Consider the following 72,089-nt stretch of genomic DNA (forward strand, 5'->3'; position numbering starts at 1 on the left):
GAAGGAAATATGTCAATCATTTTAACCTGTCCCTTTTTATAAAGGCTAATGCAATGCGAATTAGACAAGATCGTTGGCATACTAGGTGCTTTAACCCAGCTACACTAATCCTCAATCACGTCCATCACCCAGAATTCCATAAATCGAAAGGTTTGCTCAATTGGACACTGTAGAGCGGTGAGGAGTGCGCGTCAGTGCTGTTGAGGCAGTCTTGAAACGCTCATGCTGGAGCAGCGCAGAGAACGAGAACGCAGCGCTTCGTCAGGACGCGCAGAGAAATCACCGACAAGATACAGCACGCAACTGCCGAGTTTCATAGATTTAAATGTCTCTTTCATCAACTTCGGGATATTTGTTCTTGTGTGGCGCTCCACATATTTGGGCTTCCTCTCAGCTTAAGATCAGAGAGTCATTTGCAGCGTTAGGGAGGGACGCGCATCTGTAAGGATGAAAGCGCCGACAGAAGAAACGCTGCAAAACTGATCGATGACTGATTATTAGATTAGTTGATGATTAATTCATAGCTCTCACACTGATGACATCTGCAGAAATGGATCGACCTCTATCAAAATCCGAGCGCAGAAACATGGACACATGTTTAAGGAGATTAAGACATGAACTGGTATGTGACATCAACATTATGATTCTTTTTGCACATGTTAATGGTATTACTTTATAGTATTTCGGTTGCAATGGAGATTTTGAAGTAGGCTTTTTCTTAAAATATGCAGTTCCATCGTTATAAGTCTTAGTATTCATAATAAACATCGGAAAGTTTTTCATAAAGTAGACTACATGTTAAACAGCTTGCATGTTTTTGAAATGGTGCACCCCATTCATTAATCAGACGACTAAGTGTGCATCTTTTCCACACTGTAAAAATGTACGTAATTTTACTTGTAAAATAATGTAAAAATGCTACAGTAAAAAAAAAAAAAAAAAAAAAAAAAGTTAAAGGGATAGTTCACCCCAAAATAAAAATTTGCTCATCATTTGCTCACCCTCATGCCATCGAACATGTGTATGACTTTCTTTCTTCTGTTAGAAAGTTTTTAGAAGAATGTCTCAGTTCTGTTGGTCCATACAATGCAAGTGAATGGTGGACAGAACTCAGGAGTTCCAAATATCACATAAAGGTGTCATAAAAGTAATGCATATGATTCCAGTGGTTTAATTAGTGTCTTCTGAAGCAATCCAATAGGTTTTGGGTGAGAACAGACCAAAATGTAATTCATTTTTCACCATTAATCTTGACAGCGGTCTCCTAGGTGATTGTGATTTCAAGCTCAGTTACACTTCCTATAGCGCCATCTAAGGCTCTGCGCATGCGTCAAGCACTAGGAAGTCTAATCGAGCATATGGTAGTGCCTAGAGACGGCAATGGCAAGATGTACAGTGTAAAAGGAGTTATATTGGTTTGTTCACACCCAGAACCTATTGGATCACTTCAGAAGACATTGATTAAACCACCTGAGTCATTTCGATTACTTTTATGATGCCTTTATGTGATATGTGAGTTCTGGCCACCATTTACAGTTGCAATCGAAATTATTCAACCCCCCCAAGAGAGTAAGGATTTACAAAGGTAAGCTTTTCTGATGACCCAGAATTTTTAAACTTTACATCTATATCAGTTGAGTGTCACATTCAAAGTCATAGTGTGAATATATAACCTAATATTTCTAAATAGCAGGGTTTAAAAAATAAAAATAAAAAATACAGCCATGTCATAATTATTCAACCCCTATTGCATGTAGCTGTTTCTTAAATATGTAAGGCTACACAAGTAATTGTTTTAAAACAAAATTAAGTCATCAATCTGCAATGGCACTTATTTAAGTTTTAAAATGTAAGTTTAGCGTTGTAAGCAAAAATGTATTTCTATGCAAAAAATGCAATTAAAAATAAGCTGTCTCAAAAACTAATAGAGGAGATTATTTCATTACACAAGAAAGGTCATGGCTAAAAGTTCATTTCCAAGGCACTTCAATTTCCAATAGACAAAGTTGGCAGCACCATTCATAAATTTTTTAAATATGGTACAACAGCAACCTTCTTGAGGTGTGGAAGAAAGCAAAACTTCACCCAGGGAAATGTTGACTTGAATATTCAAGAAGTAATTAGGAAAGACCTGTGGAGTCCTGGAAGAAGGTTTTATAGATGTATGACACTAAACTGAAAATGAGTTTTAGATCCATGGGTCAGCAGTACGTCTGGAGTAAGATGACAAGGTGATGACAAGAACGACACCATACCCATAGTCAAGCATGGAGGTGGGTCAGTCCTGTTATGGGGGTGTTTTGCAGCTGCAGGAAACAGCTATCCTGACTATGTGACTGACACCATGCATTCTTTCAGGTATCAGGCCATTTTGGCATGAAAAATGTGATGCCTTCAGTGTGTACATTGAAGCTCGGTGATCACTGGACTTTCCAGCAAGACAATAACACCAAGGATACATCCAAATTGTCCAAAATCTGGTTCAGGGATAGGTCGTGGAATGTCCTTAAATAGCACTTTCAGTCCATCATTAAAATCCCATTATAACAATAATCAGGCGTTCCCAGATGTGTGACCCATCACATTTTATTGTATTTTATGGGAATAGTTATGTTTCATAAAATTTTTAATATCATTTAAAGGTGCTATATGTAAGATTGACAACAAGCATTTGAAATGGGTACTGTAGTCCAAATTCAAAATATTGGAGAGTTGTCTGCCCCGCCCCAGACTCAAAGCTCATGCAGGTTGCCAGAATGTTGACACGCAAATTAGCCAACTCAGCATCCGTTTTAAAGGATTTCTGGGCTTTACGCTGTCTCCATCTTCCAAAGGCATCTTCAATATTTATCCTTGTTTTACTACGCCTCTGGTCATGGTAGTTTTTATACGGATGGCGAGGCTTTTTTGAGGTGGAATCTGTTATCTCTGATCCAGTTCGTTTGCTGGCTTCCATGGCTACAGCACGCAGTGTTGTTTGCCTGAAACTTGTTCAAATCTGGCAACCCGGTGGTGTCCAAATACTATTAGTGAGTGGGTAGTGGGCGGGATCACACAGGCTAAAACATAAACAGAAATTCCAACCTGGAATGGAAATTTCAAAGTAGAATATACTGGCTGTAGCATTGTTATCGGAGAATCCAGTATTTCAGCTTAGCATTTTTCCTAATTCTCTGATGGCATATTATGGTCATTTTATGATTTAGTACAGTAAAAATATTACATATAGCACCTTTAAGTACAATGGGGTGTTATTTTGGGGTGCTATATATTGTATGTAGTTTAGTTCATGTTTATGCATTATTTTAGTGTCACATGTGTTACTCAGAAGGTCTTTTGTGATTGTTTGTGTAACAATGTCTCTACATGTGTATTCATTCCTCCTGGAAGGACCGCTCTTTATGAACTTTAAGTCATCATGTGGCCTTTTGTAGTTACTACAGTGATTAACAACACATTTTAAAGTGAAAAGAAGACCTTTATATTTCCAGAAGGTTAGCATTATCAAGTTTACTGTATATCGTTTAATAATATAAATAGTGAACCGTAAACAAACAAACAAACAAAAAAATTACTTCCCGTGATGTCTGAAACATGGTCATCGTATTGCTACGGTAAATTTCTGGCAACCACAACTGGCAGTATTTTACCATAAATTTAATATATATATATATATATATATATATATATATATATATATATATATATATATATATATACTGTTGTGCTCAAAAGTTTGCATACCCTGGCAGAAATTGTGAAATTTTGGCATTGATTTTGAAAATATCATGCAAAAAAAAAAAAAAAAAAAAACTGATCTTTTATTTAAGGATAGTGATCATATGAAGCCATTTATTATCACATAGTTCTTTGGCTCCTTTTTAAATCATAATGATAACAGAAATCACCCAAATGGCCCTGACCAACAGTTTACATACCCTTAAATCGTTGTTTAAGCCTTGTTACAGACACACAAGGTGACACACACAGGTTTAAATGGCAATTAAAGGTTAATTTCCCACACCTGTGGCTTTTTAAATTGCAATTAGTGTCTGTATATAAATAGTCAATGAGTTTGTTAGCTGTCACGTGGATGCACTGAGCAGGCTAGATACTGAGCCATGGGGAGCAGAAAAGAACTGTCAAAAGACCTGTGTAACAAGGTAATGGAACTTTATAAAGAGGATATAAAAAGATATCCAAAGCCTTGAAAATGCCAGTCAGTACTGTTCAATCACTTATTAAGAAGTGGAAAATTCGGGGATCTCTTGATACCAAGCCAAGGTCAGGTAGACCAAGAAAGATTTCAGCCACAACTGCCAGAAGAATTGTTCGGGATACAAAGAAAAACCCATAGGTAACCTCAGGTTACCTGCTCTGGAAAAAGATGGTGTGGTTGTTTCAAGGAGCACAATACGACGATACTTGAACAAAAATGAGCTGCATGGTCGAGTTGACAGAAAGAAGCCTTTACTGCGCCAATGCCACAAAAAATCACGGTTAAAATATGCCCGACAACACCTTGACATGCCTCACAGATTCTGGCACACTGTAATTTGGAGTGACAAGACCAAAATAGAGCTTTATGGTCACAACCATAAGTGCTATGTTTGGAGAGGGGTCAACAAGGCCTATAGTGAAAAGAATACCATCCCCACTGTGAAGCATGGTGGTGGCTCACTGATGTTTTGGGAGTGTGTGAGCTCTAAAGGCACTGGGAATTTTGTGAAAATTGATGGCAAGATAAATGCAGCATGTTATCAGAAAATACTGGCAGACAATTTGCATTCTTCTGCACGAAAGCTGCGCATGGTACGCTCTTGGACTTTCCAGCACGACAATGACACTAAGCACAAGGCCAAGTTGACCCTCCAGTGGTTACAGCAGAAAAAGGTGAAGGTTCTGGAGTGGCCATCACAGTCTCCTGACCTTAATATCATTGAGCCACTCTGGGGAGATCTCAAACGTGCGGTTCATGCAAGACGACCAAAGACTTTGCATGACCTGGAGGCATTTTGCCAAGACGAATGGGCAGCTATACCACCTGCAAGAATTTGGGGCCTCATAGACAACTATTACAAAAGACTGCACGCTGTCATTGATGCTTAAGGGGGCAATACACTGTATTAAGAACTAAGGATATGCAGACTTTTGAACAGGGGTCATTTCATTTTTTTCTTTGTTGCCATGTTTTGTTTTATGATTGTGCCATTCTGTTATAACCTACAGTTGAATATGAATCCCATAAGAAATAAAAGAAATGTGTTTTTTGCTCACTCATGTTTTCTTTAAAAATGGTACATATATTACCAATTCTCCAAGGGTATGCAAACTTTTGAGCACAACTGTATATATATATATATATATATATATATATATATATATATAATTTATTTAAATTATTTTTTACATCTTTGCAGATCAGATAAGTGTAGCATAAGACAGATAAAACAAGTATAACTATTAAATAAATATATTTTGAGACTTAATAGTAAAACATATTGTGTCATGTAACCCAAAATGTGCATTATTTGATAATATTTAAATGAGCTGGTTTTAAGTAAAAAAAATATGACTGAATCAACACTACATTAAATGAAAATTCTCTTATCATTTTCTCACTCTTATGCCATCCCAGATGTGTATGACTTTCTTTCTGCTGACCTCAAATTAAGATTTTTAGAATAATTTCTCAGCTGTTTGTTCATACAATGCAAGTGAATGGGTGCCAAAATTTTGAAGCTCAAAAAAGTCAAATAAGTCAGCATAAAAGTAATCCATAAGACTCCAGTGGTTTCATCCATATTTTCAGAAGCGATATTATAGGTGTGGCTGAGAAACAGATCACTTTCACATTCTTCTTTTCGTGTTTTTGGTGAGTCACATTCTTCATGCATACTGGACAGGGAGAAGAATTTCTAGCAAAAAATGACTTAAATATTGATCTGTTTCTCACCCACACCTATCATATCACTTCTGAAGATATGGATTTAACTACTGGAGTTGTATGGATTACTTTGAGTAAATGATGAGAGAATTTTCATTTTTGGGTGAACTATCCCTTTAAGTTACAGGGCGATAGAACCATCAGGCACAGGAACAGTTTTTTCCTTAAGGCTATCCATCAGTTAAATTGCCCCATTGAGCAATAACTATGTGCAGTACACAGTTTAGTCTTTATTATATTTATCCAACACATCCAACCTCTTCTGCCTTTTCATTCCTATAAAAAAAAAAAAAAAAAAAAAAAAAAAAACATTTGCACTCTGCATAACAGATTTGTATTTGCACTGTACATAACAGATTGTATTAGATCTGCACTCAACTCATTCCGAAGGGCAGAGCTGTTGAACTGGGAACTTTGGAGGGAGCAGGGCACTTGCATCTCATATATGGCCATTTGGAACCCCCTTGAAAGGAGTAATGAAAGACATGTCACTTTATCTTTGCCTGAAATATTACCTTGATGGCACAGCGTCCATCACCCCATAGCTGTTCTGACAATAGGAATCTCTTATTCATAGCTGTTAATTTGTTGTTGCAAATAAATATACTTTTTGTAATAGTTTTTTTAAAACATTGCCTTTTGTGTCTTATTTAAAATTGCTTACTCTCTCCATAAATGCAGTTTTTAATAATAATAATAATAATAATAATAATAATAATAATATAGCTGTACTGCATACTGTAAATGTAGCTATGTGTTAAATACATCAATAAACATTTCCCGCCGGAAGTTATTTGGTGCACAAGAGGTCTTAATGATTAGGTTACCCCAGGGTTTAGACTATAGGACAAATGGACCCTGTTTTTGGAGTATCTCTGCTTATTGCTGTCTACTATATTATGTATGAGGACAAATGTGAACTGCAGAGGAGGAGACATATCTGCTGCAAAAGGGCTATAGCGCTTGTCAAGCATTTGAACGTGTAATATGTTCTTAGTGACAACCTTGCTTCAAAATATATCATGAGGACAAGCAACCCAGGGACATGTGATCATAAACAGTAAAATTACTTCCTTGACCATCGCATATACCCTTCGCTAATGTCCTTGTGGAAGGGCCCTTCATGGAGTCGGCACTTTGTTTGGCGCTGCTTAATTCGCCCACAGTTACACTTACCAAAGACATTTTTATGGATCTTTAAAGTAGGCTATCAACAGCATGTGTTCACTGTTTAGTACATAACTGAATAGAATAGAAATCTTTTGAAGTCATATCACTAACACCTTTCATAGAGAGCCTGGCCTCACATTTTAGGCAATGAACACAGGTTTCAAATTCAGGCCACACATGTGCAGAACCCACAGGTTGACTTAAATAAAGTGTCATCAGAATCTTAGTATGTGCAGGTGTGATGATTTCAGTTGACTTTGAGCAACTTGTCATCTTACACTAGATGAATTCCTGGCACTTCTATAGAGAGCTCTCAATCTGTCATTTTCAAAAACAAGACACGTTCCTTTTCAGGATTATATATGCATGCCATTGAGAGGTTAAATACTTGGTGTAAAGTCAGTCTTAGAGCGTTGATGTAAAATGTGGTTAGTCAAGACACATTTTTGGTGTTCGTATCATATTGCAGCAAGCATGTAATGCAGTTCTGCATAATATTCTATGGATTCTCACAATTCAATTCTCCATGTTTACACGATGAGCTAGGAAACTTGCTTATGAGAACAAAAAAATAATAAATGGCACATTTATTAACACTAACACTAAATTGTTAGAAGGAATTAATTATTAAAAAGTGCATGACAAATCCATTGGCCGTGGTTTAAACGATTCTTCAGAAGGGCTATAAACACGTTTATGCACTTTCTAGAACTGTCTTCAAACAGCAGGTAGTGATTTTAGCCTCGGGACCCCAGACATGGTTCTCAGCTGCTTAACACAAGGGCTCTTCAGCTTTAGGAGAGAGCACCAAATTAGCCACGCGTCTGTCAAATGGCCCCAGATCAGGGGGTCGTGGTGTGATATGACTGCTGTATCCCAGTGCACTTACACAGAAAGAGGTTTATGAGGATCCTGTGTGCAGCCACAATTTTAAATAAAGGAAAACACACAGCCCACTGTTCAGCTGCCTGAGGAGCGCAGGCTGTCACTATGGCTTTAGATATGCTGTCTCTGCCAGAGACGCCACATGTCTGTCTGCTGCCATTTGGCAATGAGGTGGTACATGTTTTTCGAAAGATCAGAGTAGAAACAAGCCTTAATATTTGTAGGAATTAATTGTATACTCCAAACAATCACATCAATTTAGTTTTATATAATCTTAAATTTTTAGACCTTCGATTATGTTTGTAGCGCAAATTGCATTATCAGTCAAGATTGTTTTCTGTAGCATCGACTTATCGATTCTTTACTAAATAATGCAATGCTTTAGGAATGGTTGAAATTACCCAAATCTTATATCATGGCGTGAGTAATTTTATATCAAGGTAGCAGTATATTTCATCATAGTTAATTTTGCTGGAAATGTATTTACTTTTTATTTAGAACTCGGATGCAAACCAAAACGATTATTTATAATGAATGATAAGTCTGGCCTCAGTGCTGAAACACCTTCACATTATGTAGCACTTGACTAAAAACTAATTTTTAGAGCAATCAATTCAAATGTTTAACCAAATTAATGACATGATGTGCTGATTAATTAATCAAATTATTCACAGTTAATTGCATATATCAATATTTTCAGAAAAACACCCTAATAAAGATTAAATATATAGTATATAATTAAAGTATGTTAAATATACAGTATATAATTAAAATTATATTTATATAATAATTTATTGCATTTATAAATATATGTAATAAATATAAAGTCATATCATTCAAATACATAACATTATTGTGTCAGACAAGTAAAGCATTGATTGGACAATACAAAAAGTGGCTTTAGATGTCAATATATTTTTTTGTTTTAATTTCATATCATTGAACATAAGCCTATCATTAGCCTACGGTCCACTGCAATCCATTTTACAATGTCAGTCCATCCAAGGCAGATGTAAAGGGATAGTTCACACAAAAAGAAAATTCTCTCATCATTTACTCACCCTCATGCCATCCCAGATGTGTATGACTTTCTTAGAGATTTTTAGAAGAATATCTCAGCTTTGTAGGTCCTTACAAGGGCATAGTGAGGAAATTACTTTTGGGTGGGCTTCATTAAAAATGGAGAAGCCAAGTTTTCACCCATTTTTTGGTATTTTTTATTTTTTTTTACCAAATTTTCCTAAACAACAGAGAAGCGGCACATTCAAACAGTACTTTCACACTTTCAGAAATCAGAATTTACGCATTTTAATGTATATATATATTATAAATATATATTTGAAGTCAGAGAATATTCTGTAATACTCTTGGTGGGCCTGGGTCTAATCCCACCCTTGGCTACGCCACTGGTCCATACAATGCAAGTGAATGGTGATCAGACATTTGTAGCTTCAAAAATCACATAAAGGAAACATAGAAGTAATCCTTAATACTCCAGTGGTTAAATCCATATCGTCAGAAGTGATATAATAGGTGTGGGTAAGAAACAGATCAAAATTAAAGTCCTTTTTTACTCTAAATCTCCACTTAACTTTCACTTTTACATCTGAAAGTCATATGTTGTGCCTGTTCAGTTTCACTTTTACATCTGAAAGTGAAAGTTAAAGAGGAGATTTAGAGGGGATAAAAAGCACTTAAATGTTGTTCTGTTTCTCTCCCACACTATTATATTGCTTCTGAAGATATGGATTTAAACACCAGAATCATATGGGTTGCTTTTATGTTTCCTTTCTTTGTTCATTTTTACAGCTACAAAGGTCTGATCACCATTCAGTTGCATTGTATGGACCTACAGAGCTGAGATAATTTTTTTTAAATCTTTGTTTGTGTCCTGCTGAAGAAAGAAAGACATACACATCCTGGATGGCATGAGGGTGAGTAAATGATGAGAGAATTGTAATTTTTGGGTGAACTATCCCTTTAAGAGATGTTCTCAGGATGCGTTTTTGGTTTATTTTCAGATAGACGCTTTTGGAGGGTTTCACTTTGGTTGCATCGTGTCATATTTCAGTATGTCTCACACAACAAATGCTGTGGTTTTTGGTGGTTTTTCAAAATGTAGTTTGAAACTTTCAAAAACATGTCTCGATCCATCCAGCTGTTATTAAATGCAAGAAAGCATGCTACTGTACTGAGGCTCATTTGGTGCTGCCTGTTATCGATAAGTGTACCTGTACCACTGGGCTGCCCCCTGCTGACTGCAACTTGCATGAAATGCTCCGCTGATACAAAAAAAATCTTATTACGGACAGTTTACGTATGTTCAAGGGGCATGATTAATCGCATATAAAAACAAATCTACTGCACATCAATTAGTGAGGCAAGTTGTGATATTACTCAGCAACCATAAACAAATAAACAACTAAAGTTACATAATAACCCTTAATTAAAAGTTCTCCTCTTGACATGTTTGGGGCATGTCCCGCTCTATCACATTCCTCTCATGTGTAAATAACGTAAAGCTGTTCTGCCCACAGTAGTATCATGAATACATCCACTGCAGTATCAATGGCAAAATCTCTACAAGTTGATATATTTCTGCTGTGACATTGTACTGTATATGTGGTTATACCAACCAGCCCTACAATGCATAATGAAGTCATTAATTTGATCACAATTAGATTTTATTATTTTGAGTCACTGGGTTAGGATGGACAAGTGGGTGGACAATTGAATGCATCAGAAGGACCAGAAGGATATTCGGGATCTGGAAATAGGTCAGGAATTGTATTTTATGGAAAATATACAGTATATTATATGATCGTGTACATTATAGTAATTACATTATAGTAATTATAATCAATGTATTCTGTAATATTTGCATTGAATTTTCATTTTCAGATAAAGATGCATCGTAATGCATCAAAATATTTTTACACCGCCAGTTGTTATGCTGATCTAACAAGATACATGAAAGCAAATTGTTCCACCTGCTGAATGCCAACTGTAATAGCCTGCTAATTGAATACTGTCTGTCAGACACAAGTGTGAACACAAGTAAGGGTCAAGAGGGTCATTCTGCATGTGTGGCAATGAGAGGTCACTTGTTGGTGTGAAATCTGACCTGATCTGGCTCTTTAGATATTTTAAACACTGCTAAAATTACAGTAGATGGGTGAAGCTCATCAAAAAAAGGCAATTATGTTATCATTTACTGATCGTTATGCCCTTCCAAACATATATCCTGTATATATATATATATATATATATATATATATATATATATATATATATATATATATATATATATATATATCATGACAAGTCATTTTTATTTGTATAGCGCTTTTCACAACACAGAAAATCTTGCATTAACAGAAAAATGAAAACTGTAATATCTATAAAGTCTTAGAGTCATCATTGTGTAGTTTGATTAAATATGATTGTAAATTGTGTATAAAAATAAATAATGAAATCATAATTGTATTTAGAACCCCAGTGAGCCAGTTGAAGGTGCCTGTGGCAAGAAACACAAAACTCCATAAGATGTTGGTTAATGTAGAATAATAACTTTGGTTGAAACCAGGCTCACTGTGGGAGCCAGTTCCCCTCTGGCTAACCAGCATGAATTTAATGCCAATATTAGTTGTTTATGTGCAGTACAGGTCATAGTTTAAGATTAGTAAACTAAGTAAGTGTTAAGGGCCAGTGTTTATACAAAGAGTTTGTATGAACTGTAAGATTAATGACTAATGTCTTTGAAGTTCATCCTGGATTAACTGCAGAAGTTCACATTGATGTATTGTCCTTTGTTAGTTGGCCGATGAAAGCTTTTGTTGGCAAATAATAGAAAGTCTATGTATTCCATTTCTAGAGTGTAGTCCATCATTAGACCAAGGTGATGCAGGCAGAGATCAGTGAGGTGCATCGCAGTTCAACCAGCAGGTCATTTCGGTGAAGTCTATCCTAAGTCCAAGGTTCAGGCAGTGGCACATGAGTATCCCATGTCTTATGGTTTGAGTTGGCATCAGTTCATCCCCTGAAGTCCATCGTAATAGACTGAAGTGATGTCTGGATGGCACTGGCAGCATTTCGTCATCATCACTCTAGAGACACATAGGAGTGGAGTCTGACACCAAGAAGGAACAGAGCTGGATCTGGCAGGCTCTGGTAACCTCGGGATATGAATCCAGAGACAGGGAAACAAATAGAATAATTTTATCGTAGATTACATTCAATTCTTTGCAGAGTTATAGAGCATGATAAATGTTTCTGGTTCCGGCAGACCTAACTAAAGCAGCCTAATTGTGAGTTGATGGATAAATTAGGTGTATACCTGTCTAAATAGATGAGTCTTTAGTCTAGACTTAAACTGAGTGAGTGTGTCTGCATTCCAAACAGTGTTATGGAGATTATTCCATAGTTTAGGAGCCAAATAGGAAAATGATCTACCTCCTTTTGTGGATTTTGATATTCTAGAAACTATTAACAGGCCAGAATTTTGTGATCGTAATGAATGTGATGGAATATAGCGTGGTAGAAGGTCACTTAAGTACTGCGGAGCTAGACAGTTCAAAGCTTTGTATGTAGTTAACAAAATTTTTTAATTAATATGAAATTTAACAGGTATGTAATGTAACGATGTTAAAATGGGGCTAATATGATCATATTTCTTGGTTCTAGTCAGCACTCTGATTGCTGCATTTTGAACCAATTGAAGTTTATTTATTGATCTTGCTGGACATCCTCCCAGTAATGCATTACAATAATCTAGTCTTGAGGTCATAAATGCATGAATTAGTTTTTTCGACATCAGCAACAGACAAAACTTAGCAATATTTCTGAGGTGGAAGAATGCTGTTCTACAGACATTGGAAATTTTATTTTCAAAGGACAGATTGGTATAAAATTTAACACCTAAGTTCTTCGCTGTCGAAGACGATGTAACAGTACATCCATCGAGAGTCAAATTATATTTTAGTGGCTTATTTTTAGAGGTTTTTGGTCCAATATTAGGTACCTCTGTTTTGTCGGAATTGAGTTGAAGGAAATTTCTGGCCATCCAATCTTTGATTTCATTGATATACTCTGCTAATTTGGAGAATTGTGAAATTTCGAAATATAAAGTTGGGTATCATCGGCATAACAGTGGAAACTTATTCCACGATTCCTGATAATATCTCCCAAAGGAAGCATATATAAGCAGAGGCCCTGAAACTGATCCCTGTGGCACTCCATACTTAACTTTTGTTTGATTTGACAATTCCTCGTTTACACAGACAAAGTGGTAGCGGTCTGCTAAATAGGACCTAAACCATGCTAATGCAAGTCCACTAATGCCAACATAATTCTTAAGCCTATTCAAGAGAATGTCGTGATCTATGGTGTCGAAGGCAGCACTAAGATCTAAAGGCACTAGAAGAGAAATGCAGCCACGATCAGATGATAAGAGCAAGTCATTTGTAACTCTGAAAAGTGCAGTCTCTGTATTGTGATGGGGCCTAAATCCCGACTGAAATTGTTCACATATAAAAATGTTCTGTAGAAATGAACATAGTTGGGAGGACACTACCTTTTCTAGTATTTTCATACTTCATTTTCCATGGACATTCAAAATAATAGTAATAGTAAATGAAGGTACACTCATGGCATCAAATATTTTATTTTAGTACATGGACATTCAGAAGAATGTTGGACATTTTTATTTATTTATATATATTTATGTTATGCTAATAGAGTGTCTTTTTCACTGTATTAAAGTTTACATTCATTGTAACACTGTTTTTAACCCTATTACTCCACCCCACCCCAATTTTAGTCTGTTCCTCACACAAAGTTATTATACAATATGACTTCAGATAACTTACTATGTAGCACACAAGTCATATTAACTACTTCAAAGTAGTCCTTATTTATCATTTTTGGAGATTTACAACTTTGACCTAATGAAAAAAGCTGCATACAAATTCTTCTGGCTTTCCACAGTAAAAATAACAGCATGTGGCTTTGGAATGACATGAGAGTGATTAAAAAATGACATACAGAAAGAAATACATTTTAATGCTTGGGTGAACTATTTCTTCAAAGGAAGCAATAGCAAGTATGTTTCTCAACTCTCTCACTGGGTGTCAAATTAAGGAGCAGTCAAATTTTACCATAAGAAATGTAAGCGGTTTTGTGAAACCTGTGAGGTGGGGGCCAGTGATCAAAACACAGCTTTTTGTTTCTGTTCGAGTAGAAGAATGGAGCACATCTCAGCTCATTCAGTCAGTGGATTTATTCTTCAGGCAGCCCTTCCTTCCCCTCAGCTAAAATTGGCCTGGGCTTCTGTGGCAGCTGTAGGGCTGAGGCTGGTGATCACAGCTCTGATAGCCTCTCATGCATCAGTGCTACAGTTTGCTGTTTGCCTGTCCAAACTCACATGAAAGCAATTTGTTAGCAACTGTTTCAGCCCATGTACTCTTTTAGACGGATAAGTTGCTCTTTCTATTTTGGGTTGAGGCTTATCTGAGAGATTTGCATTCAAATGAGCCCATAGATAAAGAATCGATTGATTAAAATGGAAAGAAAGATGAATCCTTTCACTAATAAGACATCCTTCCTTTTTATTGCTTGAGCCCAAATGTAATATGCAGACTTTCTTTTCCTTTTCTGCAGGGAAATTCTACAGAATTGTATAGAATGGATGATAGTAACATGGATAGCAACAATAAGAGTACTACACTCTTATTGGTAAATGAAAACATTATCAAATTAGACAAAATATTTTATAAATTAACATGCAAGGGGCAGGTATTGTGTAGAGCCATACATATTAAAAGGGGAGGAGACAGACAACTCGAATATACTGTATGTAATGATGAGTGTTTAAATTCTGTGGAATTCTGCAGAGCTTTACAGTCAGAGATTCTGTGTGAACCTACTTCTGATGAATCTGGCCTACAGCCAATAAAGTCTTATATATCTGCTAAAATAAACAGGATGTTATCTTCTGTTGTGTAAGACTTATCTGGCACAAATTTGCAAAGTATAGATTATATTTGTATTTGGCACAAACACCTTTGATAGATCTCCATGAAGTCTCCTGCATTTGATGTTAGCTGCGTGAAGAGGAAATGCCTCTATCTTATCTCATGTAAAAGTAAATGGGTTTTGTTTGAGGGTATTGGCAGTTTGGTGGTTTCATGAAACTTTGCATGAGAAAAGGAGGTTTAGTTTTGATGCATCGAATACCAGATGCATGCCCGAGATGTTTTTGTAACAATGCTTACAATTATTATGCAGAAGTGCAAGTTTTCACTATGATTTAAAGGAATAGTTCATTCAAAAATGAAAAATCTGTAATTATTTACTCACCTTCTTGTCATTCCAAACCCATATGACTTTGTCTCTTCTCTGGAACACTAAAGGTGAATTTTGAAAAATATCCTTGCCACTCTTTTCCTCATAATGAGTGAATAATGTTCTGGGGTTGACAGCTGGGGTTGTCAAGCTCTAAAATGACTAAAAGTGGTTCATATGACTCATGCGCTATATTCCAAGTCTTCTGAAGCCATACAGTAGATTTGTTTGAGGAGCAAAGCGAAAGTAAAACAGGGCTGGAATGATATGAAGGTAAATAATGGTAGAGTAAACAATGTTAGATGTAAGAATTTTCATTTTTGGGTGAATAATCCCTTTAATATGTAACTGAAAGCTTTCCACTGTATTTTGCATGATTCCAAATCTATGCATCAGATCTGTGCAGTAGTCCCATGACAAAATACTAGACATTGTGCTCTGACAGGAAACTTTCAATTAGAGGATCTCATGTTTGGACCTCTGAACTGCCACACACACACACACACACACACACAAACAAACAAATAAACACACATGCACAGTTCACAATATGCTACAGAGCCACACTCTTTATCCCTTTGGACAAAGATCACATTACTACTCTAGACCTACACAGCACAGCATTCATATTTAATGAGGGCTACCCAGCTACTGGGAAAGAAATGCACTACTCACAGAACTTAAACAGAGTTTAATAATCTCTGCTGCATTACTTCCTGCACCCTGAATGCACAGCCTGAAAGGCCTTATTCTTGGCTATGAAACAGGATAATAAGTATAAATGCTCTTATTGGACGAAGTTAGCTACAGAGGTTACTTCACTCTCCGTCTCTGTAGCGGATGTAACCCGATCCTTCCGACGGGTGAATATCCGCAAAGCCGCGGGCCCAGACGGCATTCCGGGCTGCGTCATCAGAGCGTGCGCGAACCAGCTGGCTGGTGTTTTTACAGACATTTTCAACCTTTCCCTCTCTTTGTCTGTAGTCCCCACATGCTTTAAAACATCCACCATTGTGCCTGTCCCAAAACAATCAAAAATAACTTGCTTAAATGACTGGCGTCCTGTTGCTCTGACCCCCATCATCAGCAAATGCTTTGAGAGACTAATCAGAGATTACATCTGCTCTGTGCTGCCTCTCTCTCTTGACCCGCTGCAGTTTGCTTACCGCAACAACCGCTCCACTGATGATGCCATTGCATCTACAATACACACTGCTCTCTCCCACCTGGAAAAAAAGAACACTTATGTGAGAATGCTGTTTGTAGACTACAGCTCAGCATTCAACACCATAGTGCCCTCCAAACTAGATGAGAAACTCCGGGCTCTGGGCTTAAACAGCTCGCTGTGCAGCTGGATCCTGGACTTCCTGTCAAGCAGACGCCAGGTGGTTAGAATAGGCAGCAACATCTCCTCATCACTGACCCTCAACACTGGAGCCCCACAGGGCTGTGTTCTCAGCCCACTACTGTATTCCTTGTACACACATGACTGAGCTCCAATGCCATCGTTAAGTTTGCTGATGACACGACGGTGGTAGGTCTGATCACTGACAATGATGAAACAGCCTACAGAGAGGAGGTGCACACACTGACACACTGGTGTCAGGAGCACAACCTCTCCCTCAACGTCAGTAAGAAAAAGGAGCTTGTGGTGGACTTCATAAGAAAAGACAGAGAACACAGTCCCATCACCATCAATGGAGCACCGGTGGAGAGAGTCAGCAGCTTCAAGTTCCTGGGTGTCCACATCACTGAGGAACTCACATGGTCCATCCACACTGAAGTCGTTGTGAAGAAGGCTCGTCAGCGCCTCTTCTTCCTGAGTCGGCTGAGGAAGTTTGGAATGAACCGCCACACCCTCACACGGTTCTACACCTGCACTGTAGAGAGCATCCTGACTGGCTGCATCTCCGCCTGGTACGGCAATAGCACCGCCCACAACCGCAAAGCACTGCAAAGGTTGGTGCGAACTGCCAGACACATCATCGGAGGTGAGCTTCCCTCCCTCCAGGAAATATATACAAGGCGGTGTGTGAAAAAAGCTCGGAGGATCATCAGAGACTCCAGCCACCCGAGCCATGGGCTGTTCTCACTGCTACCATCAGGTAGGCGGTATCGCAGCATCAGGACCCGCACCAGCCGATTTCATGATAGTTTCTTCCCCCAAGCAATCAGACTTCTGAACTCTTGATCTCCCACGATCAAAATACATCAGCACTGCACTTTATTACCCTTACTCTTATATCTCACACCGGACTGTCATAAATTATATTATTATTATATTATATTCTCTCTTAACAACTGACTATCAACCGACAGCCTGAATGTCAATACAGTACAATACTGTACATTCTATATATACTATATATACTTTTTTATATATTTTTATTTTTTATTTTTATTGAATAATGTGTATCTATATAGTGCGTATTGTATACTATACAGTGTATGTTATTATTTGTATACTGTTGAGTGTAATTATGTGTATATCAGATGTTTAAATCGTGCTGTGTTAATTTGATGTTATTGTAAATTGGTATATGTCTCATCACTGTCACGACTGCTATGTTGATCAGAACTGCACCCAAGAATTTCACACACCATTGCACTTGTGTATATGGCTGTGTGACAATAAAGTGATTTGATTTGATTTGATTTGAAGTTGTTTGGACACCTTAAGATCTGCCAGTGTTTGTGTATCTACATGTGGGTTGGCTGTGTTTTTTGTTTGTTTCTTTAAGACCTGATGAAAGACATTTTTATTTGCAGTCACTCATATGCCATAATGCCTGTCTTGTATTATGTGCACACATTTTATTCCACCTTTTTAAAATCTGACGTAAGCAAACATTTAAACAAGAGTGTCTGTACACAAGACATATTCAGAGGTTTTTTTTCTATATATCACATGTCTGAGGGATAACAAGTTTTGTCGTCAGTGATGTCAAATTTGGTTGCTGTGTTGATGCTTAATTTTTGAATCAAACACAATCGTGATTGGGATTTCAAAGCTGTAATGATAGAAGAATAAGTTAGTGGCATCTTTAGGAAAGTCATGATCTACTTTACTTTTCACTAGTACAGACTGGTTCCTGTAAACTTACTTTGATGCATTTTCCTACCCACTGGCTGACATTTAGATCTTAATTAGTGTGCTTTTGGAAGCCCTTTTTTGAGTTTTATTAAGTGTTCAGGCTATTAACGCTGTTGGTCTGATTTCTTAGAACATCACTGAGGGACGTGGGCTGTGCAACTCCACACGTCCAGAGTGTGCAGTAACATCCCCATGGTTAAGACCTGGCCTGACAGTAAATACAGATGCCAGCTATTATCAAAGTGATACAATATATCAATAAAAACAAAATCCAAAATTGTTGAGTTTAATTTCGTACAAATACATTCACTGGCCTTATATAGGAAAGTTCCACACCATGTAAAGCAAGAAAATCCAAAATTAGAGTTAATGAAAGCACTCGACCAGAATAAATCTAGTTTATAAGAACATAAAATGCAAATGCACAAATGCAAAAAATAAATACAAATAAATATATAAAAGTTCTAATAAAATATTGCATATGTGACGTTTCAAGCTACATTTTGTTCCCATAAATATCCATAAATTCCCATTAACCTTCACACATTTCACATGACATAATAATCTAATACATGACAAGTCCTTAAACTCATAGTCAGTATAAATACCTTAGAAATAATCACATAACAGACCCCTAAACAACAAATATTAATAAATACAATATATACAGGTGCATCTCAATAAATTAGAATGTCGTGGAAAAGTTCATTTATTTCAGTAATTCAACTCAAATTGTGAAACTCGTGTATTAAATAAATTCAGTGCACACAGACTGAAGTAGTTTAAGTCTTTGGTTCTTTTAATTGTGATGATTTTGGCTCACATTTAACAAAAACCCACCAATTCACTATCTCAAAAAATTAGAATACATCATAAGACCAATAAAAAAAACATTTTTAGTGAATTGTTGGCCTTCTGGAAAGTATGTTCATTTACTGTATATGTACTCAATACTTGGTAGGGGCTCCTTTTGCTTTAATTACTGCCTCAATTCAGCGTGGCATGGAGGTGATCGGTTTGTGGCACTGCTGAGGTGGTATGGAAGCCCAGGTTTCTTTGACAGTGGCCTTAAGCTCATCTGCATTTTTTGGTCTCTTGTTTCTCATTTTCCTCTTGACAATACCCCATAGATTCTCTATGGGGTTCAGGTCTGGTGAGTTTGCTGGCCAGTCAAGCACACCAACACCATGGTCATTTAACCAACTTTTGGTGCTTTTGGCAGTGTGGGCAGGTGCCAAATCCTGCTGGAAAATGAAATCAGCATCTTTAAAAAGCTGGTCAGCAGAAGGAAGCATGAAGTGCTCCAAAATTTCTTGGTAAATGGGTGCAGTGACTTTGGTTTTCAAAAAACACAATGGACCAACACCAGCAGATGACATTGCACCCCAAATCATCACAGACTGTGGAAACTTAACACTGGACTTCAAGCAACTTGGGCTATGAGCTTCTCCACCCTTCCTCCAGACTCTAGGACCTTGGTTTCCAAATGAAATACAAAACTTGCTCTCATCTGAAAAGAGGCCTTTGGAACACTGGGCAATAGTCCAGTTCTTCTTCTCCTTAGCCCAGGTAAGACGCCTCTGATGCTGTCTGTGGTTCAGGAGTGGCTTAACAAGAGGAATACGACAACTGTAGCCAAATTCCTTGACACGTCTGTGTGTGGTGGCTCTTGATGCCTTGACCCCAGCCTCAGTCCATTCCTTGTGAAGTTCACCCAAATTCTTGAATCGATTTTGCTTGACAATCATAAGGCTGCGGTTCTCTCGGTTGGTTGTGCATCTTTTTCTTCCACACTTTTTCCTTCCACTCAACTTTCTGTTAACATGCTTGGATACAGCACTCTGTGAACAGCCAGCTTCTTTGGCAATGAATGTTTGTGGCTTACCCTCCTTGTGAAGGGTGTCAATGATTGTCTTCTGGACAACTGTCAGATCAGCAGTCTTCCCCATGATTGTGTAGCCTAGTGAACCAAACTGAGAGACCATTTTGAAGGCTCAGGAAACCTTTGCAGGTGTTTTGAGTTGATTAGCTGATTGGCATGTCACCATATTCTAATTTTTTGAGATAGTGAATTGGTGGGTTTTTGTTAAATGTGAGCCAAAATCATCACAATTAAAAGAACCAAAGACTTAAACTACTTCAGTCTGTGTGCATTGAATTTATATAATACACGAGTTTCACAATTTGAGTGGAATTACTGAAATAAATGAACTTTTCCACGACATTCTAATATATTGAGATGCACCTGTACATGTGCACATACAAATAATGACATATGACAATAATTTTGCTCAAAATGTCACATAGTATGTCACATTAAAATTATTTTAAAATATATTTTTGGCATATTTCTGTGATTTTCCATTACATAGAAAAGTTCCACTAATGGCACTTTTCCACTGCACGTTACGGTTTGACTCGAATTGACTCTGCTCGCTTTACTTTTCTGAGCTTGCTTTTTCACTGCAGTTTAGTGCCGCCTCAACGTGGGTGGGATTATAGGCTGATCGTCATCTACTGCCGTGACATCATCTTAAACGCCAATACTGACCATAAACAATAACACGACCGCTAGCTGTTAGCTCAATGTGCTGCATTAAGCAGTTGTTGCATGGTGATTTTACATAAGTGTAATAGTTAAATTGGCCTGGTTGTTTTAGAAGCAAGTTTTCCAGTAGCTGGTCAACTAAATAAAGTGAAGCTTTCAAGCAGAATATAGAGTTAACGTAACAAATGTACCATCCTCCATCGTGGACTCCAACAACACCGTGGCCAAGTCCAGGGCACTCTCCCTCCCATTGCTCCCTGGTCTATTGCCATAGATAGCGTTTTGGTCGAACCACTTCCACTTTCTTCTGTCTGAACCACTCCGGCTTTTATGGTCCTTGAAGGTTCTGTAGTCACTTTTACGTTTTTTTTTTACTTTTCCCTACACTGTTGGTAGGTCCGGTGGTAGCCGTGTGTGGACAACAGCTGAGACACTTCCTGAAAGACTTTTCCGTTTCACGTCGTTTCGTTCGTCGCTAACGAGAGGAACATCTGCACCTCATTTATTGACCATGGCGTGGTTTTGCGCACAGCCATTTCTTTTTACAATTCGAAAGTCACGTGAACAAATGATACTGCTATCGCTGTTGCTAACTCTAAAACTAGCAAATCAAGTGACGCTGGTAGTGACGATTCTCTCTGACCAATCAGTGATCTGCAGGGTTTTGACATCACATTTAGTATTGGCTTGGCTCGCTTGGAACCTCGATCAAGGTGGTACTAAAAAAAGTACCAGGTACCAGGTACTATCCACAGTGGAAAACCCCCAAAAAGCGATCAGAGTCAAGTCGAGTCGAGCTGTACTGTGCAGTGGAAAAGCCACATTAGTATGTTTTCATTTGATTGTGATCCACACTTAATCGTCATTTGGAAGTTTAGCTTTAAGCTAATAAACAACAGAAGAGAGAAAAGAAATAGGAGATAGAGCAGGTTTGCATGTCAGTACTAAAACTTTATAAATCCATTAGTACACCAAGCACAGAGCATATCTAAATTTAAAATGATGTTTACCACAAACCCAGTATACCACAGAAAAAACATTGAATTATTAAAGTGCAATCATTCTAAAAGCCCAATGGTAGTCATCTGTGTTGGTGTAGTGGAGTAGTTCATGTGATAATGCCCTCGGGATTTTCCAACCAAACAGTAATTATGTTCCACTACCCTGCTCATAAAGATGTCCCATTATCTCAAATGAATTAAGCCATACATGTAGCTTGAAGGCAACACTGAATATGGACAACCTGATTGTTGTTAAAGGAATGGTCCACCCAAATGTTTTACCCTCATGTCATTTCCAACCCATATGATGTTTTTATATGGAACACAAAAGGATAAATTTGAGATTTTTTAAATTTTAAGGTTTAAATATTCAGGGTGGAGAATGTGATTTGAAAGCTTGTGACCACAGTTTTATAAGGTTCTACATGGAAGTTTGGTCAAAAATGGGTTACAGACATATACATAGTCAGTGAAGGACATGTCATGCTCTTTTGTGGTTATTTTTCTGTGGTTAAAGCTGTAGTGGCAGATCTCTAAAGCCCCTTATCTAAAAACCTGCATAGAATTATATTATAAAACCACATTTTTTGAAAATTAGTTTTGCGTGGCTTGTGTGTATTGTGGCATTTTCTTACTGAAATAAACACTAGAGGCACTACAACAAAAATAACTTTTATTCAATTTTACACTAATCACAAGTAAAAAGGTTGATTACCAGATCACACACTCTTAATTTTGGCTCTGTTCCTCACACAATGCTATTTTATTACATCTAAACACTTTTGCACAGAGCAAAAATACAGAAGTCAATACATGAGCCAAAAGTGTCATAGAATCACCCCAATAGTGTGTGGTTGCTTTAGCAATTGCAGTTAAGAATGCTTTAGACACTTTGTTTGTTAGATTAAACAAAAATTATCACCACAGTCTACTTAAGCATATCATTCTGTACATCTTTTACTGTTTACTTCAAGGGAAAGTTCACCCAAAAATGAAAATTCTTTCATTATTTACTCGATTAGCGAGCATGTTGCTTTAGAAGACATTAATTTAACAGCTGGTGTAATATGGATGACGTTTATGCTGACTGTGATTTTTGGAGCTTCAAAAGAAAAATCTCCATTCACTTGCATTTTAAGGACCTTCTGAGCTAATATTTTTTTCTGTTTTTCATCAAATGTTTTCTGGTGAAGAAAGAAAGTCTTACACACCTGGGAGATCATGAGGGTGAGTAAATTATGAGAGAATTTTCATTTTTGGGCAAACTATCCCTTTCAGTTATCAAACTGAATTGTCCTTAGATTTTTAACAAACATGGTGTAATACCACTGATTGTTGTATGTGTTACTTTCCATTGTCCTCTTTGTGGCATTTAGTGAACCCCCAAATAACTCCCACTGTAAGTGAAATGTTGTCGTATGAACATATGGCAGTGGCCACTCCCTGCTGTTACAACTCTCACCCGTTCTTTGATAATTGATCACGCTTGAATGAAGCGTTCCCTCTGTCAGGGATTAAAGTCTAGTCTCGTCTGATTGGGTGCCAGGGCTGCAGCGGGTCTCCCATTGGCAGACAGTTAAATATGGGGTCGGCAGACATGCCCTTTGAAAGGTGAGAGGAGTGAGAGTGGAGAGGGACTTAGGTGGCAAAGGGCAGGGAAATCCCTCTGTGAAAGCGGATGCCAGGTAAGCTGATAGCTCTTAATGTTTGTACCCTTGTGTATTTATGAAGAGACTTGAAAGACAGATGATCTGAGGGTTAGTTTATGCACTGACAATCTGTAAACATTTGCACACACCTGTTCTTGATAATGACATAACTTGCAAATATGTGCATGGCAAATCGATGTAGGTTGCTAGCTGTTGTGATGTGAGTATCACATGCAGGTGAAGTTCATGGTGTCTTGCAGAAATAATTTTGATTCAGTTTTGATGGATGTTTGAAACTTTACAGTATTTTGTTAAGTTGCTGGAGTTTAGCAAATTGCAAAGCTGCAACTTCCAAGTCAGAGATGGAAAGTTGAGTCTGAGACTCAAACTTGAGTCACACTTAAGTCGCAAATAAATTGGCATGAGACTCAACTTAGATTTGTAATCAATTGACTTTGGCTAATGGACTCCAAATTAGAGTCTTGTGAACAACAAAATATATAAAATTGATTGCTTTTTGACAAGCTTTTTAAAACTAACCTCTAGTATATAAAAAAACTATTACCAAAAGGGATTTGAGACTTGACTGAAACCTGGACTCTATATGAGAAACTTTAAAAAAAATTGTCTGTCTTGAGTCCTCTGCATCCCTTGACTTGGTTAACTTTCACTTGGTATTGCATCTCACTGTGCCAGTGTACTGTACATGTCTGGGCAAAACTCATTTCTTGCTCTGGGGACTGTTACACCAGAAGGGGAAACAGTAAGGTCACATGACATTTATGCATTTGGCAGATGCTTTTATCCAAAGCAACTTACAGTGCCCTGATTACAGGGACAATTCCCTTGGAGCAACCTGGAGTTAAGTGCCTTGCTCAAGGACACAATGGTGGTGGCTGTGGGGATTGAACCAACAACCTTCTGCTTATCAGTTCAGTGCTTTAATCCACTCCACCACCACTCCATTGAGTGGCATGACTGCCACTCTCAGTGTCATGTGGGAGTGGGACTGGCCTAGCCCACAGCTGTTGAAGGAGCATTCCTCCTTGAGACACAGGCCATATGTAGCCCCTGATGCTCACTTAAGTAGACATCGTCTGATGGACACAGAAGAATACACAAAGGGAAAGATACATTAAGATACAGTGTGCAATGAATGGACACAACACACATTTATTATCTAATACTAGTATTGATGGAGGCTTGTGTCGGTTCATCTCACCAGCTTTTCTGTTAATTAGCTTAAACATACAGAATCATATGTTTTTCTACAATTTTCATGTCATGTCACATGTTCCAAAAATAAAAATCCCATTCATTTTCTCCATAGGGAAATTGATTTTTATTGATAAATTCTAAACCTTTAAGGACAACCCTACTCCTAAATTGTACATTCAAATTGGTGGCATTTGCTCCTGTTGTAAGTCAGTCTGCATTATTTCAACTAAATAATGATATTAATAAAAACATGTTTAATAGCGGAATTACTGTTGAAGAACTACACTATCCGAGAATCCTGAAGAGAACACATCCACCAATCAGAGAGGTGTGGCAAACCAGCAAATAAGCTCTGCAGCAGAAATGACACAATCGAGTCGGTCTTTACTACACTCTCAAACAGCTTGTACATTTGTATATTAATATTATGTAATAAACTTAAAATATATAAAATATTTATAATCAACAACTTTATAAAGCAAAAGTTGTATTTATATATCCATAATTTTTCAGTTGATTACGTTCTTCGCAATGCTTCATGGGACTGCAGTTTAGTCTTGTTCCTTTGTCTTTTTTTTTTTTTTTTTTACTATTTTCCAATTTTTTTATTTATTGCTTCAAATTAAAATTTGTAATGTTGTAATTCACCCCGAAGCTTGTTGGTTTGGTTTAGGGCTTTTAATTCTTTTATGAAGGATTTAATGAAATCCTGAATGAGAAAAACACTTCTGAAAACAAGACAGCTAAAAAAGTGGGCACTGTTGCACTCTATTACATGGACAGTCACCCTGGAGCAGCATGTGATGTGTGGCTTTTTGAGTGTAGTTTACTTTCCGGTGTTAATATATTTCTATTGAAATGATGGAGATTTTAATGGGCTCATCCACACATCAAAGGCTTTAGTTATGTCACAGCCATGAACATACTTGCTAGATGGTTACAGAGGGAGGGACATTCTCATTCTAGAGAGCATTTGATTGGACAAAAATCTGTGACGTGCAAGATGAGTCATCATTGTTTTTGGTCTGTTTTCCTAGAAGAAAAAGACTGAAAATCTGATAAAATTGAATTTCGGATCACACTAGCATATAGGTGATCTCAAAGCTAACACACATGAACTAAAAGCCACAAAACTCTAATCTTGCTAAAGGGCACAGTGATAAAGGCTCTTGGATCAGTCCTTTTGGGGCTTGAATAAGCAACTTCCCCTGATGTTCTTATAAGCAGGTTTCAAGACAGTCTAACAAATATATGTAAAGACTGTAGAGAATAGCAACATACTAGCAGCTGTCACTTCCTCTTTAGAGAAATTGAGTACTCACTCTTCTGTTTCTGGTCTTGTAATTCTAACTTAACATGTCATCTGTTGTTTTTCTCTGTGGCTTTAGCTCTCTATGAAGGAGGCCGGTGATGGACTCCATGCTCAGATGAACTGTATGATGGGAGCACTACAAGAACTGAAACTCCTACAGGTTCAAACTGCACTTGAGCAACTAGAGATCTCAGGAAAGCCTGGCACTATGGCTCAACCAGCTGTAGAACTACCTAACCCCAGCGCCAACCCAGACAACCAGAGAATCAAGCCAATCAGGACCTCAGTTAAAGAAGAGCAGCACCCATCCCAGCATGCCCATCGCAGCAAGTTGGGGACATCGCCTTCATCCTCCAGCCTGGACAATGAGAGCATTCCTCTGGCCAGACAAATCTCAGGATACACAGCCCTAAATGTGGAGTACTGCAGCCCAAAGTTGGGCCACCTTTCTGTACAACACCACAACAACCAGCAGTATTTGTCTGAACCAGCGCAGTTGGTACCTCCAGCCCAGGAGTTGGACCTTCCTGGAATCCTATACAGCCTATCCCGGGAGGGACCGTCCCTTGACAGTTACTACACAGAGGACAGTATGGACGACTCCAGTGACTGGACATCCTCACTCATGAGTCAGAGGCGCAATCGTCAGCCTCTTGTTCTGGGAGACAATGTCTTTGCTGACCTAGTAGGAAACTGGCTGGACCTTCCCGATTTAGAAAAAGACTGTCAGGGCCTCAACAGACCAGACTCTCCAGCCCACCCGCTCAGGCTCAGTCGCTCCCAGGAGCTCTGTAAAAGGTTCTCACTGACCACCAACATCTTCAAGAAGTTTCTACGTAGTGTACGTCCCGATCGGGATAAACTGCTGAAGGAGAAGCCTGGATGGATGCCACCAGACCACAATCCTGAGGCTGGACTCTTCAAGAGACCCAAGAAGGCTGACAGCAAATCCAAGGATAGCTTTTACTTACCATTCTGGGCAGGAGGACAGCTGGGAAAGGGACGGTCATGTCCTCAGCCAACAGAGGAGATGGGTCACTTTCTAGGTCTAAACATTGACAGCAGTCAAAAAGATCATGTAGACAAAGTCAATACCTTATTTGACTATAATGCAGCTGTTTGGGTTTAGAGGGGTGCAAATGAAAAAGTTTAGTCTTGAACCAGAAGTTGCATAAGACATAGCAGTTTTATTTTAGTTCTCATAAACTCTTAACATGACAATCATTTGGAACCCTCAGGGTATGTAAGCAGGTCTTCCTTTTAAATATGTAGCTTTAAAGCTGCATTTAAAATATTCCAGTAAAAGTTGTAAAAGCAAAGAAGTCTTCCACAGCTATGCATTTACTATTTCATCCTCATAATGCCGTATGTTTCTAAAATATATATATATATATATATTCCGCTGTATTCTCACCTCTGATGTTGTCCAGATTCCCATCTCTTCAAGTCAATGTGCATGTTTACTGGTTTCTTTGTGATGTGGTGTGTTTAGTTTCCAATCATTAATCTTACCTTGTGTTTGAGCACAGTGACTTCTGTTGCCAGACTGTTGTATTTTCAGGGACTTTAGATTCCATTTAAAATTAGTCTACACTTGGCTCATAGTCCATAAATATCAAGACTAATTTGTGTCAACAAATGTTACTGTAGCTCCTGCTTATATTTTCTCTGATGTTACATTATGCATGGAACACTGAAAGAGACCTACTATCAGGGTTGGGAGGGTTACTTTTGAAATGTATTCCACTACAGATTACAGAATACATGCTGTAAAATGTCATTTGTAACGTATTCTGTTAGATTACTCAAGGTCAGTAACGTATTCTAAATACTTTGGATTACTTTTAGATTTTTTTCACTTGTTTTGACTATAATAACTCTGCCAGTACAGTAAGACAAAATACACATGTTAAAAATACATTCTCTGAAAAACCTAAATATCTTATGCAGTGTTGTTTCTAAAACACGATAAATCAAACTGATCTTGTTTTAAGGATTTTTTAGATATTTTTACAGGAAAACAATAAAAAAAATTATCAAGAATACGATTTTTGCCTTAATATCAAAGGTCTTACTAGAAAAAAAGAAATTATGATCCAACTTGAATTTTCTTGATAAAAAAAATATGATCGTGCCTGGTAACATATACATATAAATGTTTTCCATCTGAAAGGACTAAATATTAATTAAACAAATGACAATAAAATGCAAAGTAATCTCTTCAGTAATCAAAATACTTTTTGAATGTAACTGTATTCTAATGATCAATTATTTAAATTGAAACTGCAGTGGAATACAGTTACTTATACTTTGTATTTTAAATATGTTATTCCATTACTCCCCAACCCTGCCTACTATAACGTCAGGTCCAGCCTTCTGTAAAAATGAACTTGCTATCAAGCCATTTTAAATCAACCCTAAGCTCCACTATCGACCTTTCATGCATATACAGTGGCCCCAAAAGTATTTGGACACTTAAGTCACACTTAAAAATTTGTCAATGCATTAGATAATAAAAGATCAAACCAAGTGTCATCCACAAACAAATGATGCTAGATCTGTTCTCAGAGCTAACTTCACTTAAAGAACTTAAAGTTCTCTTTATTTTTTCCATTATTTATTTTAGTTAGTGAACAGTTAACAGCATTTTACTGTCAGCATTTTTCTTTGTAATAGATTTATTAGATCTGCCAGAATGGGAAAGTTTTCTTTAGAACAAAATTTTGATTTGATAAGTATATATGGTTTCCATTTTCTAGCCCAAATAGCAATACTCAGAACTCACCACACTACCTTGATCATACTATAAGAAAAGGCAAATGAACAAAAGTCATACAAACCTATACAAAGAGTGTTTTTGTATGTGGCCAAATTTTTTATTGAGGTGCAATGAAATTTTGCAGATCAGATTATTAAGAAAAGCCTATTTGAGAGGGCACCATTAAATATTTTGTAAAAAAAAAGTTGAAATTGCGAGAAATAAAGTCACAATTTTTAAATAAAAAGTCAGAATTACCTCTTTTATTTTGTTATTTTTTTACGTTGCAGAATCCGTCTTCCATAGCCGAACAGCTGTTTAGAATAACACTTCTTTTGCTGTAGACATTATTCATGCTAGCGCCATCTTTGATTTTTAATGGAAATGACAACAAGGCTGTGAGGGACAGACTTAGTCTCTTCAATGGGCTGTACTGCAGTTTAAAGTGTTTTTGGATCGTTCTGCAGACAAAACAATAAAATATCTGTTCAAGAACATCCAGTATACAAAGAGCTCCAGACAACATGAGTTGTGGAAAATCAGATGTGATCTAGGAGCTTTATACAGCTTTATACCATTCGTGCCATTGAAGAGATGGTATTCTATCCTGCACAGCCTCATTGTCATTCCCATTAAAAATCAAAGATGGTGCTAGCGTGAATAAGGTCTATGGAGGGTAGCTGTGTAACCTAGAGTAAATGAAAATGAAATGTTCTATGAAAGTATTTTTGTCGTGCATTTTATTGAAATATTGTCTTCCTAGGTACTTTCTTACATAGATAGATCTCTAAAGACCATGGTAAACAAGAAATTAATTCATTAAACTGCACTGACATGAAACGTTTTAGGTGCCATTGTTGCTCAAGTGGGCAATCAAGCCATAATCTCATAAAATCTGTATGTTTATTCAGTATGGCAGTAAAAAACCATCACAACTGCCATTAACGTTATTGGTTTCTTCATAAAATATAACATAATTCACAATTCCCTTTCCCTGATAATGTGTTCCATGATGACAGTGGGTCTTCTCCTTATAAGTTTGTGCATAGTAAGCAATAAAGGAAAAAACAAAAACAAAATATATATATATATATATATATATATATATATATATATATATATATATATATTTCCTTTTTTCGTAAATACCTTTTAATCTTTGTGAATAAATGAACAGACCACGGCTGTATTTACTGAATTTTAAAGGTCTGTATGGTTTAACTTGCTGAAACAGACCCTCACATGTGCAAATACCATGGACCCCAAAACCTTCATGAGTGAAAAGATCACACATCACCAGTCAAAAGTTGGACACCGAACTAATGTTTATCACAACCTGAAAAACGTATTGATCTATAATATTATGTTTAAATGCTCAAAATTAGTATATTTAGTCCAATAAAAATTGAGCCTATACTACACAGTATATTAATTTCTTTACCAAACTGAATTGATAGACAGACAGACAGACTCCATCAATACTTTTTAAAAAAGCATCCAAGGATGCACCTCATGAAGTTGGTTGAAAGAATGCCCTGAGTGTGCAGAACTATGTACAATGTGGCTAAAGGCACACCTTAAGAAAAAAGTGCTTTTTTTTTTCTAGTACAAAAATGCCTTTGTTTCTGGTCCAAAAAGTTATTTTCACCCCCGGAGCCTTTACTCCTATTGTCACCTAATCGAGACAAAGTGTGCCTATTTCGAAGAAGCTAAAATATAAGATCTTTTTTATTTATTTATTTATTTTTTTATTTTTTTTATTGTTGGTCACTACATAATTCCCATACTTAAATTTCAGTTGTTATATAGTTTAATAATTTTACAATTATTCTAATATGTGGCAAATTGTAGTAATATAGAATGAGTAGGCATGTCAAAACTTTTGATTTGAACAGCAATAGCGATATGTCAAAACATATTCATGAATTCAGACATTTATTTGTAATTATGCATTCATCAGATTAACTTCACTGCACATAATGTGAACTATTGCACCATTGCATAAAAAACTAAATTAATTTCATGGGCTCCACATTAAATCACAATGAGTCTGTCTACCAGCTCCGCAGCGAGTAATCCAGGTGCATGGCTGAATGGGAACTGTTTAAGTGGCAGGGAGCTGCAGCTGTTGTCTTCCTCTGAGTCACATTTCTCCTGTTTCTTTCCCTTGGGAGTGCAGGGAGGGCAGGGAAGGGGGAAAGAGAGAGAGAGAGAGAGAGAGAGAGAGAGAGAGAGAGAGAGAGAGAGAGAGAGAGAGAGGATGCTGGATATTAGCTCTCAGGCTGACCAAGGCCCCTTTCACCGGCCCCTCCCCCTTCCTGTGCTTTAACTGCAGCAGCTGTCATTCTCTCACTGGAACTAGAACACAATGCCTGTGCTTTGCTTCCTTAGTCACAGGCCATGACCAACATCTACAACCCCGCACAAACACAACATGCAGGCTTCTTGTTGAAAAGGTTAATTGCAACTATGCAGTAATTTTTTTATGTCCCCATTATATACAGTGACCCCAGAAATTATCTGGACACTTGAATCACACAAGACCTTTTTTAATGTACTTATTTGTACTATTTATTACTTTTTTTATTTAGTGGCTTAAGGGTCAAATACTTTTGGGGGTTCTATATATTAATATTAAGGCTGTCAATCAATTAAAATTGTTAATTAAATTAATTAATTGATGTGCTGATTAATTCATCAAATTAATTACAATTAATCAAATATATCAATATTTGATGAGAAAGGCTCAAAAATAAAAACAGTTCAATTAACAATTATAATATATTTATTAAGAAATTAATTAAAATGAATAAAATACATTATATTATTGTTGCAGAAAAGTAAAGCATTGATTAGGCAATACAAAAAGTGGTTTTAGAATCAGAATCAGAATCAGGATCAGCTTTATTGCCAAGTATGCTTACACATACAAGGAATTTGTCTTGGTGACAGGAGCTTCAAGTGTACAACAATACAAAAACAATACAAAAACAGCAGCAAAACAGATAATAATAAAAATAAAAAATAATTATACACATACGTACAGACACACACATACATACATACACACATACACATGGGTAGTGCAAATCTAATACAATCTGTTATGTACAGTGTAAATACAAATCTGTTATGTACAGTGCAAATGTTTTTTTTTTTTTTTTTCAGAGGAATGAAATGGCAGAAGAGGTTGGATGTAATGGATAAATATATGAAGACTAAACTGTGTATTGCACATAGTTATTGCTCAATGGGGCAATTTAACTGTTCATGAGATGGATAGCCTGAGGGAAAAAACTGTTCCTGTGCCTGATGGTTCTGGTGCTCAGAGCTCTGAAGCATCGGCCAGAAGGCAACAGTTCAAAAAGGTAGTGGGCAGGGTGAGTGGGGTCCAGAGTGATTTCCAGCCTTTTTCCTCATTCTGGAAGTGTATAGTTCTTGAAGGGGGGGCAGGGGGCAACCAGTAATCCTCTCAGCAGTCTGAACTGTCCTTTGTAGTCTTCTGATGTTTGATTTCGTAGCTGAACCAAACCAGACAGTTATTGAAGTGCAGAGGACAGACTCAATGACTGCTGAGTAGAACTGTATCAGCAGCGCCTGTGGCAGGTTGAATTTCCTCAGCTGGCAAAGGAAATACATCCTCTGCTGGGCCTTTTTCACAATGGAGTCAATGTGGGTCTCCCACTTCAGGTCCTGTGAGATGGTAGTGCCCAGGAACCTGAATGACTCCACTGCTGCCACAGTGCTGGTTAGAATGGTGAGGGGGGTCAGTGTTGGGGTGTTCCTCCTAAAGTCCACAATCATCTCCACTGTTTTGAGCGTGTTCAGCTCAAGTTGTTTTGACTGCACCAAACAGCCAGCTGTTTAACCTCCCTTCTGTATGCAGACTCATCGTCATCTCGGATGAGGCCGATGACAGTGGTGTCATCTGCAAACTTCAGGAGCTTGACAGAGGGGTCCTTGGTTATGCAGTCATTGGTGTAGAGGGAGAAGAGTAGTGGGGAGAGCACACATCCCTGGGGGGCACCGGTGCTGATTGTACAGGTGTTGGAAGTGAGTTTCCCCTGTCTCACAAGCTGCTGCCTGTCTGTCAGAAAGCTGGTGATCCACTGACAGATAGACATGGGAACAGAAAGTTGGTGTAATTTATTCCGGAGAATAGCTGGGATGATGGTGTTGAAAGCCGAACTGAATTCCACAAAAAGGATCCTTGCATATGTTCCTGGTCTGTCAAGATGTTGCAGGATATGATGCAATCCCTTGTTGACTGCATCATCCACAGACATGTTTGCTCGATAAGCAAATTGAAGGGGATCTAGAAGGGGTCCAGTGATATTCTTCAGGTGGGCCAACACCAGTCTCTCAAATGATTTCATGACCACAGACGTCAGGGCGACGGGTCTGTAGTCATTAAGTCCTGTGATTTTTGGTTTCTTTGGGATAGGGATGATAGTGGAACGTTTGAAGCAGCATGGGACTTCACACTGCTCCAGTGATCTATTGAAGATCTGTGTGAAGATGGGGGCCAGCTGGTTAGCACAGGATCTAAGACATGCAGGCGAAACACCATCTGGGCCCTGTGCTTTCCTTATCCTTTGTTGTCAAAAGACGTGGATCACATCATCTTCACAGATTTTAAGTGCAGGTTGAGTAGCAGGAGGGGGGAGGAGGGGGGTTGCAGGAGGTGTTGGTGTTTGTGTGAAGTGAAGGTCAGAGTGGGTGTGGGGTGTGAGATTGGGCCTTTCAAATCTACAGTAGAACACATTCAGGTCGTCAGCCAGTTGTTGGTCCACCACAGGGTTGGGGGCAGGAGTCCTGTAATTCATAAGTTGTTTCATGCCACTCCACACGGATGCAGGGTCGTTAGCTGAAAACTTGTTTTTCAGCTTCTCAGAGTATCTTCTTTTAGCCACTCTGATTCCCTTATTCAGTGTGTTCCTGGCCTGATTGTACAAGACTTTATCCCCAACTCTGTAAGCATCCTCTTTGGCCTGACGAAGCTGCCTGAGTTCCGCTGTAAACCATGGTTTGTTGTTGTTAAATGTTAAATAAGTCCTAGTAGGAATGCACATAACCTCACAAAAACTGATATGTGATGTAACAGTATCTGTGAGCTCATCCAGATTGGTGTCTGCAGCCTCAAAAACACTCCAGTCAATGCAGTCAAAGCAGGCTTGTAGTTCCAGCTCTGCTTCATTGGTCCATCTCTTTACAGTCCTTAATACAGGTTTAGCAGATTTTAATTTCTGTCTGTAGGTTGGAAGAAGATGAACCAGACAGTGATCAGAGAGTCCCAAAGCTGCTCTAGGAACAGAACAATATGCATCCTTTATTGTTGTGTAACAATGATCCAGTATATTTCTGTCTCTGGTTGGGCATGTAATGTGCTGTCTGTATTTGGGCAGTTCACGTGTGAGATTTGCTTTGTTAAAATCCCCAAGAATAATAATAACTGAGTCCGGGTATTGTTGTTCCGTGTCTGTGATTTGATCAGCCAGCTGTTGCTGCGCTGTGTTCAAACACACATTTGGCGTGATGTACACACTCACCAGAATAAACGAAGAAAACTCCCGTGGCGAGTAGAAAGGCTTACAGTTAATAAAGAGCGCTTCCAAATTAGGATAGCACATCTTCTTTAACGTTGTTACATCTGTACACCAACTTTCACTGATGTAAAAGCATGTTCCACCGCCTCTCGTTTTCCCCGTTAACTCCGCGATGCGATCCGCTTTGAACAGCTGAAAGCCCGGCAGATGTAACGCGCTGTCCGGAATGGCTTCACTCAGCCAGGTTTCTGTGAAGCACAAGGCAGCAGAGTTTGAAAAGTCCTTGTTTGTGAGGGTGAGGAGATGTAGTTCGTCCATTTTGTTAGGGAGAGAGCGGAGATTCGCTAGATGAATGCTCGGCAGCGTTGTTTGAAAGCTGCGCCGACGGAGCCTGACCAGCGCACCTGCTCGTCTCCCTCACCTGCGTCTCATAGCGCGTTTAAACAACACAGCCGTGCCTCCGACTAAAATGTCAAACAAAACATCCGAATATTCAAAATCCGGGAAAAGATTTACTGGTGTATGCTGTCTTATGTTCAGCAGTTCGTCTCTGGTAAAACTGACTGAAAAAAAGATTACTATACACAGGACAAACAAACAAAAACAGCAAAACAATAGAAGCACTCCACACCAAGGCGGCCATCCACGGCGCCATCATGATGCATTTTAGAGGGCAATATAATGTTTCTTTCCATATCATTTAACATAAGCCAATCATTAAATCATTAGCCAAGTTTCCATCCACTTTTTGCACAGTTCTGTTATCTGGGCACCTACATTTGCTCCTGAACGTTAATTCATTTATGTATTGATTCAAGTCATAGTAAAAATGATTCACAGCATCAAAATAAGTGTATTATGAGACGTTATAAAAAGCTCTGTTCACTTACGCTAATGTTATTAGATGTGTAATCGCTATTAAATGAAGATTTTCTCTTTAACAATCATTTGCCTTGATTCTGATTCACAGTCTCTACAGTTTTTAATCAAATTACTGTGTAATTTAACAATTTCTTTTACAAAAACTTCAGATTATGCATTACAATGACACTCTTCATATCGGAGCACGTAAATATATTATCCATTCCGTTTATAAGAATTTTTAGCCAAAAACCGCACCGTCCACGGCAATCTCCCATTCATTCCAATGAGGAGTTCTGCAGAGCTTGTCAGAGCGAGCAACCGTAACTAAGGGGGCAGAGCTTAGTGTTGACCAGCTGCATCTGGGAGAAATTGCACGCCATTTTTTTCACGCCTTCTTTGTCTTTTCTGACTTTGTTGTGCTTTAATGTTATGCAGCAACATGCTGACATAGTGATTTATGTATGTTGTCATGAAACAGAGTCCCTCCCCTCCAAATCCGAACACAAGTAGTCACAGAAGATTAAGTGACCAGGTGTAAACAGCGATGTGTCTCACCTGACCACATGTGATTGGATCAACCGAGACGCATCTTAATACCAGGTGTCTAATAGACACCATAGCCTTAATGACATCATCCTTCAGGAAGTTAGATTAGTTTGGTGGGGGAAAAAAGTGCAATCGTCCGTTAGCAATAACAATGGATTTGATGAATTCTGTGATTGTTTTTTTATTTTTTTATTATTATTGGTTTATCTCGCTCCAAAACATTTCACCTTGTCTGATAAAATTGCAGATATCTGTATGATATTATTAAAATCTCAAAAGATGGTTAAAGAAAAAAAAAAAAAAGAAAAAAAAAACACTTCCGTTAACACTTATAAGTAAGCTTACTGTAGATCACTCACTGAGCAACGGCTACCTTTAGTTCTTTAATTCCTTTCTGTTTATTTTCTTCCCAATGTGTACATAATCAAGTTAATGAAGTTGCTTGATATAAAAGTGCCTAATCTTTGAAACAGTAAGTGTCTAATCTCAGGTCAGACTGGAATGCTATTTTTTTTCCACTGTTCCCATAATCTGTAAAACACTGGGCTCTATGCAGGCTTTTGGAATTGGCTCATATTGCACATTTAATATGTATCAGGCAAACAGGAGAAAGTGAGACAGGGGTTTAAAGTCTAAACAGTATACCAGACGACCCCATTTCCAGCTGCAGTTCCCATGCAAGAGAATTTGCACCTAAGGAGCACTATTCATGTGTACAGGCACTTAAACAACACGCATTAACATTGGATGCAAACCAAAGTCATATAGGCAGATTTAAGGGGATAAGACACAAGCATTAAGGCGGGTTGAACTTATTTAGGATTTGGCAGCTGGAAGTTGGGAGTGCAAAGAATATCCTTCAATAAGCCCTCATTCTCCTGAGTACTTTACAGAAAACAGCCGTTACACAGTCTGGCGTGTGGGTCCAAAGAGAAAGCAGCATATGGTTATGCTACTTTTTGAAAAGTCCATAGGCTAATAGAAGTACAGTATTTCTGTTTGAGCTGGCATATGGAGAGACGAACAAGTGCAAACACATTTTCAGTGATATAGAGGTGACAATGGGATGCAAGTTGTCACAGTGGAAGTTGTCACAAGGTCTATATGTCAGTGTTGGTTTCAAAGTCAAAGTTCTTAATATTAGCACCCAGGCAGACAAATTGCTTTATGATGAACTATTTCCACACAAAACCAGTTTAGGCCCAGGCTCATCCATTGACTTCCATTTAAACATCTCTTCCTGTTGACCTTTCCAGGATAGTGGTGCTGTTAATGCATCGAAATAGACCTAAGACTTTAGTACTATCAGCTCTGCTTAACACATTTGACCATGTATAAATCCATTCCAAAGAAGAAGAAAAAAGTCTGCAGATTCTGTCTGGGCCTGGATATGGGATTAACGCCTAATGAATAAGCATTTATTTATGCAGTCAAATATATAATACATGATATGGTCTTATGCTACGCATAGTGATAATGATTGCTGTTACAGTACCTTTAACCTGCGATCATACAAACAAACCTTGACCTTGATTTTTGAATTTCCAAACTGCCCCCAGCACACCATTTGGTCCCTATAATGTAGGAAAAATCTGATCCAATGATACACAAACCAATGATAACCTGCAAACAGAAAGTTATTTACTTAAAATAGTGTAAATGTTTGCAACCAAATATGACACAAAATTAGGTGAATATTGCAATGCCAATGTCAGTAACAAATTCTCTCTTTCAATAAGGTCATTCATACCACCATCTCAACAGAGACCCCATTAAAGCTGTTAATCACCCAAAGTTGAATAATTGATCCTCGAATTGAGCTAGCTTTATCTCTACAGGGTGTTCTTATGAGCTAAATCAGAGGTTCACGCCCGTCCAAGCTCCCCTCCTGCGACTATTTCCTGTTTATTCAATCATAATGGCAGAGGCACACTGGCAGCTCCCCATGGCTTCCTTTAATCCAGATTAAATTAAACACAACTCTCCAAAAAAAAAAGCTACATGCTTGGTTAATTTAACAGCACTGCTTGTTACCCACCATAAGGGAACACAGTGAATCAGAGGCACAGGGATGATGAAGCATCATTCAGAAGACATTCTGGTAGCACTGTTGCTTATATAAATAAATAAAAATATTAGGTCTGTAAATCGATAAAAAAAAAAAAAAAAAAAAAAAAAAATGCATTATATTGTTGTGGCACACTATGGACATTGTTAAGACAAACAAAAATTGCCTTTAAAATCCAATATATTCTTTATTTCAATAGCCTATTATTGGCCAAAAGTTCAGAGCAATCCATTTTGCTATTAAATTTGTCAATCAGTCCGAGATGTCTTATAAGGGCTTTTCTAAGATGGGATCAATGTACACCGGCGTCAGACAGACAATTTTGGAGCATCTCACTTTGGTTGTGTCGCATCATAAACATAAATGTAAATTTGTAAACCGGGTATATGTTGATGGCCAATGATATGAACTGTAAAATTCCATCCTGAAATCCATCCTTTAGTTGGCAGTTAATTTAATGTCTATGTATTCCATTTTAAGTGAATGTTTCCATCCTACAACCAAGATGATGCAGGCAGAGGTGAGGAACATCGCAGTCCAACTGGAAGCAGTACATGTCCGGTGAAGTCCATCCTAAGACCAAGGCTCAAGCAGTGGCCAGTGAAGTGTCCCATATCTTAAGGTTGGAGTTGGCAGCAGTTCATTCACTCCATAGTAGTAGACTTAAGTGTTGTCTGGCTGACAGGCTGCAGTTAGTAGTCATCACTCAGCGACACATAGCATTGGGAGTAGGGCATCGTGAAGGCCAGGAGCTGGATCTGGCAGGCTCCTGTAACCTCTGGATAAGTATACCGAGGTAGAGATAGGGAAACAAATAGAATAATATTAGCATAGATGCCATTCATTTTAAAGCAGAATTGTTAAATATAAGAAGTTTTTCCAGTTCCAGCAGACCTGACTAATGCAGCATACTGTACATGTGTGTGTGTATATATATACGTATGTACAAATCTGTTATATACAGCTAGTGCAAGGGAATGTAATGGCAGAAGAGGTAGGATATTCTATGTATTATTAACAGGCCGGGATATTGCGATCGTAGTGAACATGATGGGTTAAAAAGTGACAGAAGTTTGCTTAAGTACTGAGGAGCTAGATCATTTAAAGCTATGTAGGTAATTAACAGATTTTTTTTTATTTAAGGTAGACAATGTAACGATGATAAAATGGGGCTGATATGATCATATTTCTTGGATCTAGTGAGCACTCTAGCTGATGCATTTTGAACCAACTGAAGTTTATTTATTCAACATGTAGGACATCCTCTCAGTAATGCATTACAATAATCTAGTCTTGAGGTCATGAATGCATAAATTTGTTTTATGGTATCAGAAACAGAGCATGTGTCATAACTTTTTAATATTTCTGAGGTGGAAGAATGCTGTTCTACAAACATTGATTTTCATAGGACAGATTGCTGTTAAACATAAAATATAACACCCAAGTTCTTCACTGTAGAAGACGACATAACAGTGCATCCATCGAGAGTCAAACTATATATTAGCAGCTTATTTTAAGAGGTTTTTGGTCCAATAATTAATACCTGTTTTTCAGAATTGAGTAGAAGGACATTTCTAGACATTCAATCTTTGATATCATTGATACACTCTGCTAACTTTGAGAATTGGGAAATTTCATGGGGTTTCAGGGAAATGTAAAGTTCGGTATCATCTGCGTAAAGTAAAAACATAGCATAAGGACAAAAGCAGAGGCCCTAAAACTGATCCATGTGGCACTCCATACTTAACTTTAGCATGATCTGACAAATCCTCGTTTACACAGACAAAGTGGTAGTGGTCGGAAAGATAGGACCTAAACCAAGCTAATGCCTGTCCACAAATGCCAACATAATTCTCAGCCTGTTTTGTTGTCTTTTTTACAGGTTCAGTAATAATTCCACAACATGACTTGATGGGGAAATCAACTTGTTTAATGAATATGCTGCCATCCAGGATAGACTCACTCTCCCCTTCCACCGTGCCTGCGCCAACATAAACTCAGGTAAGGTTGCCATTACTAGGTGAAATAAATGTATCATTACAGAGCCTATCCAAGAGAATGTTTTGATCTATGGTGTCAAAGGCAGCACTAAGATCTAAAAGCACTAGAAGAGAAATGCAGCCGCGATCAGATGATAAGAGCAAGTCATTTGTAACTCTGATAAGTGCAGTCTCTGTACTATGATGGGGCCTAAATAGTGACTGAAATTCATCACAGATACCATTTCTCTGTAAAAAATAAACATAGTTGGGAGGACACTGCATTTTCTGCATCATGCTTATTAGAGTATTGTGTCACTATCTCTATATTTAATTTTTTTCCAATAGTGTCTTGCCTTCATTTTGCAAAAATGTAATTATGGAATAGTGCATCTCTAGAAGTTTTGAAGGTCAGGGCAAATCTTCAACTGTTCAGATTGCAACATTGATTGATTTGGGGAACTTGGTCGAATCTGTCTTTGCTTCATGATTCCATGCATTCTGTTAGTCTGTGGGAGTGACTGAGGTCATGGAACTGTAACTCAGTGCTAAGCTCTGGCTGGCTTTAAATACAGGCATGGAATTGAGAAATTAATTTGAGTGTGCATGACTGCGTGTTTCACTGACAATATCACTGGGGCATAAGAGACACACTTCAAATGTAAGTGAAATTGTATTTGTAGTGATCATAAAACATCATTAACATAGAGGCTTATTTAAAGCTGTTATTTCCATAAAGGTGAATAACTGAGCTTCAAATTGTGCTAGCTAGCTTTATCTTTGCAGGATATCCTTCTGCCAAGATAGACTCTTTATAAAAACCTTAATACACTTTGAAGCTGGAAACTGCACCCAACTGCACCAGTTTGCCTTATGTAAAAGAAAATGTATAATTTTCATTAAATTTAAGGCTGACATTTTGCATATTGTCATGTTTTGGAGTGGAAGTTAACCTTTAGAAAAAGGGTCTGTGTGTTTGATGCAGATGAGAGAGTTTTTTAGTCAATCTTCCCGAGGGGAGGGGAGGTGCACAGAGCCCTTCTGCATCTGAGAACATTGGTCTCGCTTCAATGAATCTCTGTTGGAGGGGAAGAAAAGGCAGTATGGATAAGAGGAGGAAACACACAGCTAGATCAAGTCTTCCATATCTTCACTTTCAACTAGTGGAGCGTATGGCACTGAAACTGTATGTTCATGATACACAGCACAAAAGCTGTTGCAGTTTACTAGAGAAATAAAGTGGAATCTGTAACTCTGGTCTGAATAAGTGGATAAAAACATTGCAGCCAACCAGCACAGAGAAGCTTATATAGACTGAAAGGTATATGGCACAAATGCAGAACAGATCAAAAAGGCTTTCCAGCTCAGTGGCTCTTAGAAAAAATGGGTGAGTTTCCTACATAGACAGCATTTTAGGCATCATAGGTGCACTCCCTATGCAAAGGCTGTTCCACATAGTGGGCAGAAACATTATGCTGTCTTTTATTACCTTCTTTTGGCCAAAGCCCAACTGCTGCTCATCTATTTGAGCAGGTGGTAGTTGCAGTGGCACACAAAAATATTTATTCCTTTGAAAACATATATCCATACTATAAACAACCAATAATGTATTTTGTTAACCTGTAATGTGTTTAAAACACTGCCACATGTATTTAAAATCAGGCCTATTAAAAGGTTTTTATTCAACAGCGACCCTCCTTTTTCCAATAGACATCTGTGGTCAAATATGGAACTGCAACAGGGCCCACTGGGGCAAAAATTTGTCTGCCCCATTTGCCACTGAACATAGTGCCAAGCCCAAGGTAAAGTATAGTATTAGTCCGCACTAGCAGTGTGTGACAGATTGTGAACATGACAAGCAGTACCGATGACTGTGTTTCATTTCTATTGAGAACATTCTACTACTCATTAGATTTATCCTATGTTTAAAAAATAGACAATTGTGCTGTTAGAATCACCATCTCCCTCTCCTTCCTGGGGTTCTTCCACAACATTATATTTTCATTCTAAGGTGATTCTTTGTGTTCATTAATGTCTTGTTGTATATTAATTAATTAATTTAGTTTTATATATTCTTATTATTATGTTTATTGCCATTACTGTCCCTTTTTTGAAACACAGCCAATATTATAAGACAAATAAGATACAAATGAAAAGACTTCAAAGACTCTGGGAGCAAGAAGAGAGTGGAGGGGGTGAAAATGCCTTGGCTCGAACCAGCAACCTTCAGGTTACCAACCTTGAGCCTTAATTACTACACCCCAATAATTAATTAATGTTATTGCTAAAAATCAAGCATCACTATTTCTATTGCTCATACTTGCAGATAGGGATGTGTACAAACCCCTAACCTTAAGGATTAAATTTGTCAACTCTGTTTCTGCAGTACTATAGTTTGCACAGCACCATGGCTGTCAACCTGCCTAACATCTCCTTTTGTGTTCTGCTAAAGAAAGAAAGACATTTGAACATTTAACATCATGAGTAAATGATGACAGAATTTTCATTTTTTGGTGAACTACACTTTTAAACTTAAAAAAGGCATACCATGAGTAGGATGCATGTAGGGCAGGAGTATTCTCTGTCCAAGCTTCCTTTAAATAAAACAAATAAAAAAAAACAGCTCATGAGTAACACAGACCTCAGCTCCGGAGGCGAGCTGTGATGCGATAGATGTCGGCATGTTCTGCTGGCCTGCAGTGGCGGATCGGGGAGGAGGGCAGTGCTAATGAATGGCCGTCAGTGTGCATCAGCGTTCGCCAGGCTGTGATTAAGGTGGCTGCTCTCTCCCGGATATAGCGCAAATTAAAGATGTGGGTTACAACCTTAACCCCTTGGCTCCGTGCACCAGCTGCTCATGGTCTTTGCAGGGAGCCAGTGGCACTGCAATGCTCTGTAATATTAAAGAGCGTTGCAGTGCTACTGGCTCCCTGCAAAGACCTCGACTGAATGAAATGTGGCCAGATTCCAAATTTGTTTAGCTGTTTGTGTATACACCCCCCCTAAAGAATGGCCTCAAAGCTCTAATGTGGTTTAGAGTGTAAAATGTCTCTTTGAAAGTGACTGGGTTATTTGTCTTAAAATAAATATGTGCAACGGCATAAGCACACCCATATATGTATAGCACTTTCCACAAACTTTGGTGTTCGATGACTTCAAATCATTTTTTCTTTCATATACAGTTTGTTTAATATACGTTTATTAATAACTGCAAAACAACATTTGGTCCCAAACAAGCTAGCCCCTACTGAGTGATAGTTTAATTTAGGCTAAATTTGTAACCATGCTACCCTTTACAGAGTAGTTTCACTATTGTTGTTTGTTTGTTTGTTTGTTTGTTTGTTTTATACTTTTTGTCAATAACTTTATTAACTTAATTATTAGTCTTTTAATTAATGTTTATTGCTAGAAAATAACAAAAAACAAACAAATAAGGGTTTTAAAATGTATTTTGACATACCCCAAATTTTGATGACAGCATTACAAAAACTTCAAATCTCATATAAAATTAATATAAAATAAATAATATTTTGACCTCCTAAGGCTGATGATTTACACAGCTCCTATTGTCGATTTGACTTTTTAAGAGTTTCAGACACTGTTTTCAACACTATTCAGGGCAGTATAATGTTTTAGCACAGTAGAGATTCATTAATATATATTTGATTACTGTTTACCTTATGTTTAATATATATTTCAATCTACATGAAGGATTGAGTGATGGTCTTATAACAGGTTGTTTTAAGGGTAATGAATGATGACGTCATCATTTTGATAAAATAAAGAGAAAATAAAATGAAATTGAACATTTTTGTTAAGAACATTGTAGTGTTGATTTCAGATTAAATTCAAAGTGGAAATTATGCTATTTTTAAGAGTCAAGGTGTAAAAATTGTGGAACTTAACTATTTTATCCCATATTGTATCTCTAGATCTCAATCAGTGACTGTTTGTTAAGCATTATACAATGCTTCTTAAAGACTTAATGCAAGTAAAAAAAATTAAAAAAAATAAAATGGTCAGTCATTTAAACCACATTTAGATCATGATTTCAGCTGTAAGTCATTCTGTCTATGGTTCAACGTAGCAGTATGCATTTAGTGAATATTTGAATAGTCTCAAAAATATTGACTTCAATGGTATAATTTGATTGGTTTAACCTGTGAAATGACCCTAAACAGAGGGCTGTAGACTGTTAGCAAAGGAAACTCTCATCGGGGGGCCAGTGACAGCTACATCACAGCTCTACAAGCACACCAGTCACATGAGGACAGCACAATTACAGATGCATTTCTTCTTCATGGTTTCCTTTGTTTTCCCAATCAGTAACACAAATAAAAGCTTAATGCATGGATTCACTTCATGGATATTTCTAGCAACAAGACATTTTTGTCAGTTAGATGCTCGTCCCTAGAGGCTCAATTTGTTCTGATTTAAAATGTCATATTTCAAATACTTTATATATATATATATATATATATATATATATATATATATATATATATATATAATATATATACATAAATGGTTATATTGTATTTTATACAAAATATAGTTCCGGTGCTGCATGCAGATTAATAAGTACAGTGTTCCAAAATACTGTGCTAAAACACACAATATACTGTAGTAACAGTTATAACTGCACAGCACCCATATAGGCTGATCATTATTGTTGTTACATAACAATATTCAGTCAACTTTAACATATCAGGGACTATATCTGCAGAATATGCAGATATGCAGATTTTTAATTTTGTTTAATAAAATAACATTTTAATAAATGTGTGTGGCCTTAGACTAATATTTGCATTAAGTAAAAACTAAAAGCAATAAGGCATTTAAGGCTGTGCTATATGGCAAATATATTCATTCCTGAAGGGGTTGCAGGTAATCCACTGTGTATTGTGCCTAATGTCTCGGTTACATATGCAACCCTGGTTCCCTGAGCAGGGAACGAGATGCTGCGCATTGTGAACACGAAAGTGTTCACGTGTTCTGAAGCCCTTTTACAATTCCGTTAAATTATTGGCTGTTGCCGCTTAAGCGATGCCCAATAAGGAGCTACATCATGGGGTCGTTATAAGCGCTCGCTCTAGCATCATCACTCAGATTTTCTGCAAGAGGTAGCGTCTACTCAGGGAACCAGGGTTACATACTTAACCGAGATATTCCCTTTCATAGTTCACTTCAGGGGCGTCGCTAGACTTCAGTATCATCCAGGGCTTAGCCCGCAGGCCATATTATAATATAAAAATAAGAAGAATCCTTCCTTCCATGACTTAATGACCACCAAACCTGTCAAATAATAATTATATTAAGCGCAACACTGACACCGGTTCAGAACTTTATATAAGCAAACATCAGGCACACAATAAACGGATCAAACACGTTTTAATTTAAATTGCGGAGGATCAAAGCGAGAATTACAACTTGTCGGCTCACTGTTTGTTGTGCAGAAATGAATGCTAACAATAAAATCAAAATGATTTAACAACTGAAATTTGCAATTTTCATTTATCATAAAAATAACGAAAAGAAAGTCGAAGCATTATGAGATTAGAGTCATAATATTTTGAGAATAATTTCAAAGGAAAGTAGGCTAACGTCAAAGTGATGTGGCGGACAACAGCAAAGTGGAGGGTCTGGGTCTTTACATACAACCACTAACCAGGGAGATAACTTGGCTATGCAACCGAGCTGAATTTGTGGGAAGTTTTTGCGAGCTCTCTGTTCATGAATAAGGTGTGCATTAGTACAGGAGTATTCAACATATGGGCGCCTGTCAAATAGGCTAAGGCGCGAGATATAGGCTTGCACTCAACTGAAGTGAAAAATAATTGGAACTGCTGTGAATTATATAAGTCTATATCAAGATGTTGTATGTGGTAACATCCCCTCAGTTACAGTATTGTTTAGAGAGGAAAACTCAATAACATATGGCCAGTAGCAGCCCGTCGGTGGCAAAGTCAGCGGCCCACTGAGGACCATCGCCTGCGGTTCACTGGCGTTTTGCTCATCGTTCTTGCTACTGGGCCACAGGTTTAGAATACATTCTTGCTGGCGGCCCAAGGTTCATATTATGTCTTTCCACACACTCATGTCCTTCCACCCAATAATGAATCAAAAACATGTACACCACTCTCAATAACCATTGCAAATATTTAATTGAACAGATTAAACATACCAAATAATTGGTAAAATATAGATATGGTAACAAGTTATACAATAAATATATCTTGGACTTACAGTAACATCAATATAAACATATTTACACATGTACAGTACAATATTATAATGTAAATATATAGAAAATAAATCATTTCTTGAGTAAAGGAACTCTTTATTTCTTTATTTTATTTCTGTTTGTAGTGAATAAATAAATACATTTATGTTTGGTATATTTGATTAAGTTTAATGACCCTCTTCAGTTCTTTCTTTTTTACCACCTTCTCTGTTAGCAGCTCCTTTTAGAAATTTTGAGACCACCTCTTGGAGGCTCCCCTCTGTTGCCTCTTTTGTAGAGGGGTCCTTTCTTATGGCTCCTTAAATCACAGAACAATTCTCATAAATACTTGTATATCATGAAAAATTACTTAACTAGATTACTGTAAGTATTTTTTCATGACGTACAAGTATTTATGCAAAAAAAAAAAATTCTGTGATGAGAACTTTGGGGTAATTCTCACAAAAAACTGATTTAATTCAGGTCACACAAGATTGTTTTAAGAGTTAAAATGTTGTTTCTCCTCTTTTGGCACATGAAAAGGGAAGCCTGAAATAACTGTAAAAAAAAAAAAAAAAAAAAAAAAAGAAAAAAGAAAGAAAGAAAAAAAAGAAAATGAAGAGACATTTTATAATTTTTCCACATTTTTTAAACATTCTTCAAATTATAAAAAGTATCTTAGAATTACGCCCCATTTCCCAAAAGGATTGTAAGTAGCAGGCTACTTGAAAATCATCGGAGATTTATATGTGCTGTGGAAAAATTGGACAACACTTAAGAACATCTTTAGACAGCCAAGTTAATCCTGCTCTGTGCCTGCTTTAAATTCTGTGTAAAGACGCAATGCAGCATAAAAGCCAGTCTAAATTATGCTCGCACTGACCCACCTCAGAGGAGCCTTAAACTTTATTTTTGCCATGATAGTGCATTTATTTCATCATTTTGTTTAATATTTCAAGTATAATTTAATATTTTCATTACTCTCATATTATCTATGCAATTGTCTTGAGTAATTTAATTGGGTGCACCTCCCATGTGTCTATGTCCAGATGTTCATGTGACATCACTGTCTTCCATAACCTTTCTTGGCTCTTATATGGAGGCCAATAACATTTGTCTTGGTGCACCAGGTTGCTGAGACAACAGCTAAACTGTCATCTTCATTTGGAAATTTCAGTACAGCAAATTTGAACTCTGAACAAAAAAGTCAAATAGGTAACTTAGTTTCACAAAACATTTCAGTCTTTGCAAAACTTCACAATGATTACTTTTCTATAACATACAGACCTTTTTACATTTAATTGTAGTTTTACACAGCTGTCCTTGAAGAAAAAAAAAAATGCTAATCCTTTGAAATAATGGAAAATCAGAAATAAATCATATTGACACCTCACATCCTACAAATTAAATAATGGCATCCCAGCAAAGCCCTCTTTGCATGGTAGTAAAACAAAAAACATCTGTTGCACATTTGTGGCTTGGGTGAAAAGAAGTTCCTCCTTCAATCCAGAGAGGAGAAAAATTTATTTTTGTGACATTTGTTCCAAGGAAGTTTGAGTCCTCCGTAAAATCATCAAAACTGTCATGGCTGGACCTCAGATGGGCTGTTGTTTCTGGGAAGGTCATGCGATTGTTGGTATAGACTCCCTTTTGACAGTATTTGTCACAGCCATAGTAGCCATTGTGACATTTGGCATTTCTTACAAAGGCGCTTGCTGGTGTGTCACAAATAATGGAGTGTGTGAATAGTTATAAATATCTGGGAACAACTATCGATAATAGATTGCACTTTGATGTAAATAAAGAAGCACTGTGCAAAAAGGGACAGCAGCGTCTATACTGTCTTAGAAAACTAAGATAATTTAATGTAGATAGGACCTTGATGGTGTAGGTTCTACTGGTTGTTTAGATCAGTGTTACTATCAGAAATAATTAATAATTATTTCTTTAGTTATTAATTAATATTTAAATTAAATAATACAATCTAACTCAAAGCCTCATACGGGGCACTAGTAAATGTAGTGCGCTACATTCAGGAGCTGGTTTGGTTATTAGCAATAATTAATAATTATCAAAGATAATTATCAATTATTAAAATCAATGCAACACTGATTTGAATCAATGTTAGCTCTTTTAATCCTTCAAATTCAACAATCATCAAAGATAACTATCAATTATCAAAATCAATTGAATATTAATAAGGATTAATATCGCAAGGGCACCACCCTGGAATCAGGGACTAATAACCAGACAGTATAACAGTCTTAATATTAGATTGTTCTCTTAAGAAAATTGACATTCAAAAGGAAACAGTGAAGGCTTGAATCCGAGCACTGACATCCCCTGCCAGCATTTGACACAGGTGTATGCAAAACAAACCAAAACACTTCTTTTTGAAATATAACAAAGTTTATTTATGCAGTAATATCAATTAATAATCAATACAATGCAGTCAATAAACTTCCGACTTACAACTACAAACTAAACAGTGGCATGATTAGATATGGTAACCAAAATAATCCTATAACACATGAGAGGAAGGTGTGTGTGTGTGTGTGAATGGGTGTGTGTGTGTGTAAGAAGTGACGCACAAAAGGGCAGACGTGACTCTCATGGAGAGTACGTTACGTGAGATTTACAGCCAGAGAGTATGACCACGAATGTGGGCGGAGAGAAGCCGGTTAATGGCGTCTGCCCGTTTACCGCGTGTCTCTGCTTGTATGATAATTTAGGGACAAAGCTGAGCTTTATCACGAAGTTATCTACTAGCCAAAAGTGTGTGCGAGAATGTTTGTGAGGGGTCGCTTGTGTGTGTGTGGTTAGTACAAGAGAGAGAGAGAATAAAGTGGCAGCACCAAAGCCGGTTATGCGATCATGGGAGAGAAAGCAGCTGTTAGTTTATCACTCAGAGATGCGGTGAACTGCTCATAAACCATCCTGCGGTCTTTGGTTCTTTAATGGATAAACTAATGGAAATACACAACAGTCCAATATGGTTGGACTACAACACAGCAGATCTCATTTGTGATAACAGTACATTACAGTAATACCTTTAGTATTTTTAGCAGCAATGAGCGGACTCAGTGGTCCGTAAACTGTACAAGCAATAACCTTGATACACAAGAATAACACACTATACTATTCTATCTCTGCCCAGACGTAAACCTCTTACTTGAATTGCATGATGATGCAGGTAGAATGTGTGTTCATCTGTCCTTTAACTCTGACTCGGTTCCTCGAGGCTCGGGTGATGACGGGAGGCCGTTTCCTCGATCTGTCGGCGGGCGGTACGACTGCTGATTCTCGGCGGGCTGGCGGAGAAATCAGCGACGTCGACTTGATTGAAGAGGGAAGAGAAATCTTTTTCTGCAGGCAAACAGATGAAGATGCGGATTGCTTGGCGGTCTCCTTCGGATCCGTTAGAGTGTTCGGTGGAACACAGAGTAATCTCAACTTATCCAGCGAGATGGAGATTGTATGGCCACAGTTTCAAGTCGGATGATACTTCCTTGTGCCACGAGGCTACACCTGAGAGCAGTGATGAGCTGCGTCTACACACGGCGAGCAAAGTTGCTGGAAGTAATGCCCGGAAGGACCTCAAAGGTATTTCTACTCCTGATGACCTCATGGTTGAGGGGCGTTCTGTCATGTGCCTCATCCAATAGGAGTTGAGAATTTGATCCTTTAGTGAGCCAGGCTTCATGGGATTTGTAGTCTGTTTTGGACTCCCTTTGTTTGATTTTGGCGCGTTTTTTATCAGTAAGATTTATGACTGTGTGTGGGCCTCAGTCAGGTTTTACGACTGTGTTAGGCCTGCCTTTGTCTTCTATCTGATGGTGCATTTCAGCGGCTTCTCCCCCTCTGTAACAGTGCAGAGAACGCCCCCGGGCGCTTCGGCAGAGCAAAAAAAGAGTATATTCTGAGAAGAGTATATTTTTCATTCATAAAAGAGCGGCACACATGGAATGTCTTTTTAAAGATGTGTTATTCCTGGTTGCGGTCGCTATCTCTCCGCTTCCAATGGCCACGATCGCTGTCATTCGTGTCTGGGCGCTGCCCACGTGGAGACATTGTTCGTGGATGGATCATGTCCTCATTGCGAGAACATGACCATGGCAACGTTGTGGTCGCGGCTTGCATTCGTAAGAAAGCAAGCCACCCCAGCAGCTCCCCGCCTCGGTCCTTCTACCTACGGATATGAGGCTGTGCTGATTTGGGGACCTCAATGGGACCACCTCCGCCGGGTATCCCCCCACAGACCTCCCATTCCCCAGCACGCTCGCTTGCCCCGATCGTGTGCTTGGACGAGATCGCTGGCTCGTCTCAGGGTGGGTTCGACATCTCGTTTGGTCTTTATTTGTCAAATCTCACTTTTCAGCGGAACACAAAACTTGAAGCTCGGCTTTCTCTCTCGTCTGCAGCCATCCCTTTTATCTCCGCCACAGCTCACTGGAAGCACAGGTGTAAATCCTTAACCACTCAGCTTTACCAGACCTCACTCTCCACAGATCTGCGCTCGATCACACCCCTGCCTTCACATACCCCCACCGCCCAACTCAGGCCGGGGAACTGTCTGGCCTGGTACTGACTCCCCCCCCATTCCGAGAGAGGAAATCGGCCACAGCCATCTGCGCCCCCGGCACCTTGAATTTAAAAGGCTGAAGCGCCAGACACCAACAAGTGATCCACGGGTTGGTATCCTTCATGCAGTGGAGCCATTGGAGTGGAGCATGATCCAAACAGCGGGTGAAGGCGCTCCCAAGAAGGTAGTACCGCCCATTTGATGGCCAGGCACACTTTTTCTATCATGCTGTTCTTCACCTCTCGCACTGAGAACTGCCGACTAATGTACAGCATGGGGCACTCCTTCCCCTCCATTAGCTGGGATAATACAGATCCCAACCCCCTGTCCGATGCATCCATCTGTAACAAAAAGGGAGAGAGAAGCCAGTGGAATGCAAGAGTGGCCAGCCACAAAGTGCTGCTTTCACTTGTGTAAACGCCTGTTGGCATGGCTCTGTCCACTGGACCAGGTCTGGTGTTCCATTTTTAGTGAGATCAGTCAGCAGGCTGGTGACATCCAAATATTTAGGTTCAAACCTACGATAATAGCCAGCCAACTGTCTCACCTCCTTTTTGGTCTTGGGTTTCAGACAAGCCACAATAGCTGCTGTTTTATCAATTTGGGGATGCACTTGTCCATGACCCAAGTGGAAACCCAGATACCATACTTCCACCCATCCAATTGCACATTTCCTCGGATTTTCTGTGAGTCCCACCCCTCTCAGCGATCTCAGGACGGCCCTCAGATGCTGGATATGCTGCTGCCAATCATTGCTATAAATATTAATATCTTCCAGGTAGGCAGTGGCATATGCAGCGTGCGGGCGGAGAATTTTGTCCATGAGTCGTTGAAACGTACTTGGGGCCCCAATCAAACCAAATGGAAGGGTAATAAATTGGTGTAAGCCAAACGGAGTGGAAAAATCAGTTTTTTCTCGGGACATGGGGTCAAGGGGATCTGCCAATAACCAGGTTAAATCCAGTCTCGAATAAAAGCGAGCCCCACCTAACCGATCGAGCAGTTTGTCAATGCGAGGCATTGGGTACACATCGAATTTATACACTGTATTGACTTTTCTATAATCCTCACAGAACCAGACAAAGCCATCACCCTTCGGAACCAGCACCACCAGGCTGGCCCAGTCACTGTGGGATTCTTCTATTACCCCCATATCTAGCAAGGCCTTTAATTCTTCCCGAATCACTTTTTTGTGTTCAGGTAATCACTAGGGATTACTGCGTACCACTACCCCTGGGGTCGTTTCGATATGGTGCTCTATGAGATTCATATGACCGGGAAGAGGCGAGAACACAGAGAATTCTCCTTGCAACCTGGCAACATCCATGATGAGAGGTGGTCTCCGCAAGTGACCGGGGTGACTTGATCGTTGGCTTTTAAGTTCACCTCCGGTCCGAGCTCCTCCCTCTCCAGAATCACCATCGCCAAAGTTACGGGGACCGCCTCTCCACAGTTTTTTTAAGATTTTTTTTTTATCCCCTTTTCTCCCAATTTGGAATGCCCAATTCCCACTACTTAGTAGGTCCTTATGGTGGCGCAGTTACTCACCTCAATCCGGGTGGCAGTGGACAAGTCTCAGTTGCCTCCGCTTCTAAGACCGTCAATCCGTGCTTCTTATCACATGGCTCATTGTGCATGACACTGCGGAGCCTCTGCATGTGGAGGCTTATGCTACTCTCCGCGATCCACGCCCAACTTACCACATGCCCCATTGAGAGCGAGAACCACTAATCGCAACCACGAAGAGGTTACTCCATGTGAATCTACCCTCCCTAGCAACCGGGCCAATTTGGTTTCTTAGGAGGCCTGGCTGGAGTCACTCAGCATGCCCTGGATTCAAATTCGCGACTCCAGGGGTGGTAGTCAGCGTCAATACTCACTGAGCTACCAAGGCCCCCTCTCCACAGTTTTAGGAGATTGAGGTGTTAAATCTGAAGTGCTCCACCTCTATCTGTTCGTTTAATCTCAAAATTGATTTCCCCAACTGTGACCTCAAAGGGTCCTTGCCACTTGGCGAGTAATTTAGAGCTTGATGTGGGGAGAAATACAAAGACTTTATCTCCCGGTGCAAATTCCTATAGCTGAGTACCCCTATTATACAGCCGGCTTTGATATTCTTGAGCTTGTAGCAAATTCTCCTGTGTTAATTGCCCAAGTGTGTGGAGTTTTGCTCTCAGGTCAAGAACGTATTGAATTTCCTCCCAATTTTCCAGATAGGCCATCGAGCACACCACGGGGTCAACGCCCATACAATAATTCAAATGGGGTGAACCCCATGGAGGCTTGCGGGACCTCTCGTACTGCAAACAATAGGGGCTCGAGCCACTTGTCCCAATTTCGAGTGTCTTCGTGCACGAAATTACGAACAATATTTTTAAGGGTCCGATTAAATCGTTTGACCAGGCCATCCATCTGAGGATGGTAAACACTGGTGAGGATCTATTTAATCCCCAGTAGTTCATAAAGTTTGCGGAGTGTACATGACATAAATGAGGTGCCCTGATCAGTTAGGATCTCTTTCAGGATCCCAACTCGGGAGATACATTTAAAGAGTGCCTCTGCAATACTGCATGCTGAAATGTTGCACAGGGGCACTGCTTCAGGGTATCACGTTGCATAATCCAACAAGACTAATACAAAGCCCCCGTGCCGTCCGTTCTAATGGCCTGACAAGGTCCATGCCAATTCTCGATCAATGGAAGAAGGCGCATTGGTGCTTTTAGTGTGGCCGGTGGATTCACCAACTGACATTTGCGACATGCAGCACACCACCTGCGTACATCCCCGTGAATGCCCGTCCAATAGAAATGGGCCATGAGATGGTTCAGTGTCTTATCTTGCCCTAAATGTCCCACTATCGGATTATAATGAGCCACCTGGAAAACCATATTCCGGCAGCTTTTCGGAATTAACATCTGTGTTGTATTTTCATTTGTTTGGCCGCCCTGCGTCACCCGATACAACCGGTCCTTAATAATTGAAAAGTAGGGGTAGGAGAGCGCAACGCTGGGCTAAAGCTGTTGACCATCAATTTTTCTCACTTGGTCAAAGGCGTGCCTGAGAGACTCGTCTCTTGTCTGCTCCAGAGGGGCAGGTGGGGCAGAGCCAGGTCGGGTTCCCCTGACCTGGAGCTGATGTCGATGGCCCAGGCACCGCCTCCCCTGCCAGTGCTGCACAAATCCCACACCGAATTATACTAGCGCAGGACCCATCCGCACACATTTCCCTCAGTAACGACTGAAATGCTGGCCAATTCGTACCCAAGATTAGCGGATGGGTGAGGCGGGGACTAACCACCACCTTTATTCTATGTTTTGTTCCTGGAATTGAACAGTAACAGGCATTAAAGTGTATTCATGTATATCCCCATGCACACACCTCACCTTCACTTGCTGTCCTGTACTCAAAGCCTCAACTTGAACCAAGTGTTGGTGAATCAAAGTCTGATTATAAGCCAAATCCACCAAGGCTTGGTATGTTCCCCCTTGGATCCTCACTGGTATGCGGTACGTCCTTGCTCGATCAGGGTTGGCTTGTGACGCTTTGGGGATCAGGACCCACGGCCCCACATCCATTACTGGGCATTGATCCTGAATGTGTCCCAGTTCCCTGCAGCACCAGCACAGCGGTGAAGACCTTGCCCCCACACCTGCAGCCCCGGATTCACCAACCTGGTGGGACATGGGAATAGGAAAAGAGGGGGTCAGGACAATAGAACCGCCCCTGGTCCGGTTGTCATTATTTTAATTTTATTTTTTATTTGTAAAATAAATCATTGTAAAATAAAGATGCATTTCCTGTAATTTATTCCTACATAACTGCTGAAGTGTCCGGATACTAATAACTCTGTTCTGATGTGCCAAAAGACCAAGGATTTCTTTATTGCAAAATCCTATCCTAAAGTATGATTACATCCTCTACATCATCTCTTTCAAGCAGCTGGCTTGGCATCCGTTCTATCATTGTGATAATGACGCTCTGTTTAGCCTAATATTGAGATTTTTTTCTCTAATATTTCTACTTTATTCACACAATATACTACTTTATTCTCACAATGCTAAGACTTTATTCTAATAATTTTGACTTTATTCTCATATGAAATTTAATATCATAATACTACAAATTTATTCTCAAACTATTACAACTTTAATCTCATAATGCCCACAACTTTATCCACGTAATTTTCACTTTATTCGCAAAATATTTGACTTTGTTATTGAAATCGTAAATGTTTTTATTTAACTTGGCAATAAAACACCATTGTGGGATCACAGAGTAACGAAACACCTGCGTTGGGTTTCATGACTGTTATGGTTGTTTTTAACAAAGAAAAGTTTCAACACTTGATAAACGGTACGAGACTGTTGTTTTTCCCTTTTGCTCTGGTGTGCAGACTTAATTACAATAATTTGACAAGTCCAATGTCATTTGATTTTAAACCACTTTAAAATCAAGACATCCCAAAGAGACTATTTAAATGCAGCAGTTTAACTCCACACACATGGCATGGAAATGTGAACCAGCATGGGCAGAGCGCATATACACGCAGGCATTTTTGTTTGACTTTAATGAGAGATTTTATCATTTTAAGACCTATGTATTGTGCTATTTAGGCTTATAGCTCACTGTGCTGCTATTTTGAGTTGCATTTGAGGAAATTCCATTGCAGTAAAAATGATTTATTCCCACGTACTGACTCCCGACTAAACACGAATAACCGAACAAGATGACTGGTGCATGCATTAAAATCTACTTGGTGTGTGGATTGTTAAAAAAAAATGAAGATTAGAAATAAGGCTTATAGATTATATATTTAGAAATTAGGCTTGCATAATAAAACCTCAGTGCCTCTGATACAGAAAAACTGCGCCCCCATGAAAGAAATTAGAAAGCTCCCACATGAGGCATTCATAACGATTAGTCTGATGAACGAGCATGAACAGCAGGTAAAAGTCAAAGTGCAAACTGTCTGTTAATGCAAGTTGGGCTTACTGATTGGAATTAATTTACATTTGAAGCCAGAATTGAATCCTGCCTTGTTGCTTTTGTACTCTGATGTAAGTAACATTAAGTCTTACTTTTTTTCTCAACACAAAAAAACATTTGGGGCTATTAACAAAAGATCCAGGGCTTCAGCCTTATTGGCCAGGGTCTAGCTACGCTGCTGGTTCACTTCGACGCTGCATTAGCTCTGATGCATTGGGAGCAGTATACCTTAGGACTGAGTAAATATATAAATTTTCTGATGCATAGCGATCTTTATCTTAACATCGATTTTCATATCCCAAGATTGATATTTTACTCGATGTGCAGCCCTGGACTACAATGAGAGGAAATCACTTGAATTTGCAAACAAATTTAGAGCTATGCAACTAAAAATGTCTGTGATTTGCCACTGGCTGGTAAATGTTCTGATTTCACTCACCAGTGATTGTGTAGTATCGTGGTGACGAAGTTCAGCACCATGTTGAAAGTTGTTTGACTTGTTCTGTCTGTGACAAAGAGGAGCTCCACATAATCCATATGTCACTGAATAATGTCTCTTTTAATACCCTTCTTCTACAGCCAATTGTTGATCAAAAACAACAACAAAAATAAAAATTTAATTCTAATCATGCTTAGCATGGATGAGATAAAGCTAGTCAAGTCCTCTCGTTTATATGCTCTCATTTAGAGATGCTCTTTAGTTCAAATTAAGCATGTAAGCAATAAACATGCAACAAAATATAATATATGCAGTATAGTATCATATTTTTTGATGGAATACATGGATCTATTCATTTTTAAACAGCTAAAATGTGATAAATGAAAACTTTATAAATGAAAAATACATATTGAATCAAGAGCTTTTGAATCGGAATCCAATCAAATCAGGAAATCTGTAAACCCAGCCCTAGTATACCATAATGCCATGCGAACAGTTGCCAATTGAATCAGTCCATGTGGCAAGCATATAGCAGCACACAAGTGGACTACGTAAATAAGAGCAATAAGTTTACCCCTGTTCCAGCAGAGAGAACATGGGAAGCAGGACTTAAACCCATGTCCAAATTATAAAATCTGACAAAAGTATGCCTGCCGCCATACAAATGTCCTCCAAGGATGCACCGCTAGCCAAAGCCTCCCAGGAGGCCACACTCCTTGTAGAATGAGCCTGAATACGTATAGGCTAAGGCAAAATGTGCGCCTCATAAGCTTTGAAATTGTGTCAACAAGCCAATAAGACAGCCTCTGCTTAGTGACCAAAAACCCTCTGTTGCAGCAACCAAACCATACAAACAGCTGTTCTGACCAACGCCACTGGCTAGTACAATCAACATGAACTCTCAAAGCTCTAACAGGGCATAGCATATCGCTGTCTGATGTAAAACATGTATCTCTATATTTGGCATTTTTTACATTTTATCATAGACGGAATGTGCCGAATGACCTCTTCCTACTGTTTGAATTGTGCATCGAAATGACCAATGAAATGACGTTTAATCGGGCTATCTATCTAACAAGTATCTCCACTGGCCTTGAGAAGTGTCCATCAAAACTGTGTATGTCCCGCCCTTATGTTTTGAAGAGTGACAATTAATTTACCTCAGTTGTCTAGCTGAAGTGTAGAGAAAAAATTGCATATATCGTGCTGGCTCTGTGATTTAGCTGACAACCAAAGCCATTCATGCATGCACAATGTAAGATGGCTTTAAAAAGTAGACTATACCAGCCATATACCATTGCCAGATATCCATCCTTGCATAACCGTGAGTGGAAGCTAATTCTGACTCTGCAATTTATGCATTGGACCCAGAAAACGCATCTCGAAACCAAACTGTCCACTCAACAACTGAACTAGAAACCCTACTCAGTAAAACTGATTTCAATCTAAAATAGTAAGTGAAAGATCATATTATATCCAAAAATAAATTCTCTAGCAATTGATAACCTACCAACTGAGTTCTGGGAACACGAACAGTTAAACTCGAGTCTGTAACTGAACATGCACCATTGGAACCCATGATAAGAAAACCGTGTATATATAGCGAAAACCATGTTCGTTAACAAAAATCCATACAAACAAACAACAAAATATTCCATTTAAAATATTGAACAGTTCACTAACAGATGTGTGATAATAGAATTAAATTTATGGTCCTAAAGGTGACTAATTGTGTTATTTTTTTTGTTCATTTTGTAAGATTGTTTATGAGAAAAATAGTTTTTCCATGCTCTTGAAAAATAAAATTTTTGGAGATACGTGCTTTTCATCATACAGCGATGATATGCAACTTCTCACTCTCATATGAGTCAAGAGAGAGGAGAGAAGGACCACCTCAAAACTACCTTTGATAACCCCGGTGCAAAATCCATACACAATGGATTGACCGACAGGGCATGTAAATCACCAACCCTCTTAAACGATGCCAATGCCAGAAGCAAAGGAGTTTTAAGATTAAGAAACGTATCAGAAACTTATGCCAAGGGCTCAAATAGGGCATCCAAAAGCACCTCTAACACTATAGATAAATCCCATGAAGGGACACAGACAGGGGCGGAAAGGTCTCTTGCTTTATACACGGAGTGCGCAGGCTACAAAAACATGTCTACTGATCGATGCCCCATTTACATTAGCATGTTCAGCCACTATAGTGGCAACATAAACTTTAAGTGTTCCTAAATGCTCTTGTAAAAACTCCAGCACTTACATAACTAATAGGGCAGTGAACTAGGTCTTCATCTCGCACCGAACACCAAGAGTCAAAAAACGCACAAATTAAGCATGTACAGTCTTCTTGTAGATGGGGCTCTAGCATTTAGAATGGTATCAACCACAGAGGGGGATAACCCATCATTTAAGAGAGCACTCCATTGAGGGGCCAAACTTATAACTTCTACAAGTCTGGCCGGGGGTGCCATATGCTGCTCTGTGCCTGAGACTATAGATCTGTTCTGATCAGAATCTCCCAAGGAACCTCTTCCAGGAGAGAGACCGGTGTCGAGAACCATGTGTGGGAGGACCAATATGGCACCACTAACAGGAGCCAAACTCTGTCCTCCTGAATGCTCTATAGAACCACAAGAAGCAAATTGATCGGTGGAAATGCATATAGGCGTGCCATCAGCAACTGATGCACTGATGCCCAGACAGGCCAGGGGAAAAAGGGAAAATCACAGGGGACAGTGTTACATTTTGCTCGAGGTGAACAAGTCCATATCGGCTCTGTCAAACTTCCTCCAGATCAGTTCCACGGTCTGAGAATGTAATATCCATTCTCAGGGTCTCAGACCCTGCCTGGACAAGAGATCCGCCACCAAATTCATGCAACCTGGGACATGTGCATCTCAGAGAGACAGTACGTTGTCCTGTGCCCATAGAATAATTTTAATTGCCAACTTCAGAATGGTTGACATGTCTCATGTGTCCATGTCTGATACACCTCAGTGCCAACAGCACCGGCAACAATTCCAGATACTTTATATGCCATTTTAGCTGATTATCCATATGCTGCGATAAAAAGCCCCATCAGCCTGTGAAACATTCTCGCAGAGAGAACACATCCCTCTCTTAACATCGCTAGACACTGGCATAATGACTGAACATGAGCTGGAGACAGGTGCACCTACTTCGTCAGTGAATCAAGCTCCACAACTAGAAATAGAGTCTGTTGCCTTGGTAACAGTACACTCTTGTCTAGGGTGACCTTATGATAAGTGTGGGTAAGAAACAGATAAATGTTTAATGGGATAGTTCACCCCAAAATGAAAATTAAGTCATTGTTTTCTCACCCTTGTGTTGTTATAACCCCATTTGGCTTTCTTACTTTTTCTTAACACAAAGGGAGAAATTATGAAAAAAATTGTGCTCAGTGATGTCATACAATGGCAGTTAATGGTGACAACCTCTTAAAACTTCAAAAGCATACAGTTCAGAAGTCTAATAAATTATTCCATGAGACTCACGATTGTTATGAAAGCATACGATGAGGTTTGGTGAGAAACCAACCAAAATCTAATGTATTATTTAGTGAAACTGTTGGACGACAGTTTCTTTCCATTGCACATTTATAAGACTGCACGAGAGCAGTGTCTGTCACGAGACGGGGCGTTCAAGTGAAAACTAATTTTGTTTATCTAAAAACAGGTCTGCCACAGAGACATTAACAACAGAACACAACACAGCTGCACACAAACCAGAAAACAGGAATTACTAAATATGTCTGCTGAGATGAGTTTTTTGTCGGAGAATAGATGCATTTCTATGCCCAGCCTTATTTATTTGAAATGGAGTTCTCAATCAAACTGAGAGAGATAGACAGAGGTGGCTGAAGGCAGCCACAGTCACACCATGTCCTAACCTGACGGCAAATCAAAGTTTTTGTCCTAACCAGTCGTGACGAGCGACAGTACATTCTGTCCATCGCTTGGTTTCTATTTTCGGCATCACACTATGAACTGGCAACAGTCCAAAAGCCTTTTTATTACAGTATATTGAAGCCAGCATCTCACTAGTAGCTGGTTAAAAATGACTGGATTTTGGCCAAGAATGTTTTCGCTGAGGTATCGCTCTCTTCAGTCGGAGGTCCTTCACAAATGCTCACCGGTTCAGAATGGAGGTGTGATGAGGAGGAGGGCGGGGCCGGGCCGTGAGTGCGCACAGCTGGCCTCCAATTGGGCTAATCAGCCAAGGAGAGGGGTAAGGCCGAGTCGGATGAGGCAGTTCAAGAGAGAGAGAGCCACACACAGCTGCCATGTGTGTTTATGTTTATGTCTTTTTAAGTTTTCATAAAGAATTATTTTGACTGTTCAGCCAGTTCCCACCTCCTCCTTGCCCATTTTAAACCCTGTTACAGGAGAATCAGAATGGAGGAGTGTTGACGGACAATCCCACCTCTTCTATTGATTGAGAACTCTATATCAAACAATAAAGCTGGGCATAGAAATACATCTATTCTCCAACTGCAAACTCATCAGATATATTTAGTAAATTAGGTTCTCTGGTATGCGTACAGTTGTGTTGTGTTCTGCTGTTTCTATCGCTGTGGCGGACCTGTTTTAAGATCAAACGAGTTTTTGCTTGAACACCCTGTCTTGCAACAGATACTGCTCTTGTGCCATCTCATGAACACGCAGAAGAGAGCAACGGTCGGTGAACAGTTTCACTAAAAAATACATTAGATTTCTGTTTGTTTCTCAACAAACCTCATTGCATAACAATCGTGGAATAATTTTTTGGACTTTTGAATTATACTTTTGCATGCCTTTGAAGCAATTTCACAATTTCTCCCTTTATGTTAAGAAAAAGAAAGAAAGTCATATGGGGTTATAACAACACAGATTCCAATAATTTTTATTTAATCTGTGGCTTTAAAGGGTAAGCCACTGAGAAATCCTGGATCGGCATTTTCATACAATGGCATGAATTCACTTTTCTGCCAATTAACTGTATAACCAGACAAAGTGCCAAATTCTTTAATGAGATCAAACAAAGGGGGTAAAGATCTTTCTGGTTTTGAGAGAAAAAGGAGGATATCGTCTGCATATTGCGAGATATTATGACATCCCCCCATCTTCACAGGGACAATTTGAGGGTGGTTTCTTATGCTAATTGCCAAAGGCTCCATAGGAATTGCAAAAAGTAATGGACTCAAAGGGCACCCCTGATGTGTACCACGAAGGAGAAAGAAGGGAGATGATTTATAACCATTTGGTAAGTATGGAGGCAGTGGGGCAGAGATACAGCATCTCAACCCAAGAGGAGAAATATTGTCCTAAACCAAATTCTTCTATAGTAGATAGTATATATTTCCACTCTACTTGGTCAAATGCCTTATGGGCGCCCAAAGCTAGAATTGCACATTTATTATTTTTTACATGATTTTTATAAACGATATTCATAAGCATGCATACATTAAAAAAGGAAAATCTCCAAAAAAAAACCTGTTTGATCTACATGAACAATAGAATGGATTTTTTTTTTCAATCTATTTGCTAACACCTTAGTAAATACTTTAAAATCATTACCAAGAGGAGCAATAGGTCTGTAAGATGATGGATCAGTTTCATGCAATATTTGCGGAATAAAGTGAACCTGATAATTTCTTATTTTCAATAGAGTTTTTAAACATCCTTACCATAAGAGGAGCAATTTGACTTGAAAAAGACTTGTAAAACTGGACCTTCAATTAGGTAAGCTCTTAATAGCTAGTAGAACATCCTCTAGTGTTATATCTGCATTTAAACTTTCTCTTGCTTCATCTGTTAATTTAGGAAGACCTAATGAACAGAGACATTTTTTAACATCCGCAGGTTCACACTTACTCTTAGACGTATACATTTCTTGATAATAATCCATAAATCGTTTATTTATCTCTGCTGGATTTGTGGTCAGTTTACCTGAACTCATTTTAATAGAATGTATTGCCCTACTTGCTTGAGAGCTTTTAAGTTGTTGAGCTAATGAATAATTGATGAATGATGAAATATTATTTTTGTTTAAGTTTTAATAATAAGGTATTAATTTTACTAAACAGAATGTTGTTATATTCATATTTCAATTTCATGTTACCAGTTAGGTCAATATAAATCAATCTCTATCTCAGAAAATCTTTTATGGTTCTGTTTATTCGGTTCTGTTTCAAATGCTATGATATGGCCCCTAATAACAGCCTCAAGAGCTTCCCATAAAGTTGAGTCTGAAACATCCCCTTTGTCATTTAAAGCAAGATACTCAGTTATACGGGTGGAGAACTGCTCTTGAAAGTTTTCCTCATTAAATAAGGCAGGGTTAAAACTCCATGATTATGGACATTTTTCTATATCAAAATCAACCAATATTGAGACTGGGCAATGATCTGAAATTAAAATATTATGATACTTAAAAGTTATGTTCCCTATATGTCACTCACTCGACGTTGTATCGATGAGCCCGAAACACCTCTGGTCTTTGATAAAAGGCCAATGAAAATTGGCGAGTGGTATATGCATGCCCCACCTGCCGGTACGTCCGACGACATTGTCCCCTTGGTACCCCTAGCGCGGAGCTTGGATGCGTGGCTTGCGCTTTCCAATCCGTCACGATGGCTGATCCGGACTGTCCGACTCAGCTTCACGATTCAGTTCGCCAGGCGCCCGCCCAGGTTCAGCTGTATTAACTTCACCTTGGTCAAGGACAAAAACGCTGCTACCTTGCACACGGAGATCGCTACCCTCCTACGGAAGGGCGCAATAGAACCTGTCCCTCCAGCCGAGATGAAGAAGGGGTTTTACAACCCCTACTTCATCGTACCGAAAAAAAGCAGTGGGTTGCGGCCAATCTTGGACCTGCGAGTACCGAACCGGGCCTTACACAGACTCCCGTTCAAGATGCTGAAGCAAAAACGCATTCTGGCGAGCGTCCGGCATCAAGATTGGTTTGCGGCAGTAGACCTGAAGGACGCGTACTTCCACGTCTCGATCCTACCTCAACACAGACCCTTCCTGCGGTTTGCATTTGAGGGTCAGGAGTATCAGTACAAAGTCCTCCCTTCTGGCTTGTCCATGTCTCCTCGCATCTTCACGAAGGTTGCAGAGGCTGCCCTTGCCCCGTTAAGGGAGGTGGGCATTCGCATTCTCAATCTCGATGACTGGCTAATCCTAGCTCACTCTCGAGATATGTTGTGCGCACACAGGGACTTGGTGCTCTCACACCTCAGCCGACTAGGGCTTTGGGTCAACTGGGAAAAGAGCAAGCACCTCCCGGTTCAGAGCATCTCTTTTCTCGGTTTGGAGCTGGACTCAGTCTCTTTGACAGCGCACCTTATGAACGAGCGTGCCCAGTCAGTGTTGGCCAGTTTGAAGGTGTTCAAACAGAAAACAGCGGTTCCACTGAAACTTTTTCAGAGGCTCCTGGGGCATATGGCATCCTCGCCGGTAGCCACCCCACTCTGGTTGATGCATATGAGACCGAGTCCCGAGATGGGCATGGCACCACGGGACACATCGCGTGGTCATCACACCAGTCTGTCAGCGTCTTTTCAGCCCTTGGACCGACCTCTCGTTTCTACGGGCATGTGTTCCTCTAGAACTGGTCTCCAGGTGTGTCGTGGTCACGACGTACGCCTCCAAAACTGGCTGGGGTGCTGTTTGCAACGGGCACGCAGCCGCCGGCCTGTGGACGGGCCTGCGACTGCATTGGCACATCAACTGCCTCGAGTTGTTGGCAATTCTGCTCGCCCTGCTGAGGTTTCGGCCATTGATCCAGGGCAAGCACGTGTTAGTTCGGACAGACAACACGGTAACGGTAGCATATGTCAACCGCCAAGGCGGTCTGCGCTCTCATGCATGTCACAACTCACCCGCCGTCTCCTCCTCTGGAGTCAGCAAGGTTCCCACCACCCCTTTTAGGGACCAGGTGGTGAACCTGCAAGCGCTGCCCCAGGAGGAGGCAGACCCAGCCCTGTCGTTGCTGTGTCCGGTGCGCGTTTTACGCATCTATTTGGATCGCACGCAGAGCTTTAGGATCTCTGAGCAGCTCTTTGTCTGCTTTGGTGCACAGTGGAAAGGAAGCGCTGTCTCCAAGCAGAGGATCGCCCACTGGCACATTGACGCCATAACTATGGCATATCACGCCCAGGACATGCTCCCAGTAGGGCTGCAAGCCCATTCTACCAGGGGTGTAGCGGCTTCCTGGGCCCTGGCCAGGGGTGCCTCTCTAACAGACATTTGCAGAGCAGCAGGCTGGGCAACACCCAACACCTTTGCAAGGTTCTACAACCTCCGGGTGGAACAAGTTTTGTCCAAGGTAGTGGCACGCAATACAAGAGGATAAACCCGGGATAGCCGGCCGGGTGTATCGCTTGCACATAGTGCCTTCCACCTCCTTTTGAGCTAAAGACATGCACCATTAATTCCCAGTAGTGTTCACAAACTTTGTTCCCTGGTTGACTTCCTCCGAGCCCTGTGGCAGTCGAGTTTTCAGAGAGACCCAGTACACGTGCTAAACTAAGAGTCCTGTTCTGGGGTAGTTGCTCCGCATGTGGCGGTTCCCTGTAAGGCTAACCCCATGCGATATATATCTTCCGCTAACTCGTTTCCCTGTTGGCAAACTGCATCTTCCTTGGGCAGAACCCCTCTGCCCCAGTCTCCATGTTTGTAGTAACTCCTCCCCCGTTGGGTAGGATCCACCTTGATGACTCTCCACATGGTTGGCAAGACCATGTGACATATTCTTCCACTTAAATACCCCCCCCCCCCCACTTTGGGCGAGGTGTGATCTCCACGGTGTCTTCCAGTTGGGAGGGACACCCTCCAACTAGACCTGGCGGCCCAGTCGGATAATCCCCCTTCTTTTTTAGGGAGTGGAAAAAGAGAAGGGGAAAAGAGGCCACGACTGGGTTAGCCTGTCTCTATCTTTTGGGTAGTCGACTTGTCCCCAAAGGACCGTTCGACACTCATAACTATGTTGGGGGAGGTTACGTGTCGACCTGGTGTGCTGGCTATGAGGCACACAGTAGTCTGCCCACCACACACCACCAGTTCACGTAACACAGTTCAGCCAGTTGTGGCGTTTCATATAGGGACCCCTAGTGTCACTACATCAACACAATGTCGAGTGAGTGACAGATAGAGAACGTCCCTGATGGAGGGAATGAGACGTTGTGTCCCTCCTGCCACAACACTGAACTACGCACTGAAATGGCCGGACCTTATATTGGCTCCTCAGCATAAAACCTGAATGAGTGGTTGCATACCAGCTCCTTTTATACCCGTATGTCCGGGGGAGTGGCATGCAAATACCACTCGCCAATTTTCATTGGCCTTTTATCAAAGACCAGAGGTGTCTCGGGCTCCCAAGAGTGACCCCTAGTGTCACTACATCGACACAACGACTCGTTCCCTCCATCAGGGAACGGAGGTTACACAAGTAACCATGACGATTTTATGAGTTGATTTAGAGTCTGTTAGAAAATAATCAGTCATAGTGTACGACTTATGGACTTTTGAAAATAAATGATATTCTTTGTCTGTTGGGAGATGAAGTCTCCATATATTAAGAATATTTAATGACTGGATAAGTATATTAATAACAGTTATAGAATTTGAAGGGTTAAAGGGCCTTTGAGATTGTCTATCCATAAAAGGATCAAGAGTGCAGTTACAATCCCCTTCTATAATCAAGTGAGTAGTAGATACAGGTATATCAGATATGCCATTAAAAACAGATAGTAGAATTAAAAATGGATCATCAAAATTTGGTGCATAGAGATTCACTAATGTAAGGTGCTTTTCCAAAATAGTGCTAGTTACAATAAGATAACGACCATTGGGATCCATCTGGTTGGACAAATGTTGAAATGGGATATTCTCTCTAACCAATACTTTTGTTAAAAAAAGTGATACATTTGACCCAAATATTTACAACTAAGTCTTTGGACATCACAGTGTTTAATATGAGTTTCTTGCAAAAAATATTGTATCTGCATGTAAAGAGTTCAAATGAGAAAAAACGTTGGACCTCTTAATATTATTTAAACCATGTACATTCCAGGTTTCTTAAAAAAATTTATCTATACATTGGGCCTATATTTAATAAGTAACAAGTTAATCTTAAACACACCAAAAGTAATATAGGGGTGTACTCACACTAGGCAATCTGTACCGTGCCCGAGCACGTTTGACCCCCAAAGTCCAGTTTGTTTGACTAGTGTGATCGCTCCGTACCGTGCCTTGGCCCGCTTGAAGAGGTGGGCTCGGGCACGGTTCAGTTGGCTCAGGCAGGGTATACATCTAGTGTGATTGCTAACCGTGACCGAGCATGGAACTCAAGACATGACGTCAATGATGTGACTGGGCAAAGGGATCACTTTGGACTATGGCATAGGTGCAGTGTTTAATGGAAATTTGGGCAGACGAGAGTATACAGGAACAACTCGATACAGCACATAAGAACACACAAGAACTATGAGATATTTGGTCAAATTCAAGACTATCTTCGTGCTCATGTATACCAAAGAACAATTGAGCAATGACGTGACAAGCTGAGAAAACTGTGGTTTCAGTTTTTGAAGGTACGGAATGCACTACATAAATCTGGCAGCTCATCGGACGAAAAGGATAAATTCCAGTAGTACGATGCTGTCGACAATTAGGCATGTGTGTCACCATGCCCCAAATGACTCAAAATAAGCCACAAAGTAAGTAATGTTACAATGATGGACTCAAAACAAAAAGTTGCATCGTAATGACGTAAGCGTGCTCAGGCCTGGAACGTTAAGTGCAATGTGGGTGCAGGCCAGCGGTGGAGGGGGGACAGTCGTGCTTGGGCACGGTACAAGGCAACCGGGCCTAGTGTGAGTACGCTCTAAGTGCTATAAAAAATAAAATAAAATAAAAAACAAGACAAGACATAAAGTAAAAACATTGCAAAAATACTAACAAAATAAACTGCCATAGCTTTAACCCACTGAACCAGCTTTCACAATGTAAACGAGTTTGACAACACCCCATTAGATCTGTAAGGCAGCTGGGCAAAACACAGAGACAGAAAAGAAAAGGAAAATAGTAATAATAATAATGAACTATCTGTGCTGTCAAACCATTTCACACAGCTCCATAGAGTAACAACCCTCGAAAATTAAATGAACACTTTGCTCTTAAAGCAATTCAGCTGGGATTATCAACAACCTTATAGTTCTTCACTTATATACCTGACAATGTACAATAATAATTGTTAGATTATATAATCCTATAATCAATGTAGTTCGACCTTTTCGCCCCCAGCACTCTCTGCTGTCCTCTCGCTCGCGAATATGCTTGCAAGGGAAGAGACTCTGACACAAAATTGATATCAAAGTGTCTTCAAAGGTTTATTGACAATCAAACATATTTATACAAGAAAAGTGCGTGAAGGAAAATCATCATACGTCAATAACATACATCTCTATCTGTGTGCCAGTCTAAACTCTCCACTATCAGAATACCAGTTTATACCAGTTTGTACTAAAAGATGAGCTTAAGAAATCCTTGAGCTTCAGATAAGGAGAGCAGAAGGAACAGAAAAACAAGTTCTACGAGTCAGTAAAGACTAGTGGCAATGGAGGCCCAAAATGAAAAAGTAGGCCTGAAACTGAGAGCAAATCTATATTTCTCACAGTGCCTGCTTTGGTTCTAAAAGAACCACGAGCTCTCAGTTTAGTTCAGTAAATGCATGATGAAGAATACTGTATGTGACCTAAACTATTCAAGAGTGGTACTTTACAACCCAGTTTCTCCTTCTGCACTGTCTATTGACCAATCATGTGTCACCTACTTTCTTACCAATCAACCGTATTGTATAGTACCATTCTTCGGACAACAAACCAAACATCTCTCTCCCGAATTGACTAGAAGAGAGTAAAAGATTTGTATCCACTAATCTAATTACCAATCAAAACAATTAAATTGATTTAAAAAACAAATTGATTACAGTTGATTTCTGGTTACACGAATAATCAAAGAGTGGTATTCTTAGTTGTACATAGATTCAGTTCTAGCATGAAAAAGAGCATACTGAGTAGATACAAGGGTATTCATTGCTCTATTAATCAAAGATTTAATCAGTGGCAAAATGCAGCAAGCAATAAAGGCTAATATCAAAAGGATATTAATGGGTATCAATGCATTCAGAAATAGCTCCTTCCAGCTATTCAGCCAGGCCAAAATACCATTTTCAGCATCAATTACTTCTCTACTTCGTAAATCATTAGCAATTCTTGACATTTGTTGCTCCTTGTTATTGTGCTTTCACCATGGCTTTCTTAAACTTAGGTTCTCCAGAACTCTTGATCTCAGATTCTCCCAATCTCAGTGGCTCTCTCTCTCCTGGGGCTGCTTTCACCCATCCAGCGTGTATCCACTGCGGCTGCAAGTCAGTCAGCACCCCTGTCTGTGTCACAGCGATGACAGTCGTGGGTCCCAGGTACCCTAGCTCTCCGACCTTAGTGGGCTTCAAACACTTCACCAACACCTGCTGTCCTGGAACAAATGAATGAGTTGGCTTTTCTGTGGGCATAGGAAGAGACAACGAAACATCGCCATTGATTCCATTCAAAGTTTTAATTAGGGAATCCACATAATCTGAAATCAGCACTTCCACGTCTCCTGTGGAAAGATTGCCAGCGCGACCTTTGACCCATGGGGTCGGGAAAGGTCTACCCATTAATATTTCAAAAGGTGACATCTATGTGGTTGAGGATGGGGTTATTCTTATCTCTGTTAACACCATAGGAAGTACCCACTTTAATCCCGTATCTAAGCAGGCTTTAGTTATTCTCTCCTTAATGGTTCTGTTAGTTACAAGCATATACTTATTGTTGCAATGAGGTGGCATGCCAGTGAATTCTATCTGTAGATGCTGGAAAGGCAGTTCTGGATGTGGGAGGGACTCATGGGCCACTGATTTATGTCTATTCGTCTGGGCACATACCAAGCAGGAATCTAGCAAAAAAGAGACAATCTTTCTCATATTCAGGATACAGTACAGTTTGTTAATGTTTTGAACAACTTTCTCCTTGGCAACATGTGATATACCATGATAGTGTCTACACAACATTACTAGAGCATTACTGCTTTGTTTGTCTCTCAAAAATCCTTGGGCATCAGGTTTTACATTATTCTCAGCCCAGTGTTCTAAATCACTCTGACTTGTGTTTGCTTATAAAACTTTAATGTCTAAATCCTCAGTTAACGTAGAATGCATCATAGGCACGTCCGTGCCCGCCTTACCATCTGGCCTTCAAGCACCTGCTTGTTTCCTGGACTCTCTCCAAGCAGTCATGCTCATCACACTCAAATTCACCTTCAGTCAAAAGTTTATGTAAATGTACAGTAGGGCCATGCACAGTGGATGTAGGTTTTAGGGTTAAATTTGCAGTAGCTAATAAAATTGGTTCATACCCTGACCTTCTTTGTGCCGTCATATGTTGAGTCATTATGTTATGCATTATAGCGCCTACCAGATGAGACGTGTGCACAACAAGGGGGTGTGATAAGACGATTCGCTCAGCGTCTTGTACCATGAGAGCTGTGACAGCCACTGCCCGCAGACAACCAGGAAATCCTTTTGCAACTGCATCAAGTGTTTTGGACAAGTATGTAACAGGTCTGTAGTTACCACCATGCTCTTAGGCCAGGATCCCCGCGGCTATGCCCCCAACTTCACGCACATAGAGAACAGTTCGGCACCCAGGATCTGCAATAATTCACCAGTCCCAGAAAGCTTTCCATCTGTTTCTTGTTCTTTGGATGAGTCAATGTAGTGATAGTTTTCACTCTGTCTGGAGACAGGCAGACTGCGCCAACTGTGAGGATATGTCCCAAGTATTCCACCTTCCTCTGAACCCACTGAAGTTTTGCTTTAAATACTGCAGCAGTGAGGATATTGCAAACAATGGTGGATGCAGCAGCACACAAGTCTTTAGACTGTCCAGTGACCAGAATATCATCTGCATATTGCAACAGGCAGGTGTCGGGAGGCAGTTGTGCGTTCCTCAGTGCGCCGTGCACTACAGCAGAAAACACAGCCGGGGAATCTCTGAACCCTTGAGGAAGGCGTGTCCACGTGTATTGGACCCCACCTTGCGTGAATGCGAACAGTGGCTGTGTCACAGGATCCACCGGCACACTGAAAAAAGCAGAACATAAATCAATCACTGTAAAGTATTCATGATTAGATGGAATAGAATTAATAGTAGTCTGCACATCCGGAACAATAGGAGATAATGACTTAATCAAACTATTGATCTTCCTAAGGTCCTGGGTTAATCTACAAGTACCATTTGCTTTCTTTACAGGGTTAATGGGCGTGTTGTATGGTGAGAGAGTGGGAACCAGGATGCCCTGCTGGAGTAGTTCAGCAATAATTGATGTTCCTCTTTCTCAGCAGAGTGAGCATATTGTTTACAATATACTGGTGTATCTGTTTGTAGCGCTGCTCTGTACGGAATGACATCAATAAGTCCTGCCTCATCTTTGTGGGTGGCCCACAACTTTGGGTTAACGTTAGCTACTTCCTGTGTCTCTTCAGTCTGTGTGTCAGTAGCTATCTCAGCAGTTCCTGTATTTGTACTGAGAGAAAAACTGCAGGGAAAATGAGTTGTACAGAGTTATAATCAAATGAGATTTTTGCACCAATCTTATGCATTAAGTCACATCCGAGCAATGAGAACAGTGAATTAGGAATGATAACATTGTGGAGTTTTCATTGGAACCTGGAAAAGCATGCATTTTAGAATCTGTAAATGCCCCTGCACTAGACAGTTCACGCAGCATGTGTCCCATATCCTCAACCGAAATATCACCTAAATTAGTGGTTGTGATTCTAATTATAGAGGCGATCTCTTTGTCCATGTTATTTAAAAGTGTGTTGAGAAACAACTGTCTATGAGCTCCTGTGATCGGTAGGGCTGACTCTTCAGTCCATGCCTGCTTAAACCTGATAAAGAACGCAGTTGGTGTTTCATTCTTCTTTTGTTTGGTATTAGCAGCATATGAAATGTCTCGTTTTAATGCAGGCTGAGTAGTCAAGAATTGATCCAAGTGTTTAAAGAAACCTTCAACAAAGGCAGTGGATGCCATAATAATTCTGGCGGTTCAGTTACCTCATCTTTACTTCTAATCACCACTTTGTTAGTTTCAACGGGCATGTCATTTTTTGGATCTAGTGTGGCCACCTCTTTTATCAACTCACATTCATTGCATTCTGAAGGGAGAGTTTTGGAGAGTATGAAACGATAGTCTCTGCCTGTAAGCTGACTATAGGAAGTCAGACGTTTAAGCGCCGCCACATACTGATGTGGGTTCTTAATGGGGTTTGGAAGTTCTTTACAGCTAGCCATTGCTTCTATCACCAAGAGAGGAGATATTTTATAACCATTTGGGACTTGTGCGAATGGAAACGCATGGACAGAGCTAACAGGTGGGGGATCGACAGTCTGCATAAGGAGTGTTTTTTCAACACTTGATATCTCATGAGAGATGTTTTGACTCTTCAACAGCATGTTTAGATTAGGGTACAGCTGTTGTTTTACAACAGACTCATATTACAGACTCCCTCCTCCGTGCACTGAGTGGGAGAGACACAAGAAGGGGCACTCGGCAGAGAGGTTAGACCTAGAGCAACTTGCACAGCGGAAGCGTGCTGGGCCCATGACCCAGAGATCGATTGTTGATTCTGACTACTTTTCTTTTTCTCTTGGGGCCCTTCTTCCAAAACGGCTTCATGTCTTTCCATATAAAAAATGAAGTTTACATGTAATTATGATCCCACGCTGGGTCTCCCCAGCCTCCTGTGACCATAGATTTCATGCTAGTCATGTCTGCAGTTTTAAATGAACCTTCCCTTGGATAAGGATCTATT

At 39.5% G+C, this 72,089-nt stretch overlaps 1 protein-coding gene across 2 annotated transcripts; it reads left to right on the forward strand.

Annotated features, from left to right (window-relative positions):
* The first annotated feature begins 230 nt into the window (after nucleotides 1–230).
* On the forward strand, nucleotides 231–29,164 carry LOC127428179 (PAK4-inhibitor INKA2-like). Of its 2 annotated transcripts, none has more exons than XM_051676346.1 (2): nucleotides 231–622; nucleotides 26,242–29,164. In XM_051676346.1, the coding sequence occupies exons 1-2, from the start codon at nucleotides 536–538 to the stop codon at nucleotides 27,292–27,294; spliced, it is 1,140 nt and encodes a 379-aa protein (XP_051532306.1). In that variant the 5' UTR covers nucleotides 231–535; the 3' UTR covers nucleotides 27,295–29,164. The 2 variants fall into 2 exon arrangements, with proteins under 2 accessions (XP_051532306.1, XP_051532308.1); XM_051676348.1 differs by lacking the exon at nucleotides 231–622 and adding an exon at nucleotides 23,183–23,213.
* Nucleotides 29,165–72,089: the final 42,925 nt, after the last annotated feature.

Source organism: Myxocyprinus asiaticus, chromosome 37 (assembly GCF_019703515.2).
Source record: "Myxocyprinus asiaticus isolate MX2 ecotype Aquarium Trade chromosome 37, UBuf_Myxa_2, whole genome shotgun sequence".
Classification (NCBI taxonomy): Eukaryota; Metazoa; Chordata; class Actinopteri; order Cypriniformes; family Catostomidae; genus Myxocyprinus; species Myxocyprinus asiaticus.

Excerpts from the sequence above, each read along its gene's own strand:
- LOC127428179 (XM_051676346.1), top strand. The coding sequence starts at position 536 with ATGACATCTGCAGAAATGGATCGACCTCTATCAAAATCCGAGCGCAGA. Across the intron at positions 623-26,241 it reads GGAGATTAAGACATGAACTG|CTCTCTATGAAGGAGGCCGG; the intron begins GTATGTGACATC and ends CTGTGGCTTTAG.